This window comes from Mustela erminea, chromosome 9 (genome assembly GCF_009829155.1).
Source record: "Mustela erminea isolate mMusErm1 chromosome 9, mMusErm1.Pri, whole genome shotgun sequence".
Taxonomy (NCBI): domain Eukaryota; kingdom Metazoa; phylum Chordata; class Mammalia; order Carnivora; family Mustelidae; genus Mustela; species Mustela erminea.
Window position 1 is genome coordinate 108046913 of NC_045622.1, and position 60948 is coordinate 108107860.

The 60948-nt window shown below is 58.3% G+C and overlaps 6 protein-coding genes and 1 non-coding gene across 13 annotated transcripts; 5 read left to right on the forward strand and 2 right to left on the reverse strand.

Moving 5' to 3' along the window:
• The first annotated feature begins 8491 nt into the window (after nt 1–8491).
• On the forward strand, nt 8492–18377 carry KLC2 (kinesin light chain 2). 7 transcript variants are annotated; one of them, XM_032357495.1, is made up of 16 exons: nt 8492–8587; nt 9449–9686; nt 12159–12389; nt 12534–12603; nt 13215–13437; nt 14138–14225; nt 14326–14427; nt 14519–14692; nt 14799–14898; nt 15543–15592; nt 15691–15758; nt 16212–16320; nt 16424–16582; nt 16659–16783; nt 16991–17048; nt 17371–18377. In XM_032357495.1, exons 2-16 carry the CDS (start codon nt 9459–9461, stop codon nt 17452–17454), a joined length of 1869 nt encoding a protein of 622 aa, XP_032213386.1. In that variant the 5' UTR covers nt 8492–8587; nt 9449–9458; the 3' UTR covers nt 17455–18377. The 7 variants fall into 7 exon arrangements, with proteins under 7 accessions (XP_032213386.1, XP_032213388.1, XP_032213387.1 ...); XM_032357497.1 differs by having other exon boundaries at nt 8496–8587; nt 9412–9686; XM_032357496.1 differs by lacking the exon at nt 8492–8587 and adding an exon at nt 8595–8754 and having other exon boundaries at nt 9412–9686.
• A 712-nt stretch (nt 18378–19089) lies between these two features.
• Nucleotides 19090–26428, forward strand: RAB1B (RAB1B, member RAS oncogene family). Its single transcript, XM_032357504.1, has 6 exons — nt 19090–19205; nt 20867–20939; nt 21219–21314; nt 21427–21522; nt 24786–24917; nt 25013–26428. The coding sequence occupies exons 1-6, from the start codon at nt 19192–19194 to the stop codon at nt 25205–25207; spliced, it is 606 nt and encodes a 201-aa protein (XP_032213395.1). The 5' UTR covers nt 19090–19191; the 3' UTR covers nt 25208–26428.
• Nucleotides 26429–27097: 669 nt separating this feature from the next.
• Nucleotides 27098–33209, forward strand: CNIH2 (cornichon family AMPA receptor auxiliary protein 2). The gene is made up of 6 exons (XM_032357505.1): nt 27098–27560; nt 31212–31280; nt 31699–31746; nt 31995–32107; nt 32235–32378; nt 32562–33209. Exons 1-6 carry the CDS (start codon nt 27480–27482, stop codon nt 32587–32589), a joined length of 483 nt encoding a protein of 160 aa, XP_032213396.1. The 5' UTR covers nt 27098–27479; the 3' UTR covers nt 32590–33209.
• A 358-nt stretch (nt 33210–33567) lies between these two features.
• Nucleotides 33568–37915, reverse strand: YIF1A (Yip1 interacting factor homolog A, membrane trafficking protein). The gene is made up of 8 exons (XM_032357503.1): nt 37692–37915; nt 36784–36995; nt 36515–36619; nt 36302–36380; nt 34733–34790; nt 34411–34566; nt 33876–33969; nt 33568–33778 (listed from the first exon to the last, which is right to left on the reverse strand). Exons 1-8 carry the CDS (start codon nt 37720–37722, stop codon nt 33632–33634), a joined length of 882 nt encoding a protein of 293 aa, XP_032213394.1. The 5' UTR covers nt 37723–37915; the 3' UTR covers nt 33568–33631.
• Nucleotides 37916–40209: 2294 nt separating this feature from the next.
• On the forward strand, nt 40210–47373 carry TMEM151A (transmembrane protein 151A). Its single transcript, XM_032359349.1, has 2 exons — nt 40210–40449; nt 42650–47373. The coding sequence occupies exons 1-2, from the start codon at nt 40375–40377 to the stop codon at nt 43979–43981; spliced, it is 1407 nt and encodes a 468-aa protein (XP_032215240.1). The 5' UTR covers nt 40210–40374; the 3' UTR covers nt 43982–47373.
• A 4704-nt stretch (nt 47374–52077) lies between these two features.
• On the forward strand, nt 52078–52213 carry LOC116600485. Its single transcript, XR_004289685.1, has one exon. It is a non-coding gene; the product is annotated as a small nucleolar RNA SNORA18 (small nucleolar RNA).
• Nucleotides 52214–57319: 5106 nt separating this feature from the next.
• On the reverse strand, nt 57320–59987 carry CD248 (CD248 molecule). Its single transcript, XM_032357508.1, has one exon. The coding sequence runs from the start codon at nt 59916–59918 to the stop codon at nt 57603–57605; it is 2316 nt and encodes a 771-aa protein (XP_032213399.1). The 5' UTR covers nt 59919–59987; the 3' UTR covers nt 57320–57602.
• Nucleotides 59988–60948: the final 961 nt, after the last annotated feature.

Consider the following 60948-nt stretch of genomic DNA (forward strand, 5'->3'; position numbering starts at 1 on the left):
TGCTCTACCTGTCTCACATAGCACCTTCCTTTTCTCTCCCCCTTCTTTAGTTTTCCTTATTAGCACTTCTCATTCCTTAGCACTTAATTATCCATTTGTCTCTCTCTCCTCACTGGAATGTAAGCTCCAAGGAAATGGGAGTTATTTTTTTAACCTGCTCTAACTTTGGTACCCAGGATCCTTCTTGGCTCGTCCTAGGTCCACAGTGACTGTCAACAGAATGAGTGAAGAGGCCTTGTGCTGCGGCAGTGGAGTCCCCAGTCCCCATGCACTGCTCAGACACTTCAGTGCCTCAGCCCGCAAGATACCTGACTTCCCACAGGCCCTGGAGTACCAAGATAGACTCCTAAGAAGAGGGAAAGGGTTGTGTAGCAGTGACCTCCGGAACTCCAAACATGGGGCAACTCCGATTTACACATTGAGACAGCTTTGCCCAGTCAAGGAGAGTCAAGGTTGCCCCAGAGCAGAACTGTCCATGGGGCTGCCAGAAACATTCTCTAAGGCCAAGAGTAGCATTTTGGTGCAGAAGGTGGAAGAACTTCTGTCTAACTCGTATACCAACGCCAGATTGTTTTATTGTTAATTTAAACAAACACGGATTTTAGAATAGTTTTAGATTTACAGAAAAGTTGCAAAGATGGAACAAAGAGTTGCTGTACAACACCCCCGCGCCGGCTTTCTCCTTTGGCTAACACGTTACATTAGTATGGCGCATTTCTTGCAACTAACGGACCAACACTGATACATTATTATAAACTAAAGTCCATGTTTAACTCCAGTTCCTTAGTTTTTCCCTAATGTCAGGGTTTTTTAAAGTTTTTTTTTGTTTGTTTGTTTGTTTTTTTTTGAGAGAGGAAGTGAGAGAGCACGAGCGGGGGAGCTGCAGAGGAAGAGAGAGAATCAGGCTCCCCACTAAGCAGGGTGCCAGATGTGGGGCTGGATTCCAGAACCCCAGGATCATGACCTCAGTGAAGACAGATATTTTTAATGTTTAACGTTTAACAGACTGAGCCACCCAGCACCCCTAAAGTCCTTTTATGCATTCCAGGATACCACACTACATTTAATATTTGGAGCTATGACATTTTCTTTCTTTCTTTTTTTGTTTTTTTTTTAAGAATTTATTTACTTATTTGACAGAGATCACAAGTAGGCAGAGAGGCAGGCAGAGAGAAGGAAGCAGGCTCCACGCTAAGCAGAGAATCTGATGTGGGGCTTGATCCCAGGACCCTGAGGTCATGACCTGAGCTGAAGGCAGAGGCTTTAACCCACTGAGCCACCCAGGCGCCCCAAGCTATGGCATTTTCTTAAACTTTCTCTATTTTTGATAACCTTGACAGCTTTGAGGTGTACTGGTCACGTATTTTGTAGACTGCCCCTTGACGGCAATTTGCCAGCACATCACATCATGGGGACCCGCCTTCAACATGATATGTCAGTCTTGATCATCTGACTGAGGTGGTGTTGGCTAGTAAGCTCACACCCCCTTCCCTACTGTGCTCTTGGTCTGGAAGCCACTAAGCACAGCCTAGATAAAATACAGATTTTCCTCTGCATGCATTATTTGGGTTCTGGAGAGCAGATTTCTTCTAGACAGCAGACTTCTAAATCCATGTTTTTAAACTCCATCCCTCACCACCCACTGCTGTGTCCAGAGACTATGGCATGGATGACCCTCTCAACACCGCCTGCGAGCATTTTCTTCTGGCCAGGCTGCTGCAAGAATGCTTCGTGCGGCTTCTGCCCCAGACTCCTTCAAGCTGCCCCAGGAAATCAGGAAGCCCCAATTCAGAGAGCTGCCCGCTCCCAGCCCCACCCCCACCCCCATCCCAAATCTAAACTCTCATTTCTTTTTTTAAGATTTTATTTATTTATTTCTCAGAGAGGGATTGAGAGCACAAGCATGGGGAGCAGCAGGCAAAGAAGCAGACTCCCCACTGAGCAGGGAGCCTGATGCAGGACTAGATCCCAGGACCCTGGGATCGTGACCTGAGCCCAAGGCAGACGGTTAACCGACTGAGACACCCAGCCGCCAATAAACTCTCATTTCTAAGCATTTACATGACTTGAATACTCACGGACCTCCCAAACCCAGTGTGGCTCAAACAGAACTCTTGATTTCCCTCCATCCGCCCCAGTTTTGATAATGACACAGCGTCCATCCTCCTCAAGGCAGAAGCCACCGAGTTGTTCTGTGTCACCACAATGACTCCTGTTCATTCCGCCTCTCAGACACTGTTCCCAAACGTAAGCCAGAGTACCTCCCTGCCTTGCTAGGGCCCTTCAGCGGCTACCTCCAGTCACCCACCCCGTGACCCATCAGGCCTACACATTTGGCCCCACTACCCCTCACTTCCCTTTTAGCTGCTTTCTCCAGCCCTACGATCTTCGCCCTTGAGCCACACCTGATCCTGCAGTGATCACACTCCTCTTCCCTGCTCGGGGCTCAAACACATGGTTCTTCCCACCTTAAATGGTCTGTTCGCCCCCACAGAGCTACTCACTTTGCCTTTAGGATGCAGCCTACACATCACCGAGGCTTTCCCAACTGCCCTGCCCAAAGCGCCGCTGTTAAGTTAGCCTCTACCTGAGCCCTTTCTGTAGTCACAGCATTCAACGTTCCCGGCAATAAATGTCTTTGTACCACATCAGAATGAGAGCTCCGGGTGAACAGGGACTCAGCCTACATCTCCAGCACCCATCACTCTGGCACATGGCAAATACTAAAAAGCTAGCTAAAAGGATGAGTGCGGGGTTGCCACTTGTCCAATGCACATAGACCTGTTGAGAAGAAACCAGATTTCTAACTGACTCCAGACCATTTCTCAAGGCCCCACTCAGATCCCAAATTCCCAACCATCTGTACATCCTACACGTATTAATGTCCTATCATGGTCCGTGATGAAAACATGGTTGGGTTCTTACCTATATAGGAACTCCGAGGTGAGCAAGGGAGGCAGACAGACAATTGCCACAAAGCACGACACGTTGCACAGGAATATGCCAGAAGGACATCTAATCCAGCCTGGGGAAGATGTCACAAAGGAGACAACACCTGAGCAGCATCTTAAAGATGCCTGACGCAGTGGATGTTCCGGACACAGGCAATAGCAAAAACGGGAGATAAGAGAGAGTCTGCCTTGTTCCAAGACCCTTGGGTGGTTAACAAGACTGCAAAGCAGTGGGCATGGGGCACAACAGGGCAGAAGAGAAAGACAGCCAGGGCACTACGGAGCCCCATAGCTGTGGTTATCCTCACTGTCTGCCTGGGTGAGGGCTGTGCACTTTTTCCTGAGATCAGTGGAGAGCCAGGGTAGTGAGATGAGGGAATTTAGCAAGATCACCTTGTGACACAGATTGGAGGAAACAAGACTGAAGACCAGAAGAGCTGGAAGGGTGTTGCAGCAATTGAGGAAAGATGTGACCGAGACCTAGACGATGGTAAAGGGAGGAGAGCTGCAGGAGAATGGAAATTTTCATTCAGTTTAAGAGGTAAAATCAGTAGGGGTAGGTGGTTGGGGAGGAAATTGGGTCAAAAGAGATACAGCCAAGGAGAGGGGCTGGCTGGCTGCTGTAGGTGAACCAGCAGAGGGTGGGACATTCCTGGAAGAGATTTGGGCAGGAGATGGTGAGTTCAGGGCAACGATGCTCTGTGCTGCTCAGAGGTTAGTGTCCAATTGGAGTTGAAAAATAGGCCTGGACGGAGCTCAGGGCAGTGATCGGGGTTAGACGGAGATTGGGGCATCCTGAACACACAGGGGAACTCACTGGACAGAGAAGGCGAGAACACCCCTGGCTGGGCGGAGCTCTCTCCATCCTGACCGTGTAGAGCATCTACTGCCAGCACCAGACAGCTTAGCACTTGTATCCAGACACGGCTTTCCATTTGCTGCCTCTTTTACTGCTCGCTTCCATCCCGAATGTGTTCTTCCAACACCTTAAGAGACCGCCCAATATTTCGTATGCTTTCTCCCCACTCTCCGTCCACTAGCACCGGGTCGATCCAACAGTAAGGCTGGTGGTGATAATAATCCTAAATAACTACTAGTAACAGTGTCTATTATGTACAAGGCCTAATGTTAAGATCTTAACTCTGCTGTTTTATTCTATTTCTGCAAGGGCCCAAAGAGGTAAGTATGAGGAGCTTTATTTTACAAATGAGGAAACAGGTGAAGTTACAGAGCATGTGCAAAGCCCTATAGCAGATAGGAGATGGATAAATAGATGGATATCAGATGGAGAAATATGGCATTGAACCTAGCTGAGGATGACCCCAAAGCCCGTGTGCCCTCTCACTGAGCAGGGTGAGGACACCTCTAGTCTGGCTGGGAGGTCACAAGGAAGAGAGGGTACCCGTTTGCCAAGTGGCTACCAGGATAGCAATCAGGAGTCTCTTGGGGGAGCTCTAAGCAGTCCAGACTCTTGACTCAGGGGCAGAAAGAATGGACAACCAGGGGTGTTCACAGTAGAACGAGTTCCTCAGGAAGCAGTGAGCTGCTCATCACGTAAAGGAGACACGATCTTGAAGGAGCCTCCAATCTTGAGCATGTCATGAACCTGCTGACATTTCCAGGTGGAAGATATGCTTGACAAAAGTGCCCCCCAAACACTTCCAAGAAAAGTAGTGACGCTAGCCAAAGGAAAAAGAAAAATTTAAGAAAGCAGATTTCAATGGAATGGGTGCTTCTGAGGATCCAAGGGGAAGGGGTAGGAGCAGGAGGAGTGATTTTAAGGGAGAAAACATTAAAAGTAGCAAAACAACCTCCCCAGGCATGGGACAGGCGGAGGCAAACTGATAAGCTCTGCAGAAAATGGCATAAGGAGCTGAATCACCACTGGGCATAGACTCCTCCCTTTTTCTCAGCTAACAGAGCACCCATCAGCAGACTGGCAGGAGACCAGCAGCTGCAGGGGGAATGCAGAACAGAGCGGGATGAAGTAACAGTCTCTTCTCCTGGGAGATGCACAGTAGAACCCTCAGGGACAAGATTAGAAGCCAAGTGGCTGAAAAGGTTGGACACATGCAAGATTAAGCGCTTTAAAGCAAGACAAGAGCCTGAGAACCCAGCAGGGCAGATCCCCCCCACCCCGACTCAGCACACAGGGAGGAGCAGGGCAGGATGGCCAAAGAGAATCACAAAGAAAGCCCAGAACCCTGTGGAGAGCAGAAAAGCTGGAGCAGGAATCCAGCAGAAGTCATAAAGGGAGACTGAAAAATGCTCTTTCCATTTACCTGGAAAAAGATGACAAAAGGAATGTGCGCTATTAGACTGAGAGAGAGCACAAGGGGAAAAGGCAGCGGTTGTGGCTGTGTGTTTGTGCTTGGGTATGTGTCATATGGTCCTACGTGGGCCTGTAAACACAGGCACACCTCCACGTGCACGTGGCAGACAAGTGTCCGTTCAGGGCTTCCAGGTGGACCTGCGTGAGGCTGTGTTGAGGGTATATACAAGCAATCGGACCTCAGTTCTCTTGACCGCTACTCTATGTGGTCTGTCTACCCTACACAATGCAGCAAAATAAGCTGTTCTATAGATAAGAGAAGGATGTGGTGGTCACTGGGAGCCTGAGCTCCCCGACTACAGCACGCTCTCTCTGCACGTGCAGCTGCCTTCCCCTCTCCAGGCTTCAGTTTCCTTACCTGTAGAACAAAAGCATTTAAGCGGTGGCTCTCGACCCAGGACGCACAGCACGGGGCACCACTGAAGGCTTAAAATAATAAGAGATACCCAGGACCCACGTGGCACCACCGAATCTCAATCTCTAGAAGAACCTTCCAATGAAGCCTCTTTCACAAGACATTCCCAAGTCGAGCCTCAATAAGAACGACAAAGGGGCCCTGAGCTCCAGATTCCCGTTTCCTCTCCAGGAACTTGCCGTCAAGTTGAGAATGCAGTCACAATATGAGGTTTTCATATCGTGAAATTATCACACCGATTATCACACTGCAGCCAGCCCTCTTCTGGGAGAAAAGGCCTATAGGAGGGCTAAAGGAAGACAGACCCCCAAACACTAAAGACTCCAACCTGCTGGGGTCTGGAGGAAGACTGACAAGGACAAACCCAAGTTCAACACTAAGGGACACAATCTAATGGATGAACACAGGAAACTGGTAACAGTAGGAGATCCTGGGGAGAAGAGCTGAAGGGCTGAGGACAGCCATCAGAAGAAAGAAGTATAGGGCATTGTAACTTGTAGGTGCCTTTTGAATTTTGCATTGTAGAACTATACTAGCTACCTTTAAAAATCACTGGGGGAAAAAATAATGGGCAGGAGCTCAGAACTTGGAAGAACCTGGCAGGACGGAACTGGGAGGCACACAAGTCTAGGGTTTTAGCCGACAAGCTTACCCTGAGCAGACCCAGTGTGGTGGCTCTCAAACTTAGCCTGGCCTGCAACTTCACAGTGGGCAGGTGGCATTGTCCTTAAGTGCGGACTATCCCTCTGTGATCCGTGAAGTTCACTCCCTGGCTGGATCCCTGAGCCCTGGACTGACTGAGCACCACATTCTGAACAGTCTCCGGATTGAACCTAAAATACACCCCGAAAAAAGAAACTGGAGTGGAGAAGGGTCAGGAAACTGGAGCAAGGAAGGTAAAGGGACAGGTTTGTCAGGACAGGCAAGGAGAAGCCTGGGTAGGGGACCACAGAGGTCTGCAAATATCTCCACTAGGAAAAGAGAAGAAGCTGTTCTTCCTGAAGATGGAACTTGAGTTTGGAAGGTAATTTCCGAGCTAAGGAGAACTTCCTAACCTTTAGATCAGTCTCACAGCAGAATGTGGTGAGCTCCCTGTCAAAGGACATCCTTGACCTAGGAATGTAGGACTTCTCCCTGGCAGAGATGTTGCCAAGGGGATTCTGGCATCCACCGGGACACTGAACTTGGGGGACTCTGGGTCTGAATACACCTTGACTCATAAGGAACATCCCAGATCTCTGGGACCAGGGCCAGGCTTTGTTATGCAGGGTTTGTACCTCAGGGGGTTACCCTGCTGTCACCCACTAGTGATATCAACCCCGGGGGCAGTGGGGGCAGTGCCAGAGTAGCCACCAATCCAGAGCTGCAGAGCATCAGACCAAAACCTGGGCCTGGAAGGGATTTGGCAAGGCCAACAGGTGCCCCCTCCCACATTTTTTTTTTCTTTTTAAAAGATTTTATTTATTTATTTGACAGAGAGAGAGACACAGCAAGGAGGGAACACAAGCAGGGGAGTGGGAGAGGGAGAAGAAGGCTGCCCGCTGAGCAGGGAGCCCGATTGGGGGCTGGATCCCAGGACCCTGGGATCATGACCTGAGCTGAAGGCAGATGCTTAACGATTAACTACTGAGCCACCCAGGCGCCCCCACACTTTTTTTTAAACCAACATTTACTAATTGTTTTTGTGTGGCTGGCCAGGGGCTACTGCGGAAGTGAACATGACAAGCAGGTCTTGGGCTGCATTCTAGGGAGGAGACAGAAAACCAACAAGAAAAATATTAGAAGAACTAAGTTCTACAGAGAGAAACAGGTGTAGGAGGTGGCTCTATGAGAAGTCAGGATCATTCCAGCAGGGCCAGGCAGGCGGGATGCCTGGGTGGCTCAGTTGGTTGGACAACTGCTTTCAGCTCAGGTCATGATCTCGGAGTCCCGGGATCAAGTCCCGCATCGGGCTCCCAGCTCCACCGGGAGTCTGCTTCTCTCTCTGCCCTTCTCCTCACTCATGCTCTCTCTCTCTGTCTCTCTCTCAAATAAATAAATACAATCTTTTAAAAAAAAAAAAAAGATAGAAGTCAGGGATCAGAGAAGGCTCTCTGAGGAGGTGACATTTACTCTGAGGCCAGAATCACTTTGCCTTGGGCAGGTGGTCAACAGACATCACTTGTGGCCATTCACCCACAGGGATAAGACTCTCTGTTTCCACAGATGCCCAGCTGCCGTTCGTCAACTTTTTCTCCCTTAGGGCCAAGAAGCCCTTCCCCTAGGAAGCAGCCCTAAACTACTGTGAATCCCACAGGGACATAAACAGTTCTGAAAGTTGGGCGAGGGGCATAACTAGTCTGTAGAGACAAAGGGGCCTGGGATCAGACCTGGAAGACGCGGGTAACAGCAATGCTCGGTTCATTGGGTCTTTGTGGGCATTAAATGAGTACATGCACTTAAAGCATCAAAGCGTCCGACATACAATAAGCGCTCAGGAAGTGGCAACCACCTCGATAAACGTCAATAAATGTCAAAAGTCTGGTTCTGTATTCGGAGGAGGCCAGGAGGCCAGGCCTTCTTCTTGCGCCTCGGTTTCTACCGCTGTCCTCTTTGGCCGTGGCGCTGGGTGCATTCAGGGTTAGGATCTCCCGAGCCTTTGCACACCCCTGCGGCCTGGGGGCGGTGTACAGTCGAGGAATCCGAGGCCGCGGGGGTAGGGGGGGGTGGCCTTTGGGAACCGGTGCCTCCGGGAGCCCCCGCCCCGCCCCCGCAATGACCCCGCCCCCCACATCGCATGGCCCCGCCCCAGTCCCCCCTCCCAGCCCTGAGAGACTCCGGCCTGCGCGCTCCTTTAAGGCAGCCTGCGGGAAGAGAAGAGCGCGTTTCGCCCCCTCCGACGCCGCCGAGGTAGAGGCTTCACCTTTAAGGCGGCGCGGGGACTGCTGGGAAGGCCGGCGGGATGGAGGCGGCGGGACCCGCTCACGGCTGCGGGTCCGGGTGAAGCGGGGCGGGAGCCGGAACCTGAGCAGGAGCCCGGCCCGAGCCGAAGGCGTAGGTCCGCGCGGGCTGATCAGGTCGGGAGACGGGCCTCTGGGTCCGCCTAGGGGAGGGGTCGTCGTGGGCGCAGGCTGTGGGAGAACGAGGCCGGCCTGCTGGGAGGGGGCGCGGTCCTGGGTGGCCGGGGGCGGGAGCTCGGCCTTTTCAGGGGGGGGGTCTGCGGGACGTCGCGCCGGCGTACGGGGAGCGGTCATTGTGGGCGCGGCCTCGGGGGGGGACGAAGAAGCCGATATCTAAAGGCCCTCTAGGGGAAGGGTCTCCCAAGGGGCGGCCTTCCCTAGAGGAGGGGCTCTGTGACTCGGCTGCCTTTTGGGGAAGGGGCTGCCCGAGGGGTTGGGTCTGCATCCCCTAGAGGCGCCGGGGTCTCCTGCACTGGAGTAAGCCTCCACGATCCCTGCAGGACCGTTCTCCAGCGCTCCCTGTCCTGGCTAGGGGAGTCCCCGGGGAAGTCCCCAGCCGGCCTGAGCGGGTGGTCTGGGCCGAATCCGGGTCCAGCCTCACCGGCCTCACCGCATTGCGTCTCCCTGGCCGAGACGAGCTGGGCGCGCCCCCTGTAGGCCGAGCGCGGGCACGGTACGGGTTGCCGGCTGGGGGACCCGGGCACCCTGGGGACCCAGGCGTCCTGGGACCGGAGGTGTTTACCTAATTCGGGGCGGACGGCGGTGTGGCCCCAGGCCCGGCACTCGCCTGCCCGCCCCCTCGCCTTCACAGGCGGCACGCCATGGCTACGATGGTGCTTCCGCGGGAGGAGAAGCTGAGCCAGGATGAGATTGTGCTGGGCACCAAGGCCGTCATCCAAGGCCTGGAGACCCTACGCGGGGAGCATCGTGCCCTTCTCGCTCCCTTGGTAGCTCATGAAGCTGGCGAGGCGGAGCCGGGCTCACAGGAGCGATGTGTCCTCCTGCGTCGCTCCCTGGAAGCCATCGAGCTGGGTCTGGGGGAGGCCCAGGTAGGCTGGTGTGGGATGCTGGGGTGGGAGGTTACGGGAGGGATGGAGCCTTCCAGAGGAATCCTGGCAGTGTAGGAACAGAACCAGAACAGGGAACCCTGTGGCCTCTGGAGCCCACGGTAAATATCTGGTGAAAAATGAAACGGCTTTGAAAACCCCAGCTGTGCCTTGCCTCAGAAGAGCCTGATCATCCTTTAGTCCCCACGCAGAACCCTGTTCCTGACTTCTCTGATGGGTAGCGGAGGCCAAAAGCATAGGAGAACAAAAAGATCCTTAAGAACCGCCCCCCCTTCATTTTCTTATTCATTCCTTTACAGGTAAATTATCAAGTGCCCACTATGTGCCAGGCAATCTGTTATGTGCCAGAGACACAGGTCCAACAAGAGACAAGATCTCTGCCCTAATCTACTGGGGAGAGAGTCAGAAACACACGTACATTTGCTACATGTTGTAATTAAGTTCTACATAGAGAACAAGATCTTGAGATAGCTTAAAGCCGGAGGTCTTGTTTATGGGTCAGGGAAGACTTCTAAGGAAGTGACATTTAAGCCAGGACCCGAAGGAAGAAATGAACTGGCCTTCAGAAAAGGGAGGGAGGCAAGAGGTTACATGTGCAAAGGTCCTGAGATAGGAGAGATCTTGTGGTGGGAGAAAAGAGAGAAGACCTGTCTAACCAGAGCTTCCCGGGGAAGGAGAGGGACAGGAGAGGCCTGTGGACAAGATCATGCTGCAGCTTAGTAGCTTGGGTCGTATTCTCAGAAAAGTAGGAAGCCTTTGGAGGGCTTCAGTAGTCAAAAGATACAGTCCGCCTTAGATTTTAAAAGCTTCCTTTGGGAGCGCCTGGCTGATTCAGTAGAACATGTGACTCTTAATTCTGAGATTGTGAGTTCAAGTCCCTTGTTGGGTGTAGAAATTACTTTTAATAAAAGAGTCTTAAAATAAAAACTCCCTTCGGCTGAGGGGTGGAGAATGAACCATATGGAGCGCATCAAGGGCGGAAGCAGGTGGCAGGTAGCTAGCAAGCCACTGCCGAATTCAAATGAGGAATGGTAGCCTGGACTACAGAGGTGGCTGCGAGGGAGGAGAGAAAGGACTGGATGTTCTGGATGTTCTGGAGGTGGGTCCAGCAGGACATGGAGGTGAAGTAAGGGAGAGAGGGAGAGAGAGAGGAGGGCAGTGTAACCCAGAGTGTGGTTGCAGCAAGTGAAGGGGGCAAGAAAGCCCACATGATCAGGGGTTCTGTTTTGGTCCTCTTGACACTGGGGCTGCCAGGACGATATGGTGATGGAGATAATTCAGGAGGCGGACGAGGGGTGGACAAGGAGTACACACTTTCTCCAGGGCAGAGTGTTGGCTGAGATGCCGTCTGGCTCCAGAAATCCTAGGCAGGTGGCATCATCTTGGTTTCCTTGTCTTTAAAATAGGGCTCATGCCATCTGCTGTGTATACTTCCAGGCTGTTTAGGGAATTTTTTAAAAAGCTAGCGGTTGTGAAAACACCTGTCACTTACGCATTTGCTAGTCAGCTAGAAAGTGTGGGGTCCCAGACGGCCTGGCCCTGTGGCAGTGCGGTGTGCTGGTCATTCCCTCCTTGACCGGTTGGCTGCCGGGTATGGAGAGAAACACAGAGGGGTCCCCCTCCTAGTGTGCGCAGACACCGACACAGATGGGCAAGAGGATGGCATGGAGGGAAAGTGCCCTTCTTTCCTGGGGCTGCGGGAATGACCCTGGCTGTGAAGGGTGGAGAAAGAGTAGAGCCTGTGCGAGGCTCCAAGGCAGGAAGAACTTAAGGGCTCAGGAAAAGAGTCCTAGAGGTTGGAAAGACGAGTAGGGGCTGAAGCTGAGGCCTCTGGGTCCCCTTCCCCTCTGGTTCCCAGGGGGCTTGGGACACGTACACCTCTCCTTTCTAGGAGCTGCATAAGACCAGGGGCTTACCTTGGCAGAAATCAGGATGGGGTCTGTCCGTGTCCCTTCAGCCACTTCTCAGGGTTCTTAGGAAATTGCTGGCCCTGGGGTAGGGGGCACTGGGATAGTGGCTGTGGCAGCAGAGCTTAGGTACAACCCCCAGGAGAGACAAAGGAAGAGAACGGCTCGCTCAGGGAAAGCGCAGAACCCCAGCCAGCCCTCTTCGTGATCAAGTCAGTGAGGTGGGACCTGGGAGTTTTAATGCAGAGGACTAGCTAGAGGCCCAGGGGAGGGGATGGACTTTCTCCGAGTCCAGCAGAGCCAGCCTGGGAACCCAGGGCCTGACCCCAGCAGGAAGAAGCTTGGGGGGGTAGGGGGGGTAGTCCCAAACCTCCTGGGTTCAGGTCCTGGAGTAGGGTCTATTGGGGGCCTTTGGGGGAAACTCCCTTGACGAAAGGAGAACTTGGTGGCCCTCAGCCTTGTAGGCAGGGCCAGGCCCCAGCACCCCAGGAGGCCCAGGCTGGGGGTGGACGAGACTAGCCCTCATCCTGGCTGGCTGGCACCACAGGTGATCCTGGCGCTCTCGAGCCATCTGGGGGCCGTGGAGTCAGAAAAGCAGAAGCTGCGGGCTCAGGTGCGGCGTCTAGTGCAGGAGAACCAGTGGCTGCGAGAGGAGCTGGCCGGAACCCAGCAGAAGCTGCAGCGCAGCGAGCAGGCCGTGGCCCAGCTCGAGGAGGAGAAGCAGCACCTGCTGTTCATGAGCCAGATCCGCAAGCTGGATGAGGACACGTCCCCCAGTGTGAGCCCCCACCACGGCCGCTGCAGGGCCATCGGGTGGGAGGCCTGGGAGCAGGGAGGGACACGGAGTCCACTGGGCTCTGACCCAGCCACTGACACTTGGGCCGCCATGCCCCTCCTTCCCTGACGCTCTTTCTGTCCTCAGGAGGAGAAGGGGGATGTCCCCAAAGACTCACTGGATGACCTGTTCCCCAACGAGGAGGAGCAGAGCCCAGGTGCAGAGGGGCGGCTGGTTCTGGGGAAGGGGAAGGGGGGGCTGTGGGAACTCCTTGTCCTTGGGACCCAGCGGTCACCAGAAACGGTGACCGAAAGTCCACCGTGTTCTTTCCCGCCGCGTTTCTGATCATCACAGCCCAGCATGCTGGAGTCGTCAGGCAGGTCTCACGTGTTGCTTCTCTCCCCCTAAGCTCTGAGGAACTGGTATAGCAGTAGAGAGCTTTGGAACAGCCTGGCCTGGGCTCAAGTCGTGCTCTGCCACAAGTCGTCCTGGGACCACTGGTTTCTCTCCCTCTCAGCCTCCTCTGAGGGTTGAGGAGGATGCATGCACAGGGCTGAGCCCGAGGCCCGAGCTCGGCTTGCTGATGGCGTCGAGCCCCCATGTCCAAGTCTCCCTCCTGCAGCCGGGCGGCTGTGGCTCGGGGGTTAGGCGGCTTGCTCTACAACACACAGCTTGAGGGATTGGGGCTAGGACTCTACCCACTCTACAGATGGGGAAACTGAGGCAGAATAGCTAGTGACTTGTAGGGTAGGTCAAAGGCATGGCTTGCATGTGCCAGCCCCGCCCTGGGGGGCAGTCGGTACATCTGGTCTGCTCTTGGCCTTGCAGCCCCCAGCCCTGGAGGAGGGGATGTGGCTGCCCAGCACGGGGGCTATGAAATCCCAGCACGGCTCCGCACGCTACACAACCTGGTGATTCAGTACGCCTCCCAGGGCCGCTACGAGGTGGCCGTGCCACTCTGCAAGCAGGCGCTCGAGGACCTGGAGAAGACCTCAGGCCATGACCACCCTGACGTCGCCACCATGCTGAACATCCTGGCTTTGGTCTATCGGTGAGGGCGCCTCTGGTCACAAGCATCTGTGAGAGTCTGCACGCTGCCTGAGGGCTCCAGCCCTGGGTCACAAACCCCCGGTCCCTGCTGTGGGCCAGGACTGGGCAGCTCGGCTCTACCAGGCAGCCCGGCCGCAGATGAGGAGCTTATGCCCAGAGAGGCCTGGGCCTATGGGGTGCCTAGGGCCTCCCTGAGTCTGGGCTTATTGGAGGATAAAGGCTTGGGCATAGCTAGGGATGGGGACATAGCCAGAGTCCTGAGGACTCTAAGGACACAAAGGAGGCAGCCCAGGTCTTTGGGGAGAAAATTAAAAAAAAAAAAAAGGGTCTTTGGTGAAAGAGGAGTTGCCCAGAACATGAGAGGGTTGGAAAAGTTTTCCTCGCTGGAAAGAACAGTATGAGCAAAGGCCCTGGGGAGTAGACAGCAAGGTGCACTGGGCGTGAGGAAGTTGGGGTAGAATCCTGGGGAGTCTGGCACATCCTATCCCAGTACTCGATGCCCTGGTGAGTTGTGAGTAAACTGTTCAAAGTCCCCCCAAGCTCCTGGAGGGCAGAGGCTGACCAGGTCTCCCCAACCCCTGCGTCATAATCATATCCACTCATCAATAAATACCAGAGGAGTGACCATGGGGATCTGGGACCAACATGGGGAGGGCCTTGGGCTGGAGGACACCCCTCACCGTGCTTCTGCCTGCACTCAGGGACCAGAACAAGTACAAAGAGGCTGCCCACCTGCTCAACGATGCCCTGGCCATCCGTGAGAAGACACTGGGCAAAGACCACCCGGCTGTGAGTGAGAGTGGGTGCGAGGTGGGGGCTGGCCCCTGCCCTGCCCTGGGCAGGGCCCTGGGTCACTGAGTGTCGATTCTGCCCCACCCCCCCCCGACAGGTGGCCGCAACATTAAACAACCTGGCAGTTCTGTATGGCAAGCGGGGCAAGTACAAAGAGGCCGAGCCCCTGTGCAAGCGGGCGCTGGAAATCCGAGAGAAGGTGGGAGCAGGCAGGGCTGGGCAGGCCAGCAGGGCCTAGCAGGCAGGGGCTGAGGGCAGTCCTGAGCCCAGCCACTGGCTCCTGCTCCCAGGTCCTGGGCAAGTTTCATCCGGACGTGGCCAAGCAGCTGAGCAACCTGGCCCTGCTGTGCCAGAACCAGGGCAAAGCCGAGGAGGTGGAGCACTACTACCGCAGGGCCCTGGAGATCTACGCCACCCGCCTTGGGCCTGATGACCCCAACGTGGCCAAGACCAAGAACAACCTGGTACCCTGAGCCGGGAGTGGGGCGGGGCGAGGGCAGGAGTGAAGGGGAAGGAAGGAGAAGGCTCAGCTCCCCACACCCTGCTCGCTCTCTGGGCCCTTCCCTCCAGGCCTCCTGCTACCTGAAGCAGGGCAAGTACCAGGACGCAGAGACCCTGTACAAGGAGATCCTCACCCGCGCCCACGAGAAAGAGTTTGGCTCTGTCAATGGTGAGGCTCAGACCACCACGTGCCCCCGGCTCACACAGCGCAAGCCTGGCCGGCCATCAGCATCCAGGGCAAATACTTGAGCTTGGCGGGCCCTTGTGGTGTCTGGCTGGTTCCCAGCCGTGTGTATGCACGTGTGAACACATGCGCCTAATTCACACAGCCTCCCGGGTCCTGCTGGCGCTGTGTGTGCCCTTAGCAGAGTCTTCCCCTTCCTCCGCTGGGGATTCCTGCTCACTGTGAGGGCCCACCCCGAATGTTTTCCCGGCTGGGAAGCCACCTTCCAGCCCCCAGTGGTCAGTCATTTCCTGCTCTGGGGTCACCAGCCTGGCCTGTCCTTCAGGCCCAGCGTGTGCCCCAGGCTGTGGACTTGAGGCGTTTAAGGACCCGCTCCCCCCAGGCCTCTATCCCAAGCCCCTCAAACACAGGCCCGTACCATGTCATCTCCGTGTTCCAGAAGAGGGTCAGTATTGTTTCGAGTCTGTTTTTTGTTCACTCATTCATTCATTCATACCTTCATTCATTCAACGAAGCCCAATCCTGATCCTTCTTGGGTACCCCCGACCCCCTCCCCAGACCCCAGTCCTGTGTTTCAACCAGGAGAAGCCTATATGGGAGGCTGGTGACGGCCCCCTTTCTCCCCCCAGGGGACAACAAGCCCATCTGGATGCACGCAGAAGAACGGGAGGAGAGCAAGGTAGCTCCGTGGGCAGGGCTGGGGTGGTCTGGGGAGGCAGGGTGAGCTGAGGGATATGTAGAGGGGAGGGACTTCTGCCTGACCATTCCTTCCTCCAGGACAAGCGCCGGGACAGCACCCCCTACGGGGAGTATGGCAGCTGGTACAAGGCCTGTAAAGTGGACAGGTGAGGACGGCAGGGAAACAGCATCCTGGGTCGGGGCCCGGTCCAAGCTCTACGCTGCGTAATGCTCTCGCATGCGTGCGCGCACGCGCGCACGCACACACACACACCCCTCTGTGTCAATTTGTCTTTCGAGAACTGAGTCATAGGCCACCTGTCCCAAAAAGGCTCTCTGCACTGGGACAGCCCGATTATCTTGCCCTTGGGTCTCCCAGCTTTTAGTCCTGGTGGCAACATCCCACTTAGGGCTCTGGGGCCAGGTCCCCAACCCTAGACACCTGGGGTGATTCCAAGACAGGAGAGTCTAAGTAGGCCAAGCACAGGGCTGGACACAAGAGGGGAGAGATTCTGGTCGGCGGGATGGTTCCTCAGGGCCCCATGTGGGCCGGAGGCTAGGATGGGCCCGGTTGCCCGGGGAACACGGAGTTGGACACCACCCTGCTGTCCCATCCACAGCCCCACAGTCAACACCACCCTGCGCAGCTTGGGGGCCCTGTACCGGCGCCAGGGCAAGCTAGAAGCTGCACATACACTAGAGGACTGTGCCAGCCGCAGCCGCAAGCAGGTGGGCCAACGGGCATGGGGGGGTGTGGGCAGGGACCTGGGTGGCCGTGTGTGTTCCCGTCAGGATTCAGGGCTCCAGCTGATACGCCCTGCTCCTCCCTCAGGGCCTGGACCCCGCAAGCCAGACCAAGGTGGTGGAACTGCTGAAAGATGGCAGCGGTGGGCGCGGAGACCGCCGGGGCAGCCGAGATGTGGCAGGGGGGGCCGGGGCGCGGCCTGAGTCTGACTTTGAGGAGGCAGGGCCTGCAGCTGAGTGGAGCGGGGTGAGTCTGGGGGCTGGGCCGGGCCAGGAGGAGGGGACATCAGTGTGGCAGAGAGAAAGACTGGTCCGCCCCGCAGGACGGTAGTGGCTCCCTGCGGCGCAGCGGCTCCTTTGGGAAGCTCCGAGATGCCCTGCGGCGCAGCAGTGAGATGCTGGTGAAGAAGTTGCAGGGTGGTGGCCCCCAGGAGCCTCCTAACCCCAGGTGAGCCTCCCAAGAAGCCACCCGGTAGCCCACCAACCCCAGATGAGCTCCTGACCCAGGTGAACTCCCTCATCTCCCGAAAGCTCCACCACCCACCAGATCTGCTCCCCTCCCGTGAGCCTCCGTCTCCGGCCCCCACCCGACCCCTTCCCTCCTCCTCCCTCACCCCGTTCCACCCTTGGCAAATCCACGCGTTCTTCTCCTCAGGATGAAGCGGGCCAGTTCCCTCAACTTCCTCAACAAGAGCGTGGAGGAGCCGGTCCAGGTATGGCTGGGTGGGTGTGGGGGTACTGGGCAGTGAGGCCCAGGCCCCAGGGCCCAGAAACTGCATGTCCTGTGTACTGGCCGAGCTTGTCAGCCACGTCTGCCCATTTCGAAACCTTTCCAGCTCTGTGCCGGGCCTGGCTTTGGGCTGGACCCTGGGAAGACAAATGAGGGAAACCCAGCTCCTGCCGGGGGTGGACGTGCAAATGGCCGGGGCCGACACAGTGACTGTGGAGGTGGGCGGGAGGGCCAGGGACTCTGGCTGATTGGGCCCCATCTGGGCAGCAGCATGACACTGAGCTGCCTGCCCGCTCTGCCCACAGCCTGGAGCTACCGGCTTCTCGGACAGCCGCACCCTCAGCTCCAGCTCCATGGACCTCTCCCGACGAAGCTCCCTCGTGGGTTAATCCTGAAAGGGCAGCCAGTTGCCAGAGCCTCCACCCGGCACTGCCCCCACCCCCAGCCCTTCGCATGGGCCTGCTGCTTGCCCCACCTGTCTCTCCCAAGGACCCCCGTCTTTTCTGTTCAATCTCAGGGTAACCTCCTCCCTTGTCATCTCAGCCTGAGCCCTGGAGGCTGGGCCTGCCCGCTCCAGCTCCGGCCCTTATTTATTCCATCCAGCAGGGCCCCCTCTTTAGGTTCAGGGCCAGGTGAGAGGCTGGCCAGAGTCTCCAAGATAGAGACTCAGTGGCCCGCCCTCCCCAGGCCCCACCGAGCCAAGAACACTAAGCACCTGCGGTCCCTTCAGCACTCCTGCCCTTCTGCCCCCAACCCCCCGGCCGTTGCTTCTGTATATAGAGAAATAAGTTATTGGCCGCGCCCCTCCCCTCAGTCCACGGTACTGCCCGGTTATGCCCTCACCGTGCCCTTCTCTAGTGGTACCGCCCAGGCCTTAATCACCCCCATTCCGCGCGGTGGTATCTTCCAGGCTCTACATCTCGGGGGGCGGCGCCTCCCCAAAGGGTTCCCTGGGCCTTCTCGCGCTCCTCCTGGCCTCTGAGGGGCGCGTTGAGCCCCATCATCGCCCCATCAACGCCCCATGCCCCAGGACGGAGAGCCCTACCCTTGCCCGTCCTCTCACCGCCGGGTCCCGCCCAGCGTCCCGGCCTTATGCACTGCCCCTCCCGCCCGGCCCCGCCCAGGCACGGCCTGACCCCGCCCCGGGCACCGCCCGTCGAGCCATCCTGCCACGCCTCTCCCCTCGCCTGCGGCTTCTTGCTAGGGGCAGTGATGGCCCCTGTGGCAGGAGGGGCTGCCCCAGTTGCGGGGGTGAGGCGGTCTCTCTCTATTTTCAAATGTTGCTGTAGAAATAAAGACCGTTTGAATCTGAGCCGGGCTTGTTTTGGGGGCGGAGGCCAAGGGCCCCTAGCGTCTCTAGATTGGGGGTGAGGTCGGGAGAGGCTGCGAGCGAGAGCCAACGAGCGTGTGTGTGTCGCTCACGTCCGGTTCGGCACTGCTGGAGCCCAGGTAGTTTGCTCCTTTCCCGGATTTGTTTGGGGGCCTCACAGGTTGAGTTTTTTCTAACAACCTTCATCACTTAAGTTCCGGAGACCGCGGGCTTTGAACTCTGCCCCTTACTGAGCTGTTTTATCTTGAGCAAGTTACCGAGACTAGACCTTTTCCATCTATGAAATGTGGGTGACGACACCCTCCGGGGGCTGCGTCTGAGTTAGGAGTGCCAGCACACCAAGAACCCCAAATAAGTGAACTTCTGGTGCTAAAAACTCCGGGAACTGCGAGGGTAGGGATGACTGCCTCAGCCAGACAAACATGAAACGTGTCGACCCCAGCCCTAAACTGACCTCTCACTGAGGTCGGGACGCGTCAGGTGTCCTCAAGCCGAGGTACGGCTATAGGGAGCGAACTACAAGCCCCAGAAGGCAATGCGCGGCGATGATGGGGCGTGGGCTGGGAGACGCGGCCTCGGGTTTACGCCTGCGCAAGAGCAGGCGTGGGGGTGAGGGGTGTGGTCGGGCAAAGTGAAGAGACTACAAGTTCCGAGAAGCAACGCGGCAAGGCCCCAGTCGGGAATGTTTGCGCCTGCGCATCGCGGGCGGGGCCTCTGGGGCGGAGCGGCCACCATCTTGGAACGGGAGGCGGAGCAGAGCTGACTGGGAGCGACCGAGCGGGCCACCGCCGCCGCCATGAACCCCGAATAGTGAGTGAGCCCCGCCCGCGCCGTCCGGCGCAGCCTCGATCCCGAGTACGGGGCTGTACGCTTACCGGGGTTGTCCGGCCTGGGTCAGGACGGAGCGGTGCCCCCACATCCGGGTCCCTCTTCCGCTGACCCCCCCCCCACATCCGGGTCCTGCCCCTCCCCCCGGGGGGCCCCAGGACCCCGGCTTGGTACCCCGAGTTCTTGCACCCGGGACCCAGACACTGCGACCCCAAGGGGCACTACTTCAGCCCGAAGCACCGATCCCTAACAGGCCTATTGGTCAGGTGACCCCGTAGCCTCGGTCTGTCCAGGCCTCAGTTTCCCCACCTGCTGCTTGCAGTGGCGGTCTGGGTGCTGACGACGGTCCCGGCGTTTTGGAGCCTGTCCAGACTCGGGCCCTTTAGGTCTGACAGTAAATCTTTTCTGTTTTTCCCGTTCTCCCGGAATCCGGTTCCCGGGGCAGGGCAGTCGCGGGAGGCCCCGAGGGAGTGCTCTGGGTCGCTGTCCCGGAGGTCCTCCCCTCAAGGGCTGCCGCTTCGGCCTTTGCTGGGTCTTGCTGCCCTGGCTCTCCTGGAGGCCAGTCCCTTCCCGCCTTCTCCTCACCTTTGTGCAGGCCCCCTGCGCCACCGTCACACCCCTTCCCTTCGCCGTCACGCTGCCGATGAAGTTTAGATGAATGTGGCATTTGTTTCTCCCCTTGCAGTGGGATTCTCTGTACCTCAGACTCTCCTCACTTCTTGGTCACTCCCCCTGCGGGTAGGTGGCCCACATGTCTGCCCCGGACTTCTCCTGACAGTTTTCCCCCAGTGTCAGTTGTCGTCTTCCTCTTCTGCCACTTCCTATTTCTCCTCCAGATCCAGGCCTCAGATTTCCTTGGGGAAGGGAGAAGCTCTGAGCTGGATTATAAGGGACCCAGAAGGGAACCAGCAGGCTCTCACAGAGACTCTGGAGTCTGAACCTGGTTTCCAGTCTTAAAGTTAACAGCTGTGTAACTTAGGGCAAGTCACTTCCCTCTTCTGACCTCTGGTTTCCTCATTAGTTGGGAATAACACCGTCCACTGCAGAGGGCTGATGTGAGGGGCTTAAGTGAGATGATGCATTGCAGTGTTTAACATAGGGCCAGGTGCAAAGTAGGAACTCAGTGCATTTTAACTGCGGTCGTTGCTACTCGTTGGCCACCTCTTAGAGGCTTCCTACCAGGCTCTTTACGTAGATACTCACTTAACAAGTTCTAGGCTGGGCCCTAGCTTCCATTTCTGGGACCTCCCCTGTCAAGCCAGATCGGCCCCAGGGCAGTGACGGGGGTTTCCTAACTAGCCCCTACTGGCCCAGAGACCACAGTCTGGCAGGTGTCAGGGTAGGACACCCAGCTTTTTCTCCTAATGATGGTGATCCTTGGTAGGTTATGTGCCTCCCTCTCTGTGCTTCAGTTTCCTTCTCTGTAAAGTGGAAATTCAGACTCAGTCCTTTGGGCCAGCTGTAGTATGGGGGGTGGTCAGCCCTGTTCTTCCCAGGACTTGTGGGAGGATATTGTGAGCACCTAGGTACTCCGAACCAAGGCAAGCCTCACAGCGTGGGAGAAAGCCGTAGTTGTGACTGTAGGATGGCATGACGGGTGGGCTCCCTGCCTTCCTTCATGCCTTCCCGTCCTTTCTCTCTAGTGACTACCTGTTTAAGCTGCTTTTGATTGGTGATTCGGGCGTGGGCAAGTCATGCCTGCTTCTGCGGTTTGCTGTGAGTAAGAAGCCTCCCGTACCATCCACCGGGGGTCCTGGCTGGCGGCAGGAGGGAGAGGGGGCAACCCAGAGCGCAGTGGTTGCAAGACCTTGGAACCAAGGAGGAAGTCGCAGGACCTTCTAGTAACATCTCTGACTGAACAAAGACTCAGGGCTGGCAGGTTGGGGTGCTGAAAGTGGGGGCTTAGCAGTTATAAGCTTGGCCAGGGCAGGGGGCTGGAGGGAGATTTTCTAAATGGGCCTGTTCACCTAGGCCATTTTGTTGGTCCTTTTCCAGGATGACACATACACGGAGAGCTACATCAGCACCATCGGGGTGGACTTCAAGATCCGAACCATCGAGCTGGATGGCAAAACCATCAAACTTCAGATCGTGAGTGTCGCTCTTTCCAGTCCCTGGTACAGAGGCAGCCGCCTCGGGAGGGGTGGGGGCTCTGGGGAAGTAGCCTGGCGCTGACCTGCCCTTCTCTCCTGCTGTCTTGTAGTGGGACACGGCTGGTCAGGAGCGGTTCCGGACCATCACTTCCAGCTACTACCGGGGGGCTCACGGCATCATTGTGGTGTACGATGTCACCGACCAGGTACTCCTCAGCTCACATCTCCAGTTTTGCCTCCTCGGCTTTAGGTCTTGGTTCTTGTTTTGTTCCGGGTTTTGGGTTTTTTGTTGTGTTTTGTTTTTTTAGGATTTTATTTTTTTTTAAGTAACCTGCACACCCAGCGTGGGGCTTGAATTCACGATCCCTGAAATCAAGAATCACATGCTGTACTGACTGAGCCAGCCCGGCGCTCCAGGTCTTTGGTTCTTGTTTCCTTGTACTCTTCCCATCCTCCCTTCCGGATGCTGCCTGGAAGGGAGACTGTGCTTGGACTCACTTCACAGGGAGCTAAACAGCTGCAGAAGTGCATTCTGCTCAGGCCCCGGGAAGGGGCGTTGGCAGAAACGGGCCTCACACCTCCTGGCTGAACTTGCTGCCTTATTCTAGAGTTTCTAGGCACCTGTGTTTCGAAGGGGTTTAGTCAGCTGGTTGGTTGCTGTGCTGGGCCCCTGGCTTCCTGTGTGAAGACACTTGGGAGAATCCAGTGCAGGGCTTTAGACGGGCGAGGGAGCCTAGCACTCTAGGCGCATCATGAGCAGAGGGTAGGAGCCCTGGGTCTGCTGCGGCAGCGGTGGTGGTGTTAACAGGCTGAGACAGTCCTACCGCCCTTTACGCTTTATACAACTTGCCACGGCCTCTTAACACTCTGAAGAAGTCTGCAGCAGGTTCCCATTTTACAGGTGAGGAAATGGGTCAGAGTGGTGAGGAGACTTGCTTGGGGCCGTGTAGCTAGTTAAGTGGCAGAAAGAGGAAACCTCGGTCTTCTGATTCTACTTGCTTTATTCTTCCTGCTAAACCTTGTTGGTTAGTGGGGAGCAGGCCCTGGGGACACGGAAACGTTTACATCAGCTCTGGGCCTGGAGGAGTTCCTGTTCCGATGGGCAGCTGGGCCCTTGGGCTCACCAGGAACTCACGATGCTTTCTGGACAACAAGCTGTGGGTGGACTGTGCGCTACTCAGAGGTCGTCAGGGGCCTCTAGCTGCCAAGTCCCGTGACCTCATTGCGGTTCTGGCCCTGATCGACCTCTCACGGCTTGTACCTTCCTCCTCCTCCCTCTCCTTGCAAAGTTTGCTGTCTCCAGCTCTCCCGCCTCTTGCTACTTTAGCTTCTCTTTTCAGGGACTTTGAACCAGTTTGCCCTGTACTACCACCGCCACAGTCCCTGCCCTCTGGACCCCTCCCACCCCCAATCTTACGCTTCCTGACTTTTCCTGCGTGGGTCTGGCCACTTTGTGGTTTGACTTCTGTCTTCTGTTCTGTCATTCCTGTATAAACAGCTCTCACTGTGCATCTTCTCTGTGTTCTACTTTGCTGGCACTTTGTGCAGTAGTTCTGACCTTCATCGTATCACCCAGCGAACTAAGCGCTGGGGTCCCTTTTTTCCAGGTGAAATACGCTGGGGGAGGTGTTGGGTAACTTGCCTGTGGTCTCACAGCTAGCTCGTTTGCTAGGAGAGGCAAAGTCAGTGTTTGAACCCAAGGTTCTTGGCTTCTGAGCTTACCCTTCCCTGCCCCTAGGCAACCTCCTGAGCTCCACATCATCTTCAGAACTCAGCATGTCTCGCACTGGTCTCACCCTCGCACGCGCTAAACTGGCCCCCGCCTCGCCATCTTTGTGACAGGGTTCCTGTTGGCCTGACCAGAAAACTCTTCCCTCCCCCTCCCTTCCCTCTGTTCTCTCCCTCCACCTTCTCGTTCAAGGCCTTTCCCGTGTAACAATAGCCGTGATGAGGATGACAGCAGCTCCTGCTAATTAAGCACTTGTTACAAGACAGGCCCGCATTCATTATCTCTGGCACACAACAGCCCCAGGGAGAGCTACTGTTTTCTCAAAATGAGGAAGCTGGATCTCGGAGGGGTCAGGTGACCAGTGTAGGGTCTCACAGCAAGTGGCGGGGCTGGGGCTCCTCCAGCGTGGCCGGACTCTCAATCCCGTGCTCGCCTCGCGTCGCTGCCTGGCCCGCGGCACATCCCTTCCCTGGATCGCTCCAGGCACCTCCCAGGTGCTCGCCATCTTCTTGCCAGGCTAATCTGGCCTCTACGTTCCTGTCCCGACTGTCTTCCCGGGACTCAGGTGTACTTCTGCGGCTCCCTTCCTAAGAAAACCTTTGGGGGCTCCTGGTTGTCCAGATTTAGCCCGGCTGAGACCTTCCATTCTCGGGCCTGCCTCCTTTCCCCTCCTTCTGGGCTCGAACCTGTGTCTCAGCAGCCTTCAGCTTCTCCTTGCTCCCCAGAGGTGCAGTACAGTCCCGAAGCGCGACCTGGTGTATGTCCTCTCCTCGCCTTCACTTTGTCACCCTTCCGCTTGCTTCCACACAAGGCCAGTTCGTCCCTTCGGACACAGGTCAGCCGTAGTCTCTCCAGAAGGAGCTGGTCCTGGAGCTCGGGCAGCACTCATCACCCTGTCTTGCCATTGTGTATGTGTGTCCCTGTCTAGTCCTCCACTGTCCGCTGAGTGCGTTGGGGCAGGATCCAGGTATTTGTCCCTTCGTTGTCCACAGGGCCCGGCCTGGGACGTGGCAGCACGTGTACATTTGAACCCAGTGGGTATCAACCACGCTTTTGACTCCTGAGAAGGGAAAGTGTGGCTCTAGCTCAACCACGTTCCTAAAAGTTCTGTTTTTGTCTCTGAGCCGGGGTAGGGGGTGGGGAGCGGCCAGCTGTCAGGAGAGCCGGTCTGAGCAAGGAGGCTGTTAGTGCCGGAAGCAGGATGAACATCTGGCTCTGTTCCCAGGATGCACCTGTCCCTCATGGGCCAGGTTCTCCTCTGCGAGGACCCTCCACCTACCACTGGGCTGAAAGCCTTCACACCTTACAGGGATTTTAAGGCCACTGTGGGGAATTTTGTGATTCTTATGAACCTGTTCCCCTCCTTTTCTGTGTCTTCTCTGGTGTCTGTCCTGTTGTCACTTGCTACCCCACGTATTTTTGGCCTTTTGTATCTCGGGGAGACCGGCTGCAGGAAGCAGAGCTGGCTGGCCCTTAGGCCCAGTCTGTTAGGTGTCGCAGCTGTTGGCAGACAGCTGGTGCTGTGCCAGGTTTGGCTTTGGGGGTCTCAGAGGGAGCAGGTCAAGGAGGAGATCTAAGCCTAGAAGAGAGGGGACAGCTTCCTTTGGGTCCCTGAGCTCTGGGGTTCTGTCTCTCTTGGGAGCCCAGGGAAGCCCCCTTCAGAAGCCCCTGCTCTCCCGGCCTTGAGTAGGGGTGGGCGTAGGGAGCAAAATAACTGTATTTTGATTCTGGCTCCTCTAGGAATCCTATGCCAACGTGAAGCAGTGGCTGCAGGAGATCGACCGCTATGCCAGCGAGAACGTCAACAAGCTCCTGGTGGGCAACAAGAGCGACCTCACCACCAAGAAAGTGGTGGACAACACCACGGCCAAGGTGGGTGGGGCCTGGGTCGGGCCACCCAGGGCGGGCTGGGGTCTGCTGCCCCTCACTCGCCCCTCCCCTCTTCTTCTCTCTCCTCTCCTTGTCAGGAGTTTGCGGATTCTCTGGGCATCCCCTTCCTGGAGACAAGTGCCAAGAACGCTACCAATGTCGAGCAGGCATTCATGACCATGGCTGCTGAGATCAAAAAGCGGATGGGGCCTGGGGCAGCTTCGGGGGGTGAGCGGCCCAACCTCAAGATCGACAGCACCCCTGTGAAGCCGGCTGGTGGCGGCTGTTGCTAGGAGGGGCACGTGGGGTGGGACAGGAGGGGGCACCTTCTCCAGATGATGCCCCTGGAGGGGATAGGAGGTGGCCTCCCTCTCCTGGGGCATTTGAGTCTGTGGCTTTGGGGTGTCCTGGGCTCCCCATCTCCCTCTGGCCCATCTGCCTGCTGCCCTGAGCCCTGGTTTTGTCAAAGCCCCCAAGGAGGATACCCAGGACCTTTGGCTGGGGTGGGGATGTGGGCTTGCTCTGCTGCTGCCTCTAGGTAACTTCAAAAGCTACCCCACCACACCTTTCTTTGGGATGAGGGCTCCTCTGTTTCCCTCCCTTGCCCCCCGACCCATGTATGCTGCAGTGGGTTTCTTTCCTTTACCCTTTTTCCTTCTGTCCCCACTCCCTTTCCCCAAGAGCTGGGAGCCTCCCTGGCCTGTACAGTCCCTGGCTGCAGTGAGAGCGCCAGGGACCAGGAATGGGACCAGGGGATCCAGGACCCAGGATCCAGGGCCCTGGGCTGGACCTCAGGAAGGGCATGGGGGCCATAGGGGCCCAGCAGCCCACCCTTTCCTCTCCTCCCTGCCTCTCCTCCCGTGCCTCTTCCCCGCCCCTTCCATACTCACAGCTCCAGCCCACCGGCCGCGGTGGGGTCGGAGCACATCTAGAGCAGGTGGGCGGACAGCCATGCTGGGCCTGTGTTTTGAGCCCAGAGGGGTCCTGCTCCTGCCACCGCCTGCCCTGCCAGAGCCGGGCCATGTGCTGCCTGCCCACCGAGCCCCTTTGTCCCCATGGCAGGCAGAGGCGGAAGGCCCACCGTGCCAGAGGCTGGGCACCAGCCTTAACCCTTACTCTGCCAGCACCTCTTCCCTTTCTCTGAGGCAGCACATCTGGCTTATTCTCCCCCTTCTGTTCTTTGGAGCCTGTGAGGGCAGGTCCTCATACCCTGTCACTGCTTCTCCTCCGGGGAATGTCAGTGCAGACCCAGGGTCCGGGGCTCTCCCCTCACCCACTCCCACCCCGGATCCTAGCCTCCACCCCCCCTCCACCGCCGCCGTCTGGCACAGCTTCTTCCTGCAGAAAAAACAAACCTTTGGTCTCTACCTGAGAAGCCATGTCCCTTGTGCTGTCTCTCGCCTGTCCCACCTGTGCCCTGCCCTCCAGCTTATATTTAAGTCCCTGGGGTGCCCCCACTCCCAGGTTCCCCTCTGGTGTCATGTCAGGCATTTTGCAAGGAAAAGCCACTTGGGGAAAGACAGAAAGGACAAAAAATAAATAAATTTCCACTGGCCCTCGGGTGAGCCGAGGGTTTTTGCAAGGAAGTTGTGGTGGTTGAGTGTGGTCTGTGGTGGGAGCTGTCTTGGGGTGGGGCAGTGGGACTGATGCCCTGGGCTTGGCTGGCGGTACAGGGGTCCCTGGATTGGGCTGTGTGTCCTAGGGTTGCTGTTGAAAGTCCTTGACCCACTTCTTAAAGCCAGGAGTGCTGCCTGCTTTCGCTTCTGTGGTGTGTCCCCACGGGCCCAGCACGGTTCCAGCAGCAGGGGAGGCAGGCGGCCATGGGCGAGTACCTGGTGAGCGGCCGCGGACAGCCACACAGGTGCACACTGTCCGGCCTGTGAGGTGGCGCTGCGGACGTGCCCCATCATGCCCGGCCCGCTTCCCCTTCTGCCCCCGCTCCCGTCTTTGCTCTGGGTTCAAGCCAGGTGTCTCGGCCCCGGGACAGTCCCAAGTTCTCCCACTTCGGACCTCAGCCTGGCCTCCCAGGGAGGCTAGTGTGCAAAATACAGTATGTGAGGGTAGGGGTGTGTGTGTGCGCGCGCTCGCGCGCTCCTCCGAGTGGACCCAACTCGTGTGACGCGGGGGGCGGGGGCGGGCGCATGCCAGGGATGTGCGTCCATGCCGACGTGTCCCCGAGGTTGGGGCGGGGGTGGCGCCCGGGCCGGGCGGTGCAGGCGGAGGGGCGCGCAGAGACCCAGCCCCGCCCGAGGCCGCTCGCACGGCGGCCCCGCCCCCGGCTCCGCCCCGCCGGCTTCGCGGGCTGGAGAGCGAGGGAGCCGCGGGCGAGGGATCGCAGGATGAGCGATCGCGGCCCGGGCAGCCGGCAGCGGACGCGCCCCCCGAGCCCACCGGCCCGCGCCCCGCGCGCCCCACGGCCCCGCGGCCCCGGTCCCGGCCGCGCCGCCCGCGTCCCCCGAGGCCTGCGGGCCATGCCCGGCCGGCCCTGAACGCGGACCGGGGGGCGTCCCCTTGCGCCCGGGCCCCGCGCTGGCGCCCCCCGGGCCGCCGCCCGGCGCGGGGGCCATGGCGTTCACCTTCGCCGCGTTCTGCTACATGCTCACCCTGGTGCTGTGCGCCTCCCTCATCTTCTTTGTCATCTGGCACGTAAGGCCGGGCTGGGGCTGGGGGCGGGGTGGGGGGGGGGCCGGGGGCACACGGCGCGGGAGGGGGCCGAGCAGATGGGCTCGGGGTCCGCGGAAACTTGGAGCCTCCTCTCCGCTATACCCCTTCGGTCAGCTTCTGTTCGCCCCCATGAATACCCCCTCGCGTTGTCGGCTTCCTTCCTGGGGCCCCCTTCCTCCGCCGCCCCCGCCTGTCTGTGGGTATGTCAGTTGGTCCCTGACCCCCTGCCCCTGCCCCACGCCGCCTTGGGGTGTGGGGCAGAATTCTGGGGTTCTTGTGCCTTTCCTCTACCACCCCCCAATCCAGTCGCCCCCGTTTGTCTGTCGGGCAGTTTGTCTGTCTGCTTGCCCCCCCTCTGTGGGTTTTTCCAGCCGGAGTGATGGAGCCGGTTGCCATGGCAACTGCATCTGTTTACAGGACCCACAGATCGCAGAGTCCATTAACCCCTTCCCTCTCACTCACCTCCCTGACCCAGCGGCGATTGGCTCTTAAGCAGACCAGAGACCTCGTCCCCACCGCCAGCTCACCTTGGGCTTCCCTGCCCCCTCCTTTCTGGGCTTCCCCGCATCGGGTTTCCTCCCCACTTCCCATTTTCCCTCCTCTTCCTTCCCACTTCCCCCTTTGTCTGGTACCCCCTTTGGTCGGTCTCTCACTCTGGCCCGGCTTCACACCTGCTCTTTCTGTGTCCATTTCTCATCCTTCATCCTAATCGCCTCCCCTGAGAGTCGCTCTCCCTCATTCTCTCCGGGGTCTCCTCAGGGGTCCCCTCTGCCTGGCCCCCTTCCTCTCACCAAGAACTCTGTCACTCAGCCTCCAGCTCACTGTTTGGGACGCTTGCCTCCCCCCGCCACTGCCCTCCTCCACCTCTCTCCCCTCAGTGAGGACTGCCCCTCTCGGTCGGCCTGCTCTGTCCGTTTCAGCACCCTGTGCTCCGGGACATCTTCCTGATCTTCCAGCCCTCTAGGGGGGTTCCCTTCCCCCTCTGCAGTCTCCCCCCGCCCCGTAACCCACACTTTCCGTCCTCCTCATTACCTCACCTGCTATCACCTGGTCTCCCCACTTCCTCTTTTTCCTGGGCCCTGCGGCCTGCCCCCGTGAGCCTGTCTGGCTCTTGCCCAATCTCTCCCTTCACCATCGCCCAGCCCCCTCCTCAGCCTCAGGGTTCCATGGGCTCTCACTGCACCCCTGCACAAGGAGTGAGCCCCTGCAGGCTCCTTCAACACATCCCCCCTCCCGTCTCCAGCCCTCTCCCTGGTTTTGCCTCTCCCCCCTCCCTCTCTCTCTGTGGGTCTCTTAGTTGCTTTTTCTTTTCTCCCCCTTTGTCTTGATCTCTTGATCTCTCTGAGCTTCCTCTCTCATCCCAGAGTTGTGGACAGTCCTGGGGGCAGGAGAGCTGGGGTCCCAAAAATCAGGAGAAATTGAGGGTCACAGGCTGGGAACACGGACCTAACCAGTTCCTGGGAGAAAGTTCCTGGAAATCAAGTAGCCCCTTTTCAGGCCTCTCCCCACCCAAAGACCTTCCACAGCCCCTCTGGGGGTCCCTGTTCTTAAGGGCTACTCAGAGCACTCCTCCATCCAACACACCAGTGTCGATGCTTCCTGAGAACCGGGGTCTGGGCAGCTGAAGGAGAGTCAAGGATGAGTAGGACTCGGGCTTTGCCCTTGTAAGGCTCCTAGGCTGGGGAAAAGGGCCCAGCAAATATTTATTGAGCACGTATTATGCGTCAAGCCCGGTGTTCACTCAGCTAAGCTATTTAGTTCGGTGATCTTAGCAAGTCACTCATGCTGAGTCTGTTTCCTTGTGGATAAAGTGGGTTTGTTGTATATACATCAGAGTGCCCAGAGCATGACCTGCTAAGGGGGGTGGGTTGGGCATAGGCATAGGAGGTGTGGTCCTCAATCCGAATTAGTAAGAACCAGAACCTTCCAGGGCAGGACCCCAGATCCCACCCCAGACCCTGAGCCCAGTCCCCACTAGTCGCTAGGCAACCCTGGTGGTGAGTGACGCGTGTCAGCTGTCATCGTGGGGGATTGTTTGTTCCAGGGGGCTGAGTCAGAGCCAGGCAGCCTGGGGGGTGGGAGGCACGACACCCGCTGCCTGCTGGTGGTGCCAGCTCTGGGGCAGACAGACGGCACCCTTCCGCTCCCTGCTGGACCCTGTTGCTGTGCCTGGCAGGCAGGTGGCTGCCCAGAGTCCATGGGGAGGGGGGTGCTGCTCCAGATGGCCCCGGCTCCCTCCAGGAAGCCCATGTTCTCTCCTTCCAAGCCGTCTGGGGTCCGGGATACTTGGGGGTGATGGGCCCTGGTGCTGAGGGGAGGGGACCCCAGAAGACTTTTCTTCCAGACCTCCTTCCAGGTCAGCTCCCACTGCCCCCCACCCAGGTCTGTCTTCTCATCCCTCCGAACACCTGTACCTCCCAAGAGTTCCCCATCCCAAGGAGTACACTGCCATCTACCAAGTGCCCCAACACCCAAAGGCAACTTGGGCCCCTGTGCCCCGACTCCTGCCATTCAACCCACTGGAGTCTGGCTTCTAAACAGCTCTGCAATTCCTCCACACCTCTCCACTCTCTGCCGCTGTCCCCATGCCGATCATCATCGATGAGCAGCACCCGCCACCCTTCCCCCACTTCCTCACTGGCCTGGCCTTCCTAGGATAAAGCCAGTAAGAATTTTAATGCTGGAGTCTAACTGGGTTAGAATCCTGGCTTACCACTGACTCGCTGTGTGGCCTTAGACAAGTAACTTAGCCTGTCTGTGTCAGTTTCCTTATCTGCAAGACGGCTAGGATAATACCAGGCCCTACACCGTCAGGTTGTTGCAAGCAGTAAGTGAGGTAGTAAGCGTAAAGCCTGCTGGCGTAGAGCAAACGTCCTCCAGGTCTCCGCCGGGACTGTTCGCCGATGTGTGCTTCCCGCTCCATCCAACCTCAAGTGTTCGCCTGACCGTCCTACTCTGCGGCTTATACCCCTCAATGGCTCCCCTTTATTTTGGGTTAAAGTCCAAACATCTGGTCCGGGTTCACAGCATCTCCAGCCCATCTCTCACATTCCTTCTTTCTTCCCGCTCACCTCACACCGTCACTCGACCCCATGGAAGCGGCAGCTTCCTCAATGTTCCTTGTTCTTTCAACCTTCTGTCTTTGTACCTGCTGTTCCTGCTGCTCGGACTGCCCTCCCCGCGCTTGTTCACCAGTCACCCACTCAAAGTCCAGCCTGAACTCTGCCCCCCATCACGCCCAGCGCTGGACCAGGCACCCCAGTAGTCCCATCACTCTGGAACATTCTTCACAGCTCTCCCAAGCAAGGGAGCCTACCCAGGCGAGGGCTGTGCCTGAGGCCTCTGGGGCCCCGGTGGCCAGCAAAGGGCAGAAAAAGACACCATCTCTTGGGATGTTTTGGACGAAGCGTCGTGAATATGGCTTGACTTGGGCGATAGCGCACCAAGATGCCATTCCCCACTGTTGGGTGACCTTGGGCCAGGCCCCGCCCCTCCCTCAACCTCAGTTTCTCCACCTTTGCATCAAGCTCCATCTGGTCCAGTGCCCATGCATGAATTCCTGAGTCACGGAAGGACGGGTGGGGGGCCATCAGCTGCTGCCCCAACCCTGACAGGCACACGCTCCTCCCCCAGATCATAGCCTTTGACGAGCTGCGGACCGACTTCAAGAACCCCATCGACCAGGGGAACCCAGCGCGGGCAGTAAGTGATACATGTGCTGTGCCGAGGTGTGTCCGTCCATCTGTCTTTCCATCTGTCCCAGGAGAAGGGGGATGGGGGACGGGAAGAAAGGGTTGCGTGGTGGGACGGGCGCCGGCCGTGGCCCTTCCTGTCTGCCCCCGCCCCCAGCAAACACCTGGCGCGGGCTCAGGGCTCGGGTTCCTCCTGGCGGGGCGGCCGTTGCCAGGCTCTGGGCCGTTGCCGTGGAGACGCGGGTGAAGGTCCCTCCATGGTGACGGTTGCCATGGGGACGGCGCGGCTGCTTCCCTGCCGCAGCGACCGCTCTGGCGCCCCCTGGCGGCCACTTGAGGGTCGGCGGGGGATGTAGGGAGGGCAGGGGGGCACCCCCCAATGCCCGCTCCTCCGCCTCCCCCATGGCAACCTTTTCCTCCCCCTACAGCGCGAGCGTTTAAAAAACATCGAACGCATCTGCTGCCTCCTGAGGAAGGTCAGTGTCAGGGCCAGTAGCAGGAGGCTCCTAGCCCAGGCTGGCCCTTCTCTCTGCGACCCGGAGCGTGGCCTTGCCCCTCTGGGCCCCTCTGGTCCGCCACCGGGAGGGAGTGGGAGGCTGGAGGCCTCTTTAGTCCCCAGAGGTTACGGTGGGGGGCACCTCCCAAACCCCGGCTCCCCTCTGTGCCCTTGAAGCTGCGGGGCATCCTCCCACCAGGCCGCTGACCTCTCGCCCTCCCTCCCCAGCTGGTGGTCCCGGAATACTCCATCCACGGCCTCTTCTGTCTGATGTTTCTGTGCGCGGCAGAGTGGGTGACCCTGGGCCTCAACATCCCGCTCCTCTTCTACCACCTCTGGAGGTGAGGGCCTCAGCCTCCCCAGGCTGGGCCGCCTCTGGAAGCTGCCTTGGGGAGGGGGGAGGCGGGAGAGCAGGGGAGAGATGGGGGGAGCTCTGAGGTGGGCGCTCAGGCCCCTCCCTCATGCCAGGTACTTCCACCGCCCGGCGGACGGCTCTGAGGTCATGTATGATGCGGTCTCCATCATGAATGCTGACATCCTCAACTACTGCCAGAAGGAGTCCTGGTGCAAACTCGCCTTCTACCTGCTCTCCTTCTTCTATTACCTGTACAGGTGAGGCCCTGCCCACCACAGTCAGAAGCCAGGGAAGGGATGTGCCTCCAATTCCAGGAATGGTCGGGCCCCAAGTTGCCGCCTTTTTCCCCTAAGGACTGAGGGCAGCCCGGGGTATGGGGGGGTGGGCGGCCAGTACCCGGGCCTCCTCGGGATTCGGCTCACTGCCTCCTCTTCCTGCAGTATGGTTTATACGTTGGTGAGTTTCTAAGGGGGAAGCCGGCCAGGGAGCAAGCCCAGAATGGACCGGACGCCTGTGCACCCCCAGCCCTACCCCTCGGCCGCAGAGGCCTCAGCCCTGGGGAGGGAGGGGGCACTGGTGCCCCCAGCCTCCTCTCCACCCCTCCAAACTGCTGCTGCGGGGACCTCCCGCCTTCAGAGCCCCCTCCCCTTGGACCAGGGCTGGGCAGAGCTCTAAATGGGGCAGGGGCTCCTCTGCCAGCCTGTAGGCATGGCAGTCAGTCTTGGAAGGGGCGGAACCTCCGGCCTTGTCCACTTCTGGGGGGGAACATGGACCCTGCCAAAGGGCAGGGCTTGACCCTGGAAGTTCTGGGCCGCCCCCCTCCACCCCCACCCTGAGGCTCCCCCTGCAGGTGGGGGGGTACCCGCACCGGGAATGAGCAGGCTCAGCAGGGGGGCAGTCCCACCCCTAGTCTGCCCTCTCCCCTCCCCCAGGCTCTCTCTCCAGACCTCCCCCTTCCCCATCCCCACTTGCCCCAATCCCAGCCTGTCCTGTCTCTTGGACCCATTTTCTATGTTGCCTGGAGGAGTCCGGCACCCCCTCCCCGGCCATTTGTGAGAAAATATGAATAAACTACTGCAAACACGTGGGCCCCGGTTCTGCTCCGGAAAGGCTTGAAGAGGACATGGGGCACAGGGACTCTATAGGGAGCGGCCCTCAGCTGAATCCCCAGTACAGCCAGGCTCAAACCACCCGCCCACGGGACCCTCTAGGAAACCCCTCCGATGGATCAGAGGCCTTCACGGTGTGGTCGGCAGCTGCTCCCTTCTCTCCTCCCTTCCCTGGCCACAGCCGAAGAGCCGTAAACCTGAAACCCTTCCACCTCCCTCTCAAATTGGTACCAAGGCCACCAACTCCAGGAAGCCCTCCCCTGGGTGCCCTGAGCCTGGTAAACCCGGGCAAGGGCGAGCCCCCGCCCAACCCCCGTCCCCAGGAACAAGGGTCAAATACAATCAAGGAAATCAAATCTTCAATGTATGGAAAAAAAATCAGTGCCAGTGGGGGTCAGGGGTCACCGGACCAGGTGGAAGGTCAGCCAGTATATGATGAGGGGCTGGAAGGCCGCAGCTCCCAGGGTCAGGTAGAGCTGGAGGCGCTGCCGGGGAGCTGGGCCCCCCATGTTGTCGGGGCCCAGGGCTGCTGTTCGCAAAGAGCGCACCTGGGAGAAAGGAGGGCGCTGAAGCTGGGCCGGGCAGGGGAGTTTCGTTCCCAGCTCCAACCCTGGGGTGAAGCGTGAGGGGCAGCCCCAGACTCACGATGAAGTACATGAGCGCGGACGAGGTCCAGGCCAGGGCCACGTAGTAGCCGTCACTGCCGAAGAGCAGCCCGGTGAGCACGCTGAGAATCATCCTGCGGGGGCGGGGGGCCGATGGGGGAGGGGGAGAGGAGAAAGAGAAGGGTCCGGGCCTCAGACGGGCCCCACCGCCCACCTAGACCCCACCCACCGCCACTAGGGCCCTTTATCTCCAGTCTATCCCCCGAGGCTCCTGGACTCAAAATGAACCTAGAAGGCCTAGGACTCAGTGTAGAATGTGGACGGGAGACCCCCTTCACGCCCCCAGCACAAGGCCCTTCTCCCCTGTGTTCCCAGGGTGACTCGCCTACACTCCTGACCTGAGCAACAGTACACGGGTCCCGAGGACAATGCCAAAAGCAGCTGGTTCCTCTAACGGAAGAGCTAGGGCCCAGAGAGGGCAGACACAATTCAAGGCGACAGCTGCACCAGCTGGGGACCCACGGCAGCAGGCCCCTCTCCCAGGCCTGCTTCTGGCCTGGCCCGTAGGTACTCACCCCACATATTTGTAGCCGCTGTAGGCTAGCAGGTGGAAGGTGCTCAGGTCACTGCGTACGGTGGCCAGGTAGATGCCCAGGAGCAGGGCAAGCACCTCCATCACGACCCACACCAGCGCCGTGCTCGCACACAGACCCAGCACCTCCGGGGAGAACCTGTGACCGTGCGCAGGGAAAAGCGCTGTTTGGAAACCAGCCATCCTGTGGCAGGTGTGAGACTGAGGACATGGGCTGGGCTTGGGACCGGCCACACAGGTCCCCTAGGGAGGTGAGGAGAGCAGGAAGGGGTGCTGGTGGGAATGGGGAGGGCGTCGGTACTAACCTCTGCTGAATGCCCAGTGCCATCCCAGCCAACAGCACGTAGGTGATGAAGGCCATTGCTGCCGAGAGCCAGAAAGATGCCATTCGCCTGGTTTCCTCAATCAGAGCCCCCAGGCTAGGTATTTGGGGCCATTTCCACTCCCTACCTTCCCCCCATACATCCCTTCCTGTGCGCCCCCACATATGCATGGGCCCAGCCTCCAGTCACTCCTACTGCCCTGCCTGGGATGCCTTTCCCGGCTCAGCCCTCTCTCCCGGTGTAAATGCTTCCTGACCCTTCTCTCAGGACCACCAAGCCACCTCCTTCCCTGTCCCTGTGTTAGGAAACTCACTAACTCAAGTTTCCTGCTTGGATCACACCGGATCATGGGCCAAGGCTATTACTAATCCTAGACCAACGGGCAGGAGCCACACTGATCTCCCACAACACGACAGGACTAAAATACAGACTTGGAGACAACCCAGGCTCTCCCCAGAGTCCGGCCATGGGGAAGACTTCCCCTCAGCCAGGAATTTTGGGTCTGGCCACTGGTGCTGGCTTTGGCCGTCCCACCAATGTAGAGGGCTCCCACCCAGTTTACCTCTGCTGTTTCCACAAAAGCTCAGAGCCCCGGGGGAGCTGGGCTTTCACAGCCTGGAACTCCTCGGCCCTCTTCTCTGCCCCCCTCGAAGCACCAGAACTGACACGCCCACCAGAAAGCACAGGGTCTGAAGTCAGGAAACGAGCTCTACCACCTATAAGCTATGTGGCTTCAAAGACAGTTGTCTCCCTGAGCCCTGACTTCCACACGTAAAAGGGGGATGGCAAGTCCTGCATTACAACGTGGCTCTGGGAGGAAGTGGACTGGAGGACAGAAGAACCAGGAGCCAGCCCGGAGCAACTGAGCCGACTGGCTGCCCCGGCAACCCGCCTGCAGGCCGCGCGGGGCCACTCACCCCTCCTCCGGGGTGTCCACCCTGGGCTTCGCCTCTTGCAGGCCCCAGGACAGAGAGGAGTCAGAGGGACAGCCTGCCAGCCACTGTCCAAGGTGGGCAGCCTGACCCCGTGCCATGTGGATGGGCAGTTATGGGAACCCAGAAGGGAGTGACCACTTCCTCTGAGAAGGCAATGTTGGAGGACTTGGGGGACCAGTAATCGCTGTGACACTGACTATTATTTTCAGTGTGCCCCCTGCTGAGTGCACATCACCTCCCTGAATCTCCACAACAGTCCTTTGTGGTAGAGACTGTTGTCATTCCTGCGTACGTAAGAGTAAAAGCAGCCAGCCTGAGGTCCCATTCCCGGAAGCCGCAGGATCAGGTCTAAGCCCTGAGCTCCAGGCTGTGGAAGGACACGATCCCAGTTAAGAGGCAAGAAGATCGCAAAAGGAAAAACTCCGAAGGCCCTGAGGGCACGCCCGGGAAGCTCCTTACTGGTCCCGCTACTCTGTCTACTAGGTGTCTAGCAACCACCACACACAAAAGCACCGAGTAGATGCTGAATCAATGCACGAGCGTCTCTCTCCTTGTTGGGGCCTCAAGGCACAAGTCCCCCGCACGGTCTCCCAGCCCAGGTCAAAGAAAGACTCACTGGGGATATAGAGGTCAGGGGCGTTGAGATCTTGTCGCGGGGGCAGAGGCACATCGCGACTATACTGCACCTCCCAGTTCTGGCGGTGGCAGCAGCAGCCAGGGCACGAAAAAAAGATGAAAAGAAAGAAGGGGGTTGAGATCTGGGGGCCAAACTCTGGGACGGGCGGAGGGAGGCGCAGGGCCCCGCCAGCTCACCTGATAGGCAGCTCACCTGGTGTGTGTAGGGGAAGACCAGTAGCCCCAGCTTCTTGGCCACATAGGCTGTGTCCACAGCAAAAAAATACTTGAGTTTGTTCACAGACACAAAACGGTGCAGCTGGGAGAGGAGAGAGGAGGCTGTGGGCAAGCCGCACACCAAACCTCAGGGTGCTCCTCGGTGTGCTCCTTCCCTGAGGGCTGCTGGGAGAATTAGGCGGGATCCCGTGATGCCCCATCCCTGGCCACAAATCTTGCCACCCTTGCCCTGGGGGCGGGCCACACCTCCTTGTGCACCATGTCCTTCCCATGGGATGCGATGGAGCTGCCATAGGCCATAGCCACGTTGGCCATTGGGTCCCCAAGCAAGTGGTTGACATTGAAGGCCACGTCGGCTCCTGGGGCTGGATATTCCCCTGGCTGGCTGGAGTAAGCACCGCTTGTGTCATCGAAGAGGGGAGGGGGGTCTGGAGCTGCCCGGGCCCTGTGCTTGGAGCCTGTGGGTTTGTAGGTACTGGAGTAGGTGACAGGAATATCAAGCATGAGCCCAAACCACCACCCCTTTCCCCAAGCTGGGCAGCCCTGTATGGGTCCTGGGGCCACCCAGCAATCGGTTAGTGAAATCCGGGCTGCATAGGGGTAGGTAACCCAGAAAGAACTTTGATGAGGGCTCCTTTTCCAGAGGTACTAAATGTAGGCAAAGAAAGAGCTGAGGCAGCGCCTGGAAGCGGCTGCCCACCTATAGGTTTGGGGGGGCGGGCTTCTCGAGGGAAGTGATCTCTGAACTGAGCCTTGGGGGAGAGAGAAAGTTCCAGGTGAAGATAACTAACTGCGAGGGCACCCCGCAGGAACAAGGGTGGGAAAAGCGATAGCTGGGTACCCAAAGGCCCTGGGCTGTGGTGAGAGCCCCAACAGGGCCATGACAGGTAAAGAAAGTTCCGAAGGCAGACCCCGTTCGTGCCTGGGTCGGGCAAGGGAATCCCAGCTGTGCTGTCACCGCCCGATCTCAGGATTGGACCCAGAGGGCGAAGTCCGGGACGCGATGTGGAGTCCCGCAGGGCAGAAACCCGAAAGACACCCGCCGTCCTGGGGAGCGGTCACGACTGGCCCTCTCCCTCAGGGTGAGCGGGCCGCGCCGCCGACCCTCCTCCGACCGGTCGGGCCGCGTCCCGCCCGCCCCGCGCCCCACGCACCGTGGGCTCCGTAGCCCGAGTGATAAGCCATGGCCGCGATGCTGGCGCTCCCCAAGGGCCCGCTGCGCCGCCTCGTGGGTACGAATACTAATAAGCCAGCTGCTCTGCTGCCTGGGCGCCGACCCGGGTTACGGAGCAGACCGACACGTCCGCGAACTCTCCGACCGCAGCCGCCATGTCCTCAGCGTTATCCTCCGTCGCCTGCCATTGGCTCCATGGCGGCGCTAGCTCGTCCCTCCCCTCTCCCAATTGGCTGCTGGCCCGACCTCGCCGAATTGGATTTCGGCAGTAGTCAACTTCCGGGAGGGAGAGAGGCGGAGCAATTCAAGGAGCTCTCGGATTGGATGGTGGGTTTGCTAGCTCGGGGCCAGAGTAGCCAATGGATGGGTTAAGGTAGGAGGGGGTTGAGAATTATTTCCGCGCCTGCGTAGTGGGGCGCATGACGCTCGCCGTGCCACGACTACACCAGGTGGAGACCTGGCGGAGGCGTGAGTCCAGGAACGGAGTTTCGCTCGCGGGACGTGCCCCAGGAGGGAATGGGTCCGTGGGGCTCTACCAAGTCCCGCCCCTTGGGTCTCCTGTCCCTCCCTCTCAATGCCAGCTTTCCTCTCCCATCCTCCACGCTGCCCCCCAAGTCCTGGCACGGAGCCCGGGCAGCCCGCGAGGTGTTAGTAGGAGGCCGGGCGGGGCAGTGACAGCGCGGCCCAGCGAACCCAGGAAGCTGACTCCTCCTCCTACCTCCCGCCCCTCCTTCCCGCGCGGGCGCTGTCCGTTATCCGGTGCTGAAATGCCCTATGGCCACTGCTGCTACCCTGCACAGCCTAGGGGCCTGCTGCTGGGAGGGTCTGACCTCTTAAGACAGAGAGAAAGACACCCCACCCCCGCGCGCGCGCGCACACACACACACACACACACGCATTACACATACTGAAAACTCCAAAAGATCTGAAGTCCCAGAGATTGGGCGGTATAGTCGGGACAGAACCCTGCACCAGGCCTGACCCGTCAATTTTCCCGTGATCCAGCCAATTTGGGTGTGGAGGTGCGCTGGTCCACCTCCTAAAGCTGCACTTGAAACTCCTGAGTCATTGCTGGCCCTGCGGTCCATCTTAAAGCGAGATTACCCACCCCCAACACCAAGCCTCCCTCCTGAGGCCGGGTGTGTTCCTTACTCTCTGCCCAGTTTGTGACCACTCTCACCCTCCTCAGAGCTAGCCTTCAGGGGCGTCTTCTCTCACACACCTTCAGCCACCACTTTCTAGAGAGCAAAATCAGGTCCTCTGCAACCTGCCTCTAGCTAACCCAGTGTCCAGTTACACCAGGTGACTTTCCTGCTTTCTAAACACAGCCCACGTGATCTAATCGCAGTGTCTTTGCTCAGAAATCCCCTCTACCTGGGATGCCCTTCCCCCTCATATCCATTTGTCCAAAGCCTATTCTTTAAGAATCAGTTTAACTTGTGCCTCTCAGAGAGACAGAAGGAACAGAGGAATGACCTGGCTGGGGGTTGAGACCAGAAGCTGGGTTCCAGGCTCCCTCTGGGTACACTAGTCTGTCCTAGATATAAATTCCATTAGGACTGGACCTGTGTCATTCTCCATTCCTCCCCTTGTCGTCAGAATGCCAAACACAATACTTGGATATAGAAGATACCCAACAAACCTCTGTGCCCAGTAAATAAAAAATGAACGGATGAAGCCCTGGGTCACTCCTTTACTCTATCATTTCAATCACCTCATCTTTAAACGGGTAGGAGTGTTGAACTGAATGGTTTTTGAGTTGCCCTTTGGGGGGAAAAAGTGACAAAGCAACCCAAAACTCACCTATATCCCACCAAATAATTGTTTAGTTTGGGGGTAGCCCAGACCCAGGGGCGGGTGTGAAGGTCTGAGGCCCCTAAGAGCCAGGGAGCAGCCCTGCGTCCACCACTACTTGGGAGGGCATCCTCCCAAGGACAGATCCCACTCCCCTGTACCTCACAATGAACGGTTTGCACCTTTCTATTCCCATTTCTTAGATGAGAAAACTGAGGTTGGGGTAGAGAGTGCAGGCCCAAGGTCACGGAGCCTAGGACCCTGGGTGTCCTGCCTGCTCTCAAGCAGCACCCAGCATCTCTGTCCAGTGAGTGAGGCATATCACACCTTTCTGGGTTGTAACTGTTTTTTTCCCTACCATCAAGGCTTCCGGAGTGGAGTCTGGGTGGGCTTAGGCCTAGGCCCATTCCTCAGAGACAGGACGCCGGAGGTATTACCCACCTTTGGGATCCATCCCCCTTCATTTTACAGCAGGGGAAACAGGCCCCAAGAGCAAGGACTCGGCCAAGGTCGCAAGCGCAAGCGCGGCGGGAGGAGAACACAAGCTTGGGTCGGCCCGCCTGGGGTTCTTGGGTGGGGGGGCTGGCAGTGCCCGTGGTACCAGGCGCTGCCGGCGGCGCCGCGGGTGCCGCGGGGGCGGGGTCAGCGGAGGGCGGGGCGCCGGGCACCGCGGCCGCCAACGCTGCCGCCGCCGCCGCCGCCGCCGCCACCGCCACCGCCGCCGCCGCCGCGCTCGGGCTCGAGCTCCGCGCACTCCCTGCGCGGCCGCCGAGCCGAGCGGACGCCCTCGGGGCCGCGCCGCAGCCCTCTGCGCTCCCACCTATCATGCCCCGGGCCCGGGCCCGGGCCGCGCAAGCACCCAGGACACCATGCCCGAGGGCGGCGGAGGCGACAGCGGGGAGGTGCCCGCGTTCATCCCGGATGGCGAGCCGCTGCGGGAGGAGGTACCGGCGCTGTGTGCTGGGGGGCCGGAGCCAGGGCTAGAGCGGGGGTGAGGGGGACTACGGAAGGGGCAAACACCGGGACAGGGGGTGAGGAGGGAAGTCCCCAAACCCCAGTTGCCAATGACGTCATTAGGGTAGCTGGCGTCTGGCGAGCGGAGGGGCTCGCGTGGGGGTTGAGGTGGGGGGGTGACTGGGAAGGGAGGAGGGGGCGACTACTGCCCCGGACGCCCCTTCGTCCCTCCTCGCCCTCCTGTGACGTCAGCGCCTGGCCCCTGCGCGCCCTCATTCCGCAGCGCTGCCCCTCACCCCCAAGGTCTGGGGGTCAGGCCCCCCGCCCAGCCCAGCCCAGCGGCTCACGAGGTGCCCGGGCGACGCCTGCAATGCAGCAGCAGTAGCCGGGAGTTGGGGGGAGGGAGCGGAGGGAGGAGGGGAAAGAGGAAAGGATGCGGCCTCTGGTACCCCTTCTCCCTCTCCCCGCGATGAGGCCCGAGGGCCCATCCTTCAGGGTGGGACCCCTCCAGACTGGCCTCTCACCAGAGCTAGCCAAGGAAAGGGTCTGCAGAAGTGTGGGGCCCTGCGCCCGTTGTGGGGGTGATAGGTGGCCAGTGGGTCTGTGTATGTGTTTGGATGGATGTAGCGTGCTTGTGGGTGTGTGAATGCTAGTCCATGCTCCCCACACCTTGGGTGAGCCAAAGTCAGGTGATGGTCTGGTGGGTGCTTCGCCTGGGTGATGTAGGGATGTGTGAGCGTGTTCTGTCGTGGGTGGGTCTCTCCTGTAGAGTCTAGGGTGTGATTTCAGGTTGCAGTAGGGGTGGGGTTGGAGGCTGTGCACGCGCTCAGGCGAGGCTCTGGTGTGGACCTGGGTTTCAGTGAATTTGTAACGGGTATATGCGCGTGTGTGTGCGTCCTGTGCTGGGTGGGTCTGTGTGCGCGTGTGCGTGGTGGTGGGGGTTGCGAGTGCAGGCACCTGTGCGCCATGTTATGATTGGGTGGGCACCCATGAAGGTCCGGGATCTGGGCTGAGCCGGCCCTGTGCACATCGGTGGTAGGTAGGTCTGTGATTAACATGGGCTGGAGGGTGGGTGTGTGGGTGTGTGCCTCTGACTGGACCTGTGGGTCATGGTGGGGATGTTTTCATGTGGTGGGTGACCACTGCCCTGGGCTGGGCTGGGGGCATTTCCTCTCCTCTGGGGTCTCTCAAGACCTGGTGGTCCTGGGGTTGAAGAGGTGGCCCCTTAACTTTTCCTTCTCCATCTCTTCCCCACTCCTTCCCCCATTTCTGTCTCTGTGGGGACGCTAGAGGTGAGGTGGGGGCCAGGCTGGAGGGGAGGCCAAACCCTCTGGGCCAAGAGTGGCCCCTGCTGCCCAGCAGCTGTGTTCTGCCCCCGCCGTCACAGCACAGATGGGGAGCGGGGGACGCCGCTCCATCTGCTCCCCCGACTCACACCTCCTCCGTTCCCAGCTCTTCCTCTTTCTCGCTTACTTAAAAGCTTCTCCCAAGTCTCTAAGTGGAACCAAGGGACGAGAGGGAGTCTCAGGGCAACAGCAATAATATTTATTGCCATGGCCAGACCCCGTGCCGAGATGGCTACACATAAGATCTTGTTGAAACCTCACAAAAGCCCCAGTTTACAGATGAGGAGACTGAGGTCCAGAGAGGATGCGGGAGCTGTCCAAGTCGCCCAGTAAGTGGGAGAGCCAGCACCCCGAGTCCTGGTCCGTGGGGCTCTAAAGCCCATGGTCTTCATCCTCAGGCCCCCTGCCACTCTGGTCTCCTGTACCAACACGTCCAGGAATCAAGGCCCAGAGAGGGGAGCAATATGGCCAAGACCACACAGCAAATTAGGGGCAGAGCTGGGACCAGAGCTCCATTTTCTCAATGGCCAGTCAGGGGGCCCTTCCTTCCTCTTGGCAGAGATGGGTCTGTTTTGTCCTGGGTGGCTTTGACTGAGAGATGATGGGGCGCAGTAGAGGACAGCATCCGGAGCAGAGAGGCCCCAGTTTGAATCCTGCAGCCCTACTGCAGGAGAGCCTGAAGGGTGAGGTTTGGGGCAAGAGGCTCTGTCCCTCAGACCCTCTGTTTCCCCCTCCATGGAGTGGGGAACCTGCCCCAGCTCCTTCCCAGGGCTCAGGCAGAGGGGCAGTTGTGACGGATGACCTGTCCTGACCCGCGCCTCTCCCCTCTCTGCCCGCCCTGCAGCAGCGGCCCTTGAAACAGTCCCTGGGAAGCTCCCTGTGCCGAGAGTCGCACTGGAAGTGCCTGCTCCTCACGCTGCTCATCCATGCCTGCGGCGCCGTGGTGGCCTGGTGTCGCCTGGCCACCGTGCCCAGGCTGGTCCTGGGGCCTGAGGCAGCTCTGGCCCGAGGGGCCGGGGCCCCCCCGCCCACCTACCCGGCCAGCCCCTGCTCCGACGGCTACCTGTACATCCCGCTGGCCTTCGTCTCCCTCCTCTACCTCCTCTACCTGGCCGAGTGCTGGCACTGCCACGTGCGCTCCTGCCAGGCCCCGCGCACCGACGCGGGCACGGTGCTGGCGCTGATCCGCCGGCTGCAGCAGGCGCCGCCGTGCGTCTGGTGGAAGGCCACCAGCTACCACTACGTGCGCCGCACGCGCCAGATCACCCGCTACCGGAACGGCGACGCCTACACCACCACGCAGGTCTACCACGAGCGGGCGGACAGCCGCACGGCGCGCGGCGAGTTCGACTACTCCGCCCACGGCGTCCGCGACGTCTCCAAGGAGCTGGTGGGCCTGGCCGATCACGCGGCCACGCGGCTGCGCTTCACCAAGTGCTTCAGCTTCGGCAGCGCCGAGGCCGAGGCCTCGTACCTCACCCAGAGGGCCCGCTTCTTCAGCGCCAACGAGGGCCTGGACGACTACCTGGAGGCCCGCGAGGGCATGCACCTGAAGGACGTGGACTTCCGCGAGTCCCTCATGGTCTTCGCGGACCCCCGCAGCCCGCCCTGGTACGCCCGCGCCTGGGTCTTCTGGCTGGTGTCGGCGGCCACGCTGTCCTGGCCGCTGCGCGTCGTGGCGGCCTACGGCACGGCCCATGTGCACTACCAGGTGGAGAAGCTGTTCGGGGCCAGCTCGCCGCCCCCCGGCGCGGTGCCCAGCGGGCCCCCGCTCTCCCGCGTGGCCACGGTGGACTTCACCGAGCTGGAGTGGCACATCTGCTCCAACCGGCAGCTGGTGCCCAGCTACTCGGAGGCCGTGGTCATGGGCGCCGGCTCAGGCGCCTACCTCCGGGGCTGCCAGCGCTGCCGCCGCTCCCTCAGCAGCAACTCGCTGCCCCCGGCCCGGCCCAGCGGGCCCCGCCTGCCTTTCAGCCGCAGCCGCCTGTCCCTGGGAGCTGGGGGTCGGGCCACGCCAGGGGTCTTCCGAAGCCTGAGCGGGGGGCCACTGGGGCGCCGTGGAGAGGACACAGAGCCCCTGGAAAGCCCCCCGTGCTACGAGGACGCCCTTTACTTCCCGGTGCTCATCGTCCACGGTGACAGCGGCTGCCAGGGGGATGGGCAGGGGGCACTCTGAGACCCACGTGGCCTCCCGGAGCGGCCTCCTCCCCACCACCCTGCCACGGCCTTCAATGCCTGAGCAGCTGTTGTCTGAGACGGAGGGGAAAACAGACCAGCACATGAGGCGGGGGGTGGGGTGGGTAAAGTCCTTAAACAGACTGAAGCGCAGTGACCTAGGGTCATTTTGGGGGTGAATGGACAGCACTGAAGTTGAGTCCGTGGACTGTCCCAACACCCCCCCTGCCACCGCCATGACGTTCCACCCCCTGCAGTGGTTGGTGATCCAGCTTAGGCCCCTCTCAGGTTGGGCAGTGGGTGGCGGGGATGCTTCCAGAAAGCCTGACGGGGGAAGAGTCCTGGGGACAGCTGTTGCATGCAGCCGAGGGCTGCCTCTAGGCTCTTCCCTGCACAGCTGAGGCCACACTGGGAGCCCTCGAGCAACCCAGAAGCACAAATTGGTGGTTTGGGGCCATGCCTGGCCGGGCCAGCCTCCATGAAGCTGAGGAGCTGGCCGTGGCTACTGGCCCCAAGTCCCCGTCCTCCTCCCCTGACACGCCCCTCCCTGCCTGCCCCCTGGTCTTTGCTCAGGGCCAGTCCCCAGTCAGACCCTGCGGCACAGCCCCTGTACTGGAAGCCAGGTTCTTGGAGCAGAGCCTTGTCCCCCGTGGCCCCCTGTTTTTCCCCAGTGTGCCCTCCCCCAACATCCAGCTCCCCTGTGACCTGGGGTTCCTTCTCAGGGCCCCACCTTGATCCCACAACTCCTGGTCTCTGCTCTTGTGCCCCCCAAGGTCACCTCTGCCTCTCAGCCACCCACACGCTCCCCCAGGCTTTGCCCTCTCACTGCGCCCCCGCACTTCTCTGCTCTTCACCTTCCTCATGACCCACGGGGCCCGGGCCCAGGGCATCTGAGGGACTTCGGCCTTGGCCACAGCCTCTTGGACGATGCACCTGCTCTGCCCCGGGGGCCCCTGCTTCTCCCACCGGTGGGGCCCAGCCCAGTGGACACCAGCCCTCCTCCAGGGAGGACAGAGGAGTCCCCTTCCAACTGGGCTTTCCACCACCTCTCAGGGCCCAGTGGGGGAGGGAGGAGGCGGAGAAGATGCAGATAAAATAAAAAGGTATGAAATGGAAGGTCTTCTCATGTGCATTCCTAAGGGGTGTGTCCAAGGACACTACATGTGCAATGGGCCACCCAGGGTCAGTGATTCAATGCTTGGTTCTGGAAGGGGATGCCGGGTTGGGCTCCAGTGCTCCCAGAAACAGGGTAAGCTGAGAGGGAACCCCCAACCCTGCGCAGCTGAGGGCCCAAGACCCAGGTTTGAGTTGCTCTGAGCAGCTGACTCCCACGGGCCAACTGGTATCTGGATCACTTTTAACGCATCGTCTAAGTGGTCCATCTTCCAGCCCGGAGGGGGTTTTCATTCCACGGCTGGGCAGGCTGAGGACCAAAAGATCAGAGTGGAAGGAAAGAGATATGGTCTGTGGTGCCAGTTCAGTGCCCCCGATGGCTACTGGTGTTCGGGGGAGGGGGTGCTGAGCCGGGGGGAGGACACAGGGTGGGAAGCAGCCAGCCGCACGCCAGCACACGGGATCTGAAGACCGGGAACAAGGGCGAAGGAAGGGCCTCGCTTACTCTTGGCAATGGCATCTTCCCATGTACGGCTGTGCAAGATGTTCACTGTGCCAGGGCACCCGGCTGAAGGGCACGTGTGGGTGGAAGCCAACCTGTGGGTGGCTCCTCCAGCCCCGGCTTGGAGCTGCCCCCTCCTGCACCAAGGCACCCTTCTCTAATCTGTGCAAAAGCACCAGAAGGACTAGTGGCTCTAGAAGGGTCCTGGGAAGGGGTGGGATTCACCCGGGCAGAGACAGGGCAGAGGGGTTTCTGGGCCATGAGAGCTGCCCACACAAAGGCCTGGATGCAAGGCATGAAGCAAGGCGTGAAGAGGAGGGAGAAGCCAACAGCCGTGAAACACTTGGTAAGATCTTCAATACCAGACCTCAGAAATTGTCTGTAAGCTGGGGCAATCTGGATCCACAAACGTGGTTGTGCAGGTTAGTGACAAGGTCAGGACCCCCTCTTAGAATTTTAGGCAAAGTCCAGCTGCCTGTTGGCCATGTGGGGAGGGAGGTGTTAGACCAAAGCTTTCCCTGGACATCGCTGCCTCGCGTCTTTGGAAGTGAAGTTGGCTCTTTGTTCAGAAGCAACTTGAAAAAACTATGGTACCCAAGCATTTAAGGAGGCTGCAGGGACAGTGTGTGTGTGTGTGTGTTGGGGGCTGGGGGGACGTGGTTCACTGGATCCAACTTCTGCCCATGGAGAAGGTCTCCTTTTCCCATATTCCTGCTCTAACAGCACAGTCACGAACTACCTGCTAGCTATGATCCACTATGCTCTCCTTCTTAACAGCAGAACCCCAGTTTTACTTCAGATGGCAATGAGCCCAGCTAATAGGCAACATTTCTAGCCTCCCCTGCATATATAATGTGACAGTGTGACTCAATTTTAGGATATCAGATACAAGCAGAAGGTGTTGGAAAGGATTTTTAAGACAGCTCCATGAAATAGAAATAGTATCCGTGAAGGCTAGTTCTGTCCTCTTGTTTCATCATGTATTCAGCCTGGAATGCAGATGTGATGGTTGGAACTCCAGCAGCAATGTTGGATCAGGATGTGATCTTGAGAATTGTACTCCTGTGCTGAGGCTAGCAGAACAACAAGATAAAAGACCCTGGGCTTCTGATGACATCATAGGAGGTTCCATATCATCCTTGGGTTGCCTACTTCCAGATTCTCAATAAAAAGGAGAAATAAACTTCCAGTTTGTTTTAAGCTACTGTTTCCGCCCCGCCCCTTGTTTCTATTACTGGCATCCTATGTTAATTATCTACTACCACATAACAAATTACCCCAAAACTTAGTGGCTTAAAACATTAATAATCATTATTATCCCTCCTGGTTTCTGTGGGTCAAGAATTCAGACAGGGCAAACAGGGATGGTTTAAACTCTGCTTTGGGACATCTAGGGCCTCTGCTGGAAGGTTCTAAAGCCGGGGGCAGAATCATCTGAAGTCTCATTAATTCATATGTTGGGCAGTTGGTGCTGACTGATGGCTGAGGGCCTAACTAGGTCTGTTGACTGGGACACCCAAAGAGACCTCTCCCCATGTAGCTTGGGCTCCCTCGTAACATGGTGGCTGGTTTCAAGGACAAGTGTATCATGAGGGTAAAAGCTGTTATTGTCCATTATGATCTAGTCTTAGAAGCCACGCATGCCACTTCTACCCCTTTCTGTTGGTCAAGTTTATTAAGAAAATCTACCCAGTTTCTAGGGGAGGAAATAGAAGACCCACATCACAGCGGGAGCTTGTCAACATCACATTGTACAATTGGGATGCCAGATAGGAGATACCCTGGTGATTATCTTCAAAAAGGCAATCAGGGGCACCTGGGTGGTTCAGTGGGTGAAAGCTCTGCCTTCAGCTCAGGTCATGATCCCAGTGTCCTGGGGTCAAGCCCCGCATCAGGCTCTCTGCTCAGCGGGAAGCCTGCTTCCTCCTCTCTCTCTGCCTGCATCTCTGCCTACTTGTGATCTTTGTCTGTCAAATAAATAAATAAAATCTTTAAAAAAAAAAAAAGGCAATCAGCCACTGAGCCAAATGCCACACCTAACTGACAGACATCTACAGAGCGGTCTACAATATGAACACCAACCCTTTCATGATGTTGGTTTGAGAGAAGGTGGTGACATGACAGATGTGGGCCAACTGCGGACAGAACGACCTGCTCAGGTCATTTGCTGGGGCCCTCTGACCCAGGATAGCTTAAATATGGCCGCAAATTCTTCACAGCCTTCCCTCAAGAGATGGCATCTATCTAGCCATTCTTTAAATCCAAGCTGGCCTGGCCTCGTGACTTGCTTTGACCAATAGAACATGGTGGATGTGATGTTTGCACCCGGAGAGGTTGGGTCTTGAGAGGCCTCGCAACTTCTACCCTTGGTGTCTTGGAGCCCCGAGACCACCACGCTGTGGTCAGCCTCGTTTCCTGGTGGATGATAGGTTGTGTGCAGGAAGACGAGGGCCCCCAGTCAAGAGCTAGTTATTAGCATCAGCTTCCAGATATGGTAATGGGGCCATCTTGGATATGTTCGACCCAACTGAATCACAGATCACCATAGACAGCCGCAAGAATGACCCTGGGTGCAACTAGCAGAATCACCGGGCTGTTCCCAGACCAAATTGTTGACCTCCAGATTGGTGAGAAATAAGAAATCCTTGTCGTTTTATGACACTGAGCTTAGAGGCAGTGAGATGCGGGCACTGGAGAGCTGACACAAGGCCCCTCTTTCCTAACAAAGTCCCAGCCACAGGGACCTGGTGCCTGATCCTAGAACAGGGCCAGCTCCTTCCTGCCTCAAAGCCTTGGCACATTCTGTCCCACCTCCTGGAGTTCCCTTCCTTCCCCTCACTCTTCCCTTGCTCCTCTCACCCCTGGGGGCTTGGCTTGTGTGTGAGTCCTGATGGTCTAAATCCATCCCCCACCAACCCCACTGCTAGCCTTGCACTAATTTCTCCGTAAGTGTGTACAAGTGCATTATTTGCTCTTCTATTAGCACTAAAGCTCTGGGAGGCAGGTGGTCCCAGATGTAGACCTTTGAGTTGGACAAAGTCTGCCAGTATGACCTGAGTGGCCCTGGGCAAGTCACTTACTCTTTCTGCTTCAGTCTTCTCAGCTCAAATGGGGGATAATAATCGAATCTACTGACTTCAGAGGGTTGTCATAAGGACTGAGTGAGATCATATAATACCATGCCTAACACAGGGCCCCACTATAGTCAGCGGTCAATACCTTTAGCTGTAATCGTCATCAGTACTAGTATTATTAGTATCATTACTAACTATGAACAGACACTCCAAATGACAGACACATGCTTCGCCAGTAGTCAGCACAAAATTACAGGCACAGCGCCTGCCACACGATAGACGTCCAGGCGGTATGTGCTAAGTGAATGACCGACACCTCCGACATCCGGGGTTACTGTGTCCTGAGGGCGGAGTCATAGACCCACTCAGCCCAGAGCCCAAACGAGCCGCAGGAGCCTTTGCCTTACTCAGCCTCGTTTGAGGTGGAGACTTACAATCCCAAGGACATGAATGCACCCAAGAAGGGCCCCTGGGGAAACGCAAGCAGCCTTCCCAGCCAGAGCACACCTGAAGTTTTGAGTCTCCTCCATGAATTGAGGCCCAGGACCCCTGCCCCTCAGAGAGCTTCCCCCAGCTCGCTGGCCCCTGCCTTTTCCATGAGTTTTATCCTCTCTCTTATGTCACCCGCGCTGCCAATCTCTTCTCCGAAGCTCCCTAGAGAAGTCATCGCTGAGGTGGCCAGAGTGTTTCTGGAAAGCGTGTGAGGAGGGTCACGCGTCCAGCCCGAAACTGGACACATCCCTGAGTCAGGGTGGGCACAGAGCGCTATTGGCCTGCTGGGTGAAGGCTCCTAGAAGTCAGATTCCACAGAAAGAAAGAAAGCCAGACCGGCCAGCTTGATAAGGGCACACGATGGGCCAGAGGCCGTAAGTCCGGCATCTGCTCCAAAGAGGAGTTTCTGTCCGGAACGTCAGCTGAGGCCCAGATCAAATGGTTTTCAGTAACCCGGGGTCCTACTTTGAAAGACAGGCGTGTTTTTCTTCTCTTTGACTGCTATTTTTGAAACTTGTAAGATGAAAGAGACCAAAATAAAAATACTGAATTCTTTCAGGAGAAGAATTTCAAAGAATTTTTTTTAATTTATTTTTTTTTTTTCACAGAAAGCGAGCGAGCACAAGCAGGCAGAGTGGCAGCCAAAGGGTGAGGGAGAAGCAGGCTTCCCGATGAGCAGGGAGCCTGATGCAGGGCTCAATCCCAGGACCCTGAGATCATGACCTAAATCAAAGGCAGACGCTCAACCGACTGAGCCACCCAGGCACCCCTCAGTAGAAGAATTTCAATGTATGTGTTGTAAGAGCACAATATGCAGGGCGCCTGGGTGTTTCAGTGGTTTAAGCCTCTGCCTTTGGCTCAGGTCATGATCTCAGGGTCCTGGGATCGAGCCCTGCATCAGGCTCTCTGCTTGGCGGGGAGCCTGCTTCCTCCTCTCTCTCTCTGCCTGCCTCTCCGCCTACTTGTGATCTCTGTCTGTCAACTAAATACATAAAATATTAAAAAAAATTAAAGCACAACATGCTTCTCCCTCTTCCCCTGCCCCCGCTCATGCTCACTCACTCTTGCTCTCTCACGAATAAATAAATAAATAAAATCTTCAAAAAAAAAAAGTAAACTTGGGTGCCCAGGTGGCTTAGTTGGTTAAATGCCTGCCTTCAACTCAGATTGTGATCCTAGGGTCCTGGGATTGAGCCCCATGACGGGCTCCCTGCTCGTGGAGAGAGCCTGCTTCTCCCTCTCCCTCTGCAGCTCCCCCTGCTTGTGCTCTCTCACGCTCTGTCAAATAAATGAAATCTTTTTTTAAAAATAACAAAGGTAAGGACCTTGAAGTGTGAAGATAATTGTAAAATATCCAGGTGCAGCATCCATTTCAACCAGCCTTTTGGGGGCTCCTTTGATCAGCCTGTTTTCAGGGGCCACAGAGAGTGGGGAATCGCTGGGGGCTGGCGAAGCACCAGTCTGTGGACCCGGCAGCTCATGGGTGGGATAGATTTTTTCCTCCAAGCCTTACAATTCTTCCCTACGTAGTATTCCAAAGGAAGTCTGACTCGTCATAGTGTGGGTCAGTGTTAGGTCCAGGCTAGAGGGAACCCTCTGGAAAAAGCTGCCACCAGATGTCTGTGTTAGAGCAAGAAAACCGACCTTTCCCTGAGCACCCCCTAAGACAATCCATGTGTCAAGATCTGAATAGTTCCGGGATGCCTGGGTGGCTCAGTGGGTTAAAGCCTTTGCCTTTGGCTCTGGTCATAGTCTCAGGGTCCTGGGATCGAGCCCTGCATCGGGCTCTCTGCTCGGCAGGGAGCCTGCTTCCTCCGCTCTCTCTGCTTGCCTCTCTGACTACTTGTGATCTCTGTCAAACAAATAAATAAAATCTTAAAAAAAAAAGAAGATCTGAATAGTTCCTTTCGGCCGCCTGGTAGCGCCGCCCCAAATTTCAGGTTTGCATGCTCCTTGCCTCCCCGGCTTCCATCACCCATCCTAGATGTGACGTCGTCTTCCCAGTCCGACTTCCGCACGCCTCCCACAGGCCCATATCAGTTTCTGTTTTCACCCTATCATCAGCCACCACAGGGTCAACCTCGCAGTGAAGTAGAGAAAGGAGAGAGGGGAGGGGGGTGTAGACATCCCCAATCCCGAACCTTCCTCCCTGCTCTCCAAGTGGATCCCGCCGTCTAACAAGACCCTTCCTTCGACGTAGGGCCTGCCACACTGCAGCAAACTCCCAGGAGGCCACAACATACTATAAAACTTTGAGAGAAATACTGGACATCTCTCAGACGGCTAGCTCGAGGCAGTTCACAGTTTCACCACTGTATTGCACACGTTCCTTTTGATAACATAATATCTCTGTGAATCTGGGTTTTTGGCAGCTGCCACCAGCAAAAGCAAGTACTATTGGGAGAGTCCGTGTGTGACAGGAAATGAAAGTGGCGCTGTCCAATCTGGTTCCAAGTTTTGAGAAATTGTGCAGTACGCAACAGGCACACATATCCCACTAGCAAGTGATTGTGATTACTTAAGAATAAAAATATTCTTCCATCTTTCAGTGAATGTGTATTATTCTTTCAAATAACTACTGAGGTATTAAACTATAAGTAAGTACCTCTTTGGGATGCCTGGGTGGCTCAGTCTGTTAAACGTTGGACTCTTGATTTTTGGGTCAGGTCCTGATCTGAGTCAGGAGATCGAGCACCACACTGGGGCTTCCCAGGGAGAAATCCTTGAACTCACCAAAACCATGCTAAAGGCTGGCCATAGCTGGATGCCCTAAAACTGAGCCTCGACTGGACCCCTCATCTGGACCCCTCACCCGGATCTCATAAAGTCATGGGTAATGCCTTGTGTAACCAGCATTATCAAAGCACAAGGGGAGTGTATGTCTTGCAGGCTCCTCGGTGAAAGCAAGCTCCCCGGGTTGAGGTCGACCCCATGGGGCTTTTTCTGTAGACCTATATAGCTGGAAATGCCTCATAGAATAGATGTAGATGTGTGGCTTCCTTTATCCACAGAACTATGTGTTAGATCTATGCGAAAGAACTACAAGACATCTATCTAGAAGCTGTGCGGAAGGCCTGTCAAATATTTTATTATCTTCTTAAAAATATTTTTTATTTGGGGCGCCTGGGTGGTTCAGTGGGTTAAAGCCTCTGCCTTCAGCTGGGTCATGATCCCAGGGTCCTGGGATCGAGCCCCGCATCGGGCTCTCTGCTCAGCAGGGAGCCTGCTTCCCTTCCTCTCTCTCTGCCTGCCTCTCTGCCTACTTGTGATCTCTGTCTGCTAAATAAATAAATAAAATCTTAAAAAAAACACACACATTTTTTATTTAAGAGACAGAGAGAGCATGCATGCATGAGTAGGGGAGGGGCAAAGGGAGAGAATCTTCTAGCAGACTTCCAGGAGAGCCCAGAGCTGGCACAGGCAGAGAGGGGGGACAGGCGGAGAGGCAGAGAGGGGGGACAGGGGTCTCCCCTGGGGGCTCGATCCCACAACACATGAGACTCTGACCTTGAGCTGGAACTAAGAGCTCAACACTTAACGGACAGAGCCACCTAGGTGCCCTGCAGTCAAATACCTTCAATCTTAGTTATTGGCATATCCCAATAATCTGTACAATTCCAGAGTGTGATAGTTCAGGGATGAATATGATTGACATTATTCATGTTTAGAGAGTGTCTGGAATTGAGAACCAGAAAGAACCACCTACTCTGCCCCCGAATGTGGTCCAAAAGTAAAGAAATTGGATTCCAAAGATTACAGGTACAGAATTTCTTAAGTATGTCCATATTCAAGTGGAGATCAAAGAAGCCCACCATGAAGGATTGTGGACTGGGGCCCCTGGGTGGCTGAGTTGGTGAAGCCACTGTCTTTGGGTCAGGTCATAACCCTGAAGTCCCAGGATCAAGTCCCACATCAGGCTCCCTTCTCCCTCTGACCTTCCCCCTCTCATGCTCTCTCTCTCAAATAAATAGATAAATAAATAAATAAAATCATTTAAAAAGGATTGTGGACTGACACCGACAACTGTGGATTAAACAGTTCTTTTTAAATGATTATTTTGAAGATTATGATTCTGATTTGGGAGGAACTAAAGTGATTGGGTGTGGAAGGAATCACATAAAATTCCTTAAATAAAAATGTATTGACCAGGGCGCCTGGGTGGCTCAGTGGGTTAAAGCCTCTGTCTTCAGCTCAGGTCATGATCCCAGGGTCCTGGGATCGAGCCACGCATTGGTCTCTCTGCTCAGCAGGGAGTCTGCTTCCTCCTCTCTCTCTCTGCCTGCGTCTCTGCCTACTTGTGATCTCTGTCTGTCAAATAAATAAATAAAATCTTAAAAAAAAAAGTATTGACCAAAACAAACAAACAAACAAACGCCAAGTTCCCTGGAAGGTGGGCATTTTCTAATCTGAGACGTGGCTATTATTATGGACTGGCTCTGCTCTAGGGGTGAAGATCATGGAATCCATCTGGGTTCAAACCTCCACTTACTAACTTGATCAGGTGGGGTGGGTGGGTTGACGCAAGGCACTCAGGCAAGCGCCTTCAGCTTCCTCATCTGCAAATCATGGCGAGAGTGGCCCTCACTGCAAGGTCCTTCTTGACCTCAAGTGGGTAAAGACATGCAAAGCCCTTAGAACAGGATGAGGCAGACGATCGTTTTCATTACGATTTAGCCCTGAACCCTACTCCCGCTGTTCATAGTCCCCAGGACGCCAGAACTGGAAATCCCATCTGGAAAGCATCTCATTCCCCAGGCTTTGCGCTGCGGGCAGGGGAGGAGGGTACGGTGGGGGGATGGGGGCGGGCGCTCCACCACCAAATGTCTAAAGCAGGAAGTGAAGGGTGTCCAGCGCGGTGCTGGTACCTACTGGAGCTCAGTAGATGTTAGTGCTGCCCGTCTTCAACCTTAGCTCCCCAGTCTGCCCCAGTAATGTTTGAAAACATTCCATTGCGCCCCTGACACCGAACTCTGGAGTGTCCTTGGCTCCTGGAACCCCCGTCTAGTGTGGGAGTGAGCAGGGGAATATTTTCAAACGTAGTGATGACACTGCGAGTGTCAGCTTCTACAGGAGGGTCTGTGAGCCCAAACCCACTCCCTCCTGCTAAAGGCACCCCTCTAAGGAAGGTGTCCACACTTTGGAGAACTAGCTGGGGGAGGGGAGGATCCAGCCTTAAGGATTCAGGTAAGAGTCTGTGCTTTCAGCCCTGGGAAACAGGATTCGTGGGTAGGGGACAGCGAAAGTCCCCCCAGCTGCTGTAAAGACTGGCGGGGGGCCGCTTCAGCTCACAGAGGCCCCCTTGGGGTCTTCCAAATACGACAGAGGGCCCATGCGAGTGGATGTGCTGTTTTTCCTGCGAGCAAATATTTGCCGAAGCAGCCAAAATCGGAATAATACAAACATTTAATGAATTAAGCAAGTATTTATTGAGCCCTAATGTGCTTTGGGAGACGGGCCGGTGGCTGCAAGCCCGGGCGCCGAAGGCAGGTGGCGCCAAAGGCCCATTCCTTCACGTCGCCCGTCGGGCTCTCGACCTCTTCCCAGAGCTCCCTCCAGAGAACCTGCAATCTAGACGACCGGAAACCGTGTACTCACGGGAGGGAGACGGGGTGCCAGGACCGGGTTCAGGGGCATCCTGGTCAGGGACAAGGAGTTCGGATCCACACACTATTCTGAGCAAATTCAGAAGGCGGTCAGCGACTTTGGGGGTCTCGGGCCCCGGAAAGCCGAGAAGGCGGAACCTACAGGTAGGCGTGGCTATGCATTCACAGTAGGTGGAGCCTGAGAGAAGAGGTTGGGTTAGGCTCTCTGCGTGGTCGGATGCTTTTGTGCCACGCCCCCGACCTGGGGCGCTCTGGGTAGGCGGGACTTAAGGGATAGTCAGGGGTGGAGCTTGTGGGTATTCTCAGTGGGCGGACCCGAGGACTCCGTAGGTGGGCCATCACCTCGGTGAGATGGGAAAGTGTTAGCTGGACGTGGGCGGAGCTCTTTTCCCAAGGGAGGCGGGCCTGGAGCCCGCCCTACGATTTGAGCCGCTATGAATGGGCGGGACTTGTAGCTGGGGGCGGAGCCCGAAGAGGAGCTAAAGGGGAACCCGTTAGCTCCTGGAAGACAGAGTTCGCAGCTCTCCTGGACGGAGAAATGGTCTCTGCGCGATCCCCTGCACTCGTGAGCTGAGTCTCCGGCTCCGAGGAGGGGCGGAGCTTGTGGTTCTGTTAGGCGGGGCACACAACGCGGCGTGAGAGGAAAGTGTTCATACTTTCTGGAAGCGGGAACCAATAACTGCCAGTCTGTGCGAGCCGCCCTAAGGGGGCGGGGCTTATGACCCCCTGGTGGGCGGGGCCATTGTTACTGCCTCGGCCGGGGCGGAGCTGATAGAGAGGAGGGGCGGGGCAATAGTTCTTGGAGAATCTCTGAGCTGGCAGGGGGCGTGGCTGGTGGCTTTGGTGGGCGGTGCTTCGGAAGAACTCCCGAGGGGCAGGTTGACAGTAGTGGGTGGGCGTGGCTCGTAGCTAGGAGGGATCTGTCGGACAGTGTCGGCATCTGCCTGCAGGCGACGTTCGCGCCTGGATGAGTAGGGGTCTGAGGGTCGGTGGGCGGAGCCCAAGACACAGCTCCGGGTCTGGGCAGAGCCCAGCCTGGGCGCAGGCGGGGTTTCTGCCTTGGGAGGCAGTCTGTTTAGGCCCGCACGCAGCTCCGCATCTGTTGCTCATTACGGGATGACAAAGAGCCGGCTCTGGGCCCCCTTCCCCACGCCCATCCCCTCCCTCCGACAGCAGTGCATTTAACTCCTTGCTGCCCTGACGGCGCTCTGGATCCCCTGCTCAGGGTCCCAGGAGGGAGCTCCAGTGTGTGCCATCCTGGCAGGCTTTGTTACCCGCCCCAGGTTGCTCCCACACCTCCTTCTCAGACTCAGGCCTCTAGGCCACCCCGCGACTCCACTCTCCTGCATCGAATCTCTCCAGCGGCCTCGCTGAGGTTAAACGCTTGGGCAGGATCTGGCGGGGGCGTCTGGTTTGAGTTAGGGGAACATGAGAGCGGGGGCCGGGGGCGGTGCATAGCGTTCCCTCCACCCCCTCCACGGCGCCCCGTTCGTCCCCAGTTCTGACCCCTCCTCCACCGGTCCCCTGCGGCCCGGCCCAGGTCCAGGCCCTGGGGCTAGAGGATGGCATAGGGCACCCAGTAGGGAAGGGGCCTGTAGGCCACCCCTCCTCTCCTGTCTGGGTGGTCGTGGTGGTTCTGCTCCGTCCTAATTAGAGGCCCCTTCGAGACTGCAACTGAAAAAATTACAGAGGCAGTGGGAACCAGAGCCTTACCCCCCCCACCCCCCCACCCCCTGCCGCGGGGCAGGTCCCACCTCTCCCCATCCCCAAGGCAGTGAGCCCAGGATGAGAAGAGTTTGCCAGGTTCCTGCAGGCTGTGATCTTTGACCATCCCCTTCTGGTTTCATGGGACACCTCAGCATTGAGCAACTTGCCCAAGCTCTGGTCTCCCGGGTTTTCTCTGTCCCAGCACCACCCGCATGGAGAAGGGCAAAATGCGGCTGAAGCCTTGCTCAGAAGCCTGCCAGGGGAGCTGGACACGGGATGTCTCCCCCACGTTCTGCGCTCTCCACATCCTAGCCTGCTAGGCAGTGACTCCCACCTCCTCCCCAGAGCAGGGAGGACGGGCACCTTCAGAGCACCTATAACCCAGCGGAGTGGAGAGCTGGACCCCAGCTGCCAACTTCTGGGCGGCCTGTGGGGATGGGATGGCAAGTACCAGAAGACAGTTAGAAGCTCACCCTTCACTCCCCAGAACTGCCAGACCCAGAGCTTAACTTTGACTCCTAAATCCCAGTTTGGCTGTCGTTAATCAGAAGCCCTCGTTCTAGAACGCTCCCCCATTTTTAGCCCCACTTTCTTGGAGTTTTGCTAAAAAGAAAAACAAATATGAAACTCTCTCCATGCCAAAACTCCCACTCCCGGGCTAGCTGTGTGACCTTGGGCAAGGCTCTGCCCTCTCTGGGCTCCTGTTTACCAGAGAATCTCTGAAGCATACCCTCCTTTAAGGTGTCTTACCTTATTTCCTTGGGGCTCACACAAGCTGAAGGAAGGTCCCCTCTTTTTTGCTGAGTCCTCCCAGGCCCTCCCCTCAGACATCAATGGGGGTCAGGAACTTTGGGTGAGGTTGGCACCCCGTTTATTGAAGAAGACCCCAGCACCCACCCCCTGAGGTCCTGGGAGCCTTGGCGTCTCCTCTGCCGTGAGTGCTGGGTCGGGGAGTGGAATCCCCAAGAGTCTAGTCTGGCAGTTGACCGAGAGAGGAGCCTGGCTGGGCCCGGGGGAGCAGGAAGCCCTCTGTCCGGCTGGGCAGCCCCCGTGGGTCCCTGGTGCAGCCTGGGCCATGTGTCCAATGCACGCACCTTCCCCCCCACCCCGCAGAGGGGGTGCTGCGCCCCATCACACGCTGGTTCTGCAGGTCTGCACCCCTGTGAGGCTGCCCCGGTGGGGCATTGGTTCTGTTGGGCCCTTGTTCCCGGCGTGGGTGACCCAGCGATAGCAGTCGGTAACTCGCTTGTTGGGTGCGTGGGGACCACAGCGAGTGCAGTACACGATGCCCAATGCGAGTAGGACCACCAAGAAGACACATGTGGGTACTAGGAGTGCCACCAGCAGCCACCGGTCATCCCTCCGGCTGTGGCCTGCCGGACTGGAGTCCCCCAGGGCTGTCGGGGCTGCTGTGGGGGCTGCTGAGGGCAGCCATGGGGCCACCTTAGTGTCCCAGGCACCCTCCCTTGGGACTTGTGGGGGCTTGGAATGGGGGTGTGTAGGGCTGGTGAATGAGGTCTGGTTAGTGGGGCTCTGGGGGGGCTCTGAGGTGAGGGTAGTGTGGGGGGCTGGGGGCTGGGGGGCAGGAGACCCAGGAACTTGATGGGCAGGGAGCACAGGGGATCTGGAGGTAGTGGTCAGAGGGGGCTGGACAGTCGAGGTAATGGGAAGGTGGGTGGCCTGGGCTTGGAGGACCGGGACATCCGGGGTGACAAGGGATTGACGGCCCCCAGAAGTGGTGCCCAGAGGAGTGTGGTTAGCAAGGACCTGAAGCACATGAGCGGTGGTCTGGGTATCAGTGACCGGGGTGTCTGGAAACACAGGGGACAGTTCAGGATATTTGGCTGAGATAATTGGGGGCTGGTGAGCCGGGGCCTGTGCTGGGCGAGTGGCAGAGATAATGGGGGGTTGGTAGGCAGAGGGCAAATCTGGATGGTTGGCTGAGATCATGGGGAACTGGTGGTTAGGAGGCAAAACTGGATGCCTAGCAGGGATCATGGGGGGCTCGCGGGCAGGGGCCCAGGGTGGGCGTGTGGCAGAGATGATAGGGGGCCGGTGGGCAGAAGGCAGTGTGGGGCGTGTGGCAGAGACCACCACAGGTCGCGTGACAGAGAGCACCGAGGAGTGGTAGGGGACCCGGGGAGCACTAAGCGGGGGTGGCCAGGTGGGGTCCAGGTAGGGCATCGGATGCTCTCCCTCCTCCGGGAAACTAGGTCTGTAGGCCAGGCCAAAGTCAGGCGGCTGCGTGGCCTCCATCCACGGCACCCCAGGCACCTCCGTCCAGCTGCCATCAAAGGTAGCCCAGGCCTCATGTTCATCCTCTTCGTCCTCCCCATCATCAAGCAGCTCCTCCCCTAGGTCCTGGGCAGTGCGGGCTCCCATGGCTCCAGCCGGGCTGCAGCTGATGCCGTCAGCCTCGAGCTCGTGGCCCTCCCTGCAGTAGCACTCAAAACCACCGACGTAGTTGACACACATCTGCTGGCACACGCCAGCGATCTGGCACTCATCTGTGTCCACGCAGCGGTGCGGTTCATCCTCGGCCGGCCGGAAACCCAGGCGACAATGACAGCTATAGCCCTGCGGCCCGCCGGGCTCACACTGCTGTTCACACGGAGCCTGGGCACAGGGGTCCTCGCAGCTCTGCCCGTCCGCCGCCAGCCGGAAGCCCTCGGTGCAGCGACAGGACACGCGGCCGTCCACCTCCTCCACGCATTCGTGTTCGCAGCCCCCGTTGTCCGGGCCGCAGCCAGGCGCCGGGCACAAGGGCCCGGCCCGAGACCAGCCCACGCCACCATCGGGTTGCTTCACGCAGAGCAGGGACGTTTCTCTGCCAGCCTGGCACGGCACAGCCGCCACGGAGCCGAAGGGCAGCCACTCAAACTCGGTGGACACCAGGTGGAAGGGTGTGGTGTAGACCACCGGGCCTGCCTGGCCCGCCTCGTCCGGCAGCGCGGGGCAGGAGCCCTCGAAGCCGAACTGGCACAGGTAGCCGTCGACGGCCAGCGTGCAGGAGCCCTCAAGCCAGCGATGCTCGCCGCTTGCCTCAAGGGCGGCACAGCGCTGGGCCGGGCAGGGCCCTCCTGTGGCCGGCTGGGCCCAGTTGGTGAAGGCCGTGTCCTGGTCTCCCGTGGTCCACGTGAAGCCACGCAGCGGGCGCTGGGGTTGGCACTGGCGGGCCTGCCGCTGCAGGCCGATCCACAGCAGCTGGCTGGCCGGGCCCGAACCCACCAGGCTGTCCACACGCTGGGCCTCCTCGGGGGTCCGCGGCGTGGCCAGGTCACCCCCCAGCTCGCGGCAGGCCCGCCAAGCCTCCAAGAAGGTGCGGCGCCGAGGGAAGAGCGCGTAGCAGCTGCTGGGGCCACAGATGGCCCGGGGCTCGGCCGCCCAGGGGGCCTGGCCCAGCGTGGGCACTGCGGCCGCCCAGGCCAGCAGCAGGCGCAGCAGCATCGCGATGCCCCCCGACTGGCCCGGGGCCGGCTCGCGGCCGCTCTTGACAGGGGGAGGGACCGGGGCCTCTCGCAGGCGGGCCGGGGGCGGGCCTGGGCCGGGCTCAGGCCTTGTAAGGAGTGGGTTGGGGCCGCTGCCAGCTCCGTGCTCCCGCTCCCCCGGGGCCGCTGGAGCAGGAAGCAGTCGGGCGGGGGCAGAGGTGGGGGGTGCCGGAGGGCGGGCGGGGGGGAGGCACCGCTAGCCCGCTGGGAGTCGGGGAGAGGAGGCTGGTAGACCCTCAGAAGGTGCCGGCAGTCGGGGCTCTTGGCGGTGGGCTGAGGTCCCTTCCCAGAGACTCACCCGAGATCCTGTCTGGACACACCAACCTCATCGTACTTGTGAACTGTCTCAGGGCCCAGCGGCTCGTCATACATGTGGAAACGTGCTCTGACTCATGGCCTTCGCATCACACACGCGTGTGTGTGCGTGTGAACGCTCGGTTCCCCACGTAAGGGCACTCTCTTGATACTGTCCCGTCGTCCCAGACTCATACACGCTCTGACACGCTAACCCCCCCGTGGATGCACATCCTCAAGTGGTGTGGGGTCCTTGAGGGGTTCTCCGTGCCCTCGCACGAGACACCCCTTACGTTCATGTGAGGCCCCTGAACGGAACCGTCTTGATCACGCAGGCGTCGCACAGGGGCATCATACACCCTCATTCATGAACGAAACTCCTGCCTCAACCTCCCCCCACCCCCAAGCTTCCTGGCTCCAGCTGGACCGGGTTGGGGGGAGGAGGAGGGGCAGGGGGCTGCCCTCCCTTCACCTCTGCTCAGCCTGGGGCCCTGGGAACCTGGGCTTAGAGGGGGAGGAGGCAGCCCCCAAACAGGAAATGCTTCTCTGGGCTCCTGCTGCACAAGGGCAGGGTGCGTGGGGGAGGGGGCAGGCTAGAGCCAGGCTGCACTGCGGGGTGGGGGAGCAGGGCTGGCTGGGAGAGGAACGGCCGCCGGGGAGAAGCCATGTATGGGCGTGAAGCTCACAATGTCACA

Coding starts and splice junctions, on each gene's coding strand:
- TMEM151A (XM_032359349.1), top strand. CDS start 40,375: ATGCCCGAGGGCGGCGGAGGCGACAGCGGGGAGGTGCCCGCGTTCATC. Junction 40,450..42,649: donor GCGAGCCGCTGCGGGAGGAG/GTACCGGCGCTG, acceptor CCCGCCCTGCAG/CAGCGGCCCTTGAAACAGTC.
- CD248 (XM_032357508.1), bottom strand. CDS start 59,918: ATGCTGCTGCGCCTGCTGCTGGCCTGGGCGGCCGCAGTGCCCACGCTG.
- CNIH2 (XM_032357505.1), top strand. CDS start 27,480: ATGGCGTTCACCTTCGCCGCGTTCTGCTACATGCTCACCCTGGTGCTG. Junction 27,561..31,211: donor TCTTCTTTGTCATCTGGCAC/GTAAGGCCGGGC, acceptor CTCCTCCCCCAG/ATCATAGCCTTTGACGAGCT. Junction 31,747..31,994: donor TCTGCTGCCTCCTGAGGAAG/GTCAGTGTCAGG, acceptor CTCCCTCCCCAG/CTGGTGGTCCCGGAATACTC.
- RAB1B (XM_032357504.1), top strand. Junction 20,940..21,218: donor GCCTGCTTCTGCGGTTTGCT/GTGAGTAAGAAG, acceptor GTCCTTTTCCAG/GATGACACATACACGGAGAG. Junction 21,315..21,426: donor AAACCATCAAACTTCAGATC/GTGAGTGTCGCT, acceptor GCTGTCTTGTAG/TGGGACACGGCTGGTCAGGA.
- YIF1A (XM_032357503.1), bottom strand. CDS start 37,722: ATGGCTTATCACTCGGGCTACGGAGCCCACG. Junction 36,381..36,514: donor TCTTCCCCTACACACACCAG/GTGAGCTGCCTA, acceptor TGCCACCGCCAG/AACTGGGAGGTGCAGTATAG. Junction 34,567..34,732: donor GCACTGGGCATTCAGCAGAG/GTTAGTACCGAC, acceptor GCACGGTCACAG/GTTCTCCCCGGAGGTGCTGG.
- KLC2 (XM_032357495.1), top strand. CDS start 9,459: ATGGCTACGATGGTGCTTCCGCGGGAGGAGAAGCTGAGCCAGGATGAG. Junction 14,428..14,518: donor CGCTGGAAATCCGAGAGAAG/GTGGGAGCAGGC, acceptor TCCTGCTCCCAG/GTCCTGGGCAAGTTTCATCC. Junction 14,693..14,798: donor CCAAGACCAAGAACAACCTG/GTACCCTGAGCC, acceptor CCTTCCCTCCAG/GCCTCCTGCTACCTGAAGCA.